This window comes from Melitaea cinxia, chromosome 29 (genome assembly GCF_905220565.1).
Source record: "Melitaea cinxia chromosome 29, ilMelCinx1.1, whole genome shotgun sequence".
In the NCBI taxonomy this organism is placed as follows: domain Eukaryota; kingdom Metazoa; phylum Arthropoda; class Insecta; order Lepidoptera; family Nymphalidae; genus Melitaea; species Melitaea cinxia.
Genome location: NC_059422.1, coordinates 565,799 through 637,887, shown reverse-complemented (window position 1 = coordinate 637,887; position 72,089 = coordinate 565,799). Strand labels below are relative to the sequence as shown.

At 43.6% G+C, this 72,089-nt stretch overlaps 1 protein-coding gene across 1 annotated transcript; it reads left to right on the top strand.

Moving 5' to 3' along the window:
- The first annotated feature begins 13,736 nt into the window (after positions 1-13,736).
- LOC123667685 (neogenin) lies at positions 13,737-66,485 on the top strand. Its single transcript, XM_045601526.1, has 31 exons — positions 13,737-13,897; positions 15,869-15,999; positions 18,624-18,817; positions 20,525-20,685; positions 21,136-21,236; positions 22,265-22,352; positions 23,172-23,313; positions 24,803-24,969; positions 27,745-27,860; positions 28,544-28,922; positions 29,535-29,658; positions 30,659-30,826; positions 32,782-32,979; positions 34,058-34,261; positions 35,628-35,748; positions 36,357-36,515; positions 38,324-38,529; positions 39,108-39,173; positions 45,064-45,205; positions 45,699-45,860; positions 47,476-47,673; positions 48,900-49,050; positions 57,710-57,825; positions 58,246-58,398; positions 59,592-59,675; positions 60,385-60,467; positions 60,692-60,783; positions 64,337-64,462; positions 65,177-65,341; positions 65,995-66,068; positions 66,343-66,485. The coding sequence occupies exons 1-31, from the start codon at positions 13,737-13,739 to the stop codon at positions 66,483-66,485; spliced, it is 4,575 nt and encodes a 1,524-aa protein (XP_045457482.1).
- The last annotated feature ends 5,604 nt before the right edge of the window (positions 66,486-72,089 follow it).

The window sequence follows — 72,089 nt, the reverse complement described above, 5'->3', positions numbered from 1 at the left end:
ATTTTTGTCTGTATGTTTGTTCCGGCTAATCTCTGAAACGGCTGGACCGATTTTGATGGGACTTTCACTGGCAGATATCTGATGTAATAAAGAGTAACTTAGCCTACTATTATTTTAGGATTTCATTTATTTTATTAGTCTGCGAACTGAACAATAATTTTTTTTTTGTTAAATTCCACGCGGACAAAGTCGCGGGCACAGCTAGTACTATATATTTTCCATTAATGTCTTCTTAAGTATTAAGACAATAACGATCCCCAGAAGCCTACACTACCGCAGGAATTTGAGAGCAGAGTTATTTTTGTGTAATCTTCTATATATGTAATCTTCTGACCCTGCTTTCTGCTCCGAGGGTTGTGGTTTCGATTCCCACCCCGAGTCTGGGTGTAATATCAATATTTATTTTTATATTTACATAAGTATTATTTATAAGTAGGTATGTTTATCAAAAAAAAAATAGCTATACCAGTCGGCTGTTACCTATAACACAAGCATTAAGTTGCTTACTTTAGGAACAGACGACCGTGTGTGTATTGTGTTGATATTTATTTATTTATTTATTTATGTATGACTGAGGCACTTCCCCAGTAGAGTCGGTCTAGATTTTAGACTAGACATCTCCTTTTCAGCCCTTACTCAAAGATATATCACGGCTATAATAATTAGTTACAAAGTATGTTATGCTGTGATTAAAAAAAAACTTTTCCGATCGTATAAATATTCTATCAGATGTAATACTTTAAACGGATTACACTGAATGGCCGCTTAATCTGATATAATGGGCATCGGAATGAGCATATTCTTCGTATTTTACTGAAGGCTTACTGTTAATAAAACTAAAGGAACTGGCTGTCGCGGCGAGCTTCGTAACGCCATATTTTAATTGTATACCAATCCAGTTCTGATAATAATGAACTCAGATTTGAGAAAAAGTTTGTTTGTCTGTTAATTTGGTTTACAGACGATAGTTTAACCTGACAACGTAATCACAAAACATCTCCTAGGAAGCATAGGCCAATCGAGCGGAAGAGAGATACATCGAGTGTAACGGGACAATTAGCACAACGCCACAATGAGCGTAACGCTACAATGAGTCATCCTTTTTAATGCATGCAGCCGGTGTTCATCTTTTTATTAGACATTGTCACGTTCAGAAAATAGCCCATAGTATTTTCTCAGTAAATGGTCTATCTAACATAAAAAGATTACGGTGTTTAAACAATCAAAGAAACTTTTTAGCTTTATAATATTAGTATAGATTGATAGGAACATCTGAATCACATATAGATATGTCGTCGAGTCTGTCTGTGCATTGCAAGTGGATTACCAATCGACCTAATTACAATGCTTTCATCAAACGAAAATGCAAATTTCGAGTGCATCAGTTTGGATATAGCTTGTGAAACAATGCGACATGCAATTATTTTCTTAAAAATTGTTTGTCATTTCAATCTCATTGAAGATGGAATTTCTCAGTTTTATATTATTATTAAATTCTATTCTAGGCAATTGTAAACCGTGAAATAATTATTATAATTGGCTAATTTGTTAACAAATTTGTTCCTTTGCTGGATATTATTTGTCATCAAATCCAGCCTCGGAGAGCACGTATATCCATCGATCAAAATTACTGTCACAAAAAGTCACAGCTTCAAAAATTCTTCTATATGGATAAAATGTTAATAGAAAACCCAAGGATTTACAAGCTGATGATACTACAATACATGGCTCAAGATACCCAAGTATTTGTCATACTGCTGGAAAAACACAACTTGCCATATAAATTGAAATTGTTCTCAAAACATTACGGTTTTCAAACGATCTTTACCGTCTTGTCAAACTCATAAATATATGGAAATCCTTGACATGTATTCGAGGCGACCGAGGCATAAACCTGGCTCAAAATCATCACGGTCCTGAAGAAGAGAAATTTCATTTGAAACCCGGAATAAGGTCTCCGTCAAGCATTCGTGGCATAGCTCTAAAATGCGAAAGACTCCTGCAGCCGGACTGGCTCCACACGTATCCACTCGTCGTTCCTGTGGGCCTGGCCAGTGAGGTCGAGAGGGTGGCGCAGAGCTTAGGCAGCTCTGCGTTTTCCTGAAGAGTGTCCTAGGTGACAAAGCGTCTGTCTGACACTGTCTAAATCGTCTGCAATAGACCGACTTAGGCCAATGAAATGACATGTATAAGTTCTTTGATTGCTTGCCAAAGGCAGCACCCAGCAGAAACTTCAGAAATCTTTTTGGCTTCTTGAAGATCTCCGGAAGTGTATTCAGGGTGTCAAGATGTTGTGCCCGGTAAGCCGCTACACCTGGACAGAGGAGAAGTACATGCGTAGCCGTTTCTTCTGTTCCCATGCAAGCTCTGCACAGGGGACTGTCGGTAATGCCTATATTAAATAGATGTTTGTTATACGGACCGTGTCCAGTCAGTGCCGCAGTTATTTGTCTCATTTTGCGTCTGTCTAGATTTTGATTGTTTACTAATTGCTATTGTATTGTATTTTAGATTTCTTTAAACTTAGCGATGCCCTGACTTCAATAAATTACATGATTGCAGTTATCCATACTATAACTACTAGGCCATAAGGTCAAGGGTATCTGGGTGTTCGACATGTGCCGCTGCTGCTCGTCACGAGAGGATTACCAATCGACCTAATTAGAAGACGTCTGCTCATGTCGCGTTGTAGTTTACGTCGCCATATCGCTGTATTGTGGCTATTAACCGACAAAATTTAAAAGAGAGTAATATTTATCGCGTTAATAGAATGTTCTCTTATCCGACAACTTAAGAAGTAGGGTAATGTTTTTCAAGTTAAAAAAGTCTATTATTAATCGTCAACTTAAGAAATGGGGGGTAATGTTTGGGTGTAATATTTGTATTTATTTATATATGTATTATTTCTATGTATATTTATAAAAAAAAATTAGCTATATCAGCCGGCTGTTACCTATAAAACGTGACTACTAAGTTGCTGACCATAGGAACTGACGACCATGTGTGTATGTTATAATGCATTTATTTATTTATTTTTCCTAAGTTGACAACAGTCAGCTTTGCCTAATTCTGGATTTGTATTTATCCAATTTTTAGATAAAATAAAATACTAGCTTACATACGGCTTCGCTCGCATTGGTTTTTTTATAATAAAAGTATTCCATGTTAACTTCTAATACCTCCAACAATATGTGTACAAAGTTTCATGATGATCGGCTTACTAGTTTTCGCGTGAAAGCGTAACAAACAAACTCACATTCACATTTATAATATTAGTAGGAATGCTGTCTGTGTGCTGCCATACTTTATGATTTCATTTATTAGCATTTTAGCTCACACAGGATGTGTGCACCTACTTTTTTCTTCTAAAATGTCAAATAACTCAGAGGCACAAATCATTACTCAAAGGTCCAAAATGATATCACAGATAACAAAATAGATAAACATTTTGACAGGATTAAAAAAATACCTGATCTCATTGTCCGTGCATCTGCTGACCTAAATGCATTCAAATTTCAATCTACTCACTGTGACATTAGGTCTATAATTGATTAATTTGATTATTAATAATATGCTGTACTGTCGTGTCCGAGCTTCCCTTCGGCCTTCGGTTATTTGTTAGGATTTATCGGACGCACGCGCATGCGGGTCGTATGGACAGTTCGTTTAAAAGTTATTTATGTTCATTACAGTTGTCTGATTTAATTTTTGATTTTATTTGTATAGCTATTGTGGAATTTAAAATGGAATTGTAATTTACAATTGGACCGGTGAGATATTTATGGTCATAGCTTGAATTGTATGTGTCGTAATATGGCGACATTTTGACCCTAAGAAATTTCAGACAGACGAATATTATTTTTTTTTTTAAAATTAGATTACACTTCAGCACAGCGTAGTCCACTGTTGCACATAGGCTTCGCTGGGCAGGCAGGTTGGTGACCGCAGGGCTGGCTTTCGAAGACGCAGCTACCCGTTTTTGGCCTGTGTATTTGAAAGGCAGCAGTTGGATGGCTATACCGCCATCGGTAGGCTTTTAAAGTTCCAAGGTGGTAGTAGTACTGTGTTATCCCTTAGGCGCCTCTTACGACACCCACGGCAAGAGATGGCTTAAATGAATATAATAAAAAAATACCAGACATTTCATTTGTAATTTAATTTTTAATACATACAAATTGCAAGTGATTTGTAGGGTATCTATAAATATATCTGGTCGTAACGCTGGAACATTACTGGGTGCAATCATGCGTAAACCGAACAATGCGGTTAGTACGTACATATGTAATACATAGATCGAAAATAGGGCTGCTATACAAGGGATATTATGCTTATAAAAATTAAACCCTGTGGTTTCACAGACGTTCATTTGAAGCGAAAAAATAGCCAAAAAGGTAAATGTGCTATCCAACATAAACAGAAATTTGCAATTCGAACCCCCTGAGAGTTTCTGATATTAGCGCGATAAACAAACTCTTTCGCTTTATTATCTAATATATAAAATTCTCGTGTCGCGGTGTTTGTAGTTAAACTCCTCCGAAACGGCTTGACCGATTCTCATGAAATTTTGTGTGAATGTTGGGTAGATCTGAGAATCGAACAACATCTATTTTTCATACCCATAAGCTATAAGGGGGGCGGGGTTAAGAGATTTAATTAAATATTATGAAATTTTATGTGCATATCGGGTAGGTCTGAGAATCGGCTAACATCTATTTTTCATTCCCCTAAGTTATAGGGTGCTGTGTGGCTACGGCACGAAAGAATTTAGCCACCCCCTCTCTTCCCGTGGGTGTCGTAAGAGGCGACTAAGGGATAACACAGTTTCACAACCACCTTGGAAATTAAAAAGCCAACAAATGGCGGGATAACCATCCAACTGCTGGCTTTAAAATACACAGACCGAAGACGGGCAGCAGTGTCTTCGGTGCGACAAAGCCAGTCCTGCGGTCACCAACCCGCCTGCCCAGCGTGGTGACTATGGGCAAAACACATGAGTCCACGCTATTTTTGGCGCGAATTTGTGGAGACCTACGTCCAGTTGTGGACTGCAATAGGCTGAAGTGATTAAAAAAAAAAATGTCTCAGTAGTTAAATTAATAAACAAAGCAGACAAAATTGCGGGTAAGAGCTAGTTATTAAAACAACTCATCGAGCCGTACGTTAAAGACGACGATAAAGAACTCGTAAAGGAGTTTGTTTTTTCAAATGTGACGGTTGAGAGGAATCTGAAACCATACGTACAAAGGAAAATGTTCTAGAAAAATATTAGCTAACACATTGTGCAAACACATTTTGGTATATTTAATTTATTGGTAAAGCGTGAGTTGCCTGGAAAATAATATGAAATAATTGTGTTAGCTTGCAAACGAATAAAAAAACCGACTTCAATTACATCGACAGGTAATACAACGTAAGTAGACGAAAAAAATTAACAAACGCACTAGTCGACACTACGATTTTCGAAGGTTTCCCGCGATTTCTCGAGGATAAGAGGATTTGTTGTAAGTTACCGTAAAATAAGGAAAGGATTTTAAGTATAAGTTAATATGTACGATTTTATTTTTGTGTACCCATACATTAGGAATTCTAAACATTTTGAATATCATATCAAAAATTGACCGCTCCAGCATATTCAAAATGTTTATAAGTTAATAATTAAATACAGTACAATAAAAAATATTTGACCCTTAAAATCTTGGTTCCTGCTTTTAAGGACTGGCAACCCTGGTTGCTGCACACAACCGCATTGATTCCATACTCATTTGTAGCGTACCTGGTGTAGATTCGTCTGCATCCATTAATGAAATTCTTTTCTTTCTTCATAATAAATCACATTATTATTTTTCTTCTATATTATTAATACGTGAAGCACAAAATTCGTAACCCTTTTTACGAAGATTGCGCGAACGGAGGGGTATGAAATTTCGCACAAATCAATTTAATAAAAACGATACACACACTACCTTGACATTTGACACACACACGCCTATATACTCTTTTGTTTATTATTGCAGAAGTCTTTGACAACAGAACCTTATTAATGTTCAAACTTATACATACATATAATCACGCCTCTTTCCCGTAGGGGTAGGCAGAGACCATTTATTTCCACTTGCTACGATCCTTACACACTTCTTTCGCTTCATCCACTTTCATTATTCCCTTCATACATGCTCTTCGGTTTAGGGTACTCTTGATCTGGCCTTTTCAAAAAATGGCCAGGTTCAAACTTATAATTTAAACTAATTATGGTCGGCGATATGATTTTTGATCACCGGGCGACCACTAGTAAAGTTAATTGTTCTAAATCCACTCTAAAATTCTTCATCCACATATCTTTATCATTTATGTAATCCCGCACCGAATCATAAACTTCAGCTGTAATAATTTTTTTTTTTAATAAATATTTACGCGGTGCTTACTTCATCATTCATCATTACAGCCTATACAGTACACTGCTGGACATAGGCCTCCACAAGTTTACGCCAAAAATAACGTGAGCTCATGTGTTTTGCCCATAGTCACCACGCTGGGCAGGCGGGTTGGTGGCCGCAGTACTGGCTTTGTCGCACCGAAGACGCTGCTGCCCGTCTTCGACCTGTGTATTTCAAAGCCAGCAGTTGGATGGTTATCCCGCCATCGGTCGGCTTCTTAAGTTCCAAGGTGGTTGTGGAACCTTGTTATCCCTTAGACGCCTCTTACGACACCCACAGGAAGAGAGGGGGTGGCTAAATTATTTATTGCCGTAGCCACACAGTACACGTGGTGATTACTTAAAACTCACCAACAAAAATTTCAACTAAGTTGCAGACGCTATGCTCAAGGTCGACTTGGTCGAAATTTTTTTTAGTTTCCTGTGTTTGATATTATCACTTATACATATACATAAGATCGTAGATCTGTTTGAGACATCTGCTGTAATCATTATGAGGCAAACAGACATGAAATATAATTGCGTAGTTTGGCCTATTATGTTCTAGATACAACTGTAATAACTTGAAATTAAGAGCCATTTCACAATTTACGCTCTGCAAGTTTAGGTAAATTTGGTCGCATCGCGCGAGTCGTACGAGCCGCGCGATCTTTGTGCTAGTACGTATAGTGTGACAACCAAAAGACCATCGTGATCATTTTCTGATGTATAATAAAAATTATAACTATGGTATAAAATGTTTTTTACATAATTAATTTGTTAAAAATTTCAAGTATGTTATATAACAACAGTCAATAAATTTAAAATAAAATTAAAAAAATCAATTTTATGAAACAATTTTTTTAAATTGATTTAGTTTTTTCAGTTTACGAATGAATCTAATATTTATGATATGAATAAAAAAGCATTTAATGACATCGACACCGACAAACATATTAATTAACAAATAACAAGACAAACAGATTGAAATGCCTATTTGTATTGATAGTGTGAGAAAAGAAAATTAAATTATACATTTGTTTACAGAAATTATCATTATATTATTTTACAGTCATTTTCGTAATATGTTTATTTTATTTATATTTTATTATGAAAGTATCAAATGCGTTTTATCCGCTATAACAACAGGCGCTTGGCGCGTGTGAGCGAAAGAGACGGTTGCGCAGAATTTGGCGTGGACCTTACCTCTAAGAGCGCTAGCGCTCGACTGATTTACCGGGCTTGATGTGTGGCAATATATACTATCTTTTTACTATTTAATATAAAATGTATTAAAAATAATTACATCTTTTAATTATTTTTTTTTGTATTCCTTAATGATGTAAGTTTACTTTGATGAAGATCGTTTGTTAAAATTTCTTAGTTTTCTAAGAGAAATATCGCTTTTAAAATTGTACTTATTTGGAAAATATTCGTAACTTTAAATTTTTTTTATCGTTTAATAGAGATACAAATGGAATAAAAATCTATGATAGTGGACAACAAAATTATATTCCACATATTATGATATTTTTTTAAAATGGTTTCAACGTAGAGGTTATTGAAAAGTAGGACTTCAAAGTATACATTGCGACCGTTTACCCAGGGAGGAGGCTGATGAAAAGGTTAATAATTTTATACACATAATATAAATCAAAATTCTGATCTGACTATGGACTACAACAAAGGTTGCTCTATTATATTTCAAGAATATAAATTACATTATTGCATCCAACACTGAGATTAACGACGTCAAAATATTACAATTTCGCGGATTGTTACCGATTTTTGTGAAATGGCTCTTAACTATTTACAAACAATTTATTAAATTTAAAAGCTACAGCCAACTTCAAGTGGAGCTCACGAGGGGACTTGACAAAAATTAAAGTTATGCTTTTAAAATGTCCTGAATACTTTCAAAGATAATGTATAATAATAGATATTTATTCACTGGTTAAATGATTTTATATTTTATTATACAACTTGTTAATTAATCCCATTGGAGATTGAGAAACTGTAAAATCTCAATATCAAATACTGCATACAATGACAAAAATGTCCAACATTTCCCAATACTATTTAACAATGCAAAAGTTTACGTACACATATTGCAGTTTGATTTTATTATTATTTAATAATAAATATATTTTTAATAATAATAATAATAATAATATCTTATATAATAATTATCCTTTATTTATTATTTTTTTGTGTTTTTTATTTTTCTTCTTAATAAATACTTCTTGCACTGTTTGCCTCGCTATGTGAAAGAAACACGTCTCTTTCAGAGATAAGTCCACCTTTGCCATAAACCTTACTATTATTTTATATGTATTACTATTATGTTATATGTATTGTATGTGTTCTATATGTATTTTTGAGTGCAATAAAGTATATATATTTAAAAGTAACAAAAGGTAAACTAAAAACTCCTCTATTTTCATCGATTACTCCAGTTAAAAATTTCCCTAGATCCGTATATGAATCAGGAGTATAAATAGGAACAATCTATTAATAGCCAACAATTCAAAACCATTTCGATCCATTCAAATATCTAAATAAAGAGATAATACACTGATATATTATTAAACGATTTGCAGAATATACGTATCAAAAACTACGCCATTGTATCGCCATATTGGAATACGCGAATTGTGATCCGATCGGCCGTGCGAACGCAATACCTTTGACCTAAAAACGTGCAAAGGATTTTAGGATTTAAATAAATAACGTAAGGGACATTTTTCTGTGAAACAATTTCTAGTTCGAAACTATTCCATACACTATTGTTGGTCCAATCAAACGGTATTCAGAACCTTATCGTCTGAATCGACCAAATTTTAGAAGATATTCGGTCAAATCTACTTCGTCCTTATTTCCGAGTATTATGGGTTATATTTGTCTGAATTTTATTTTGCAGACGGCAAACACGTTTTGTGCGAAGTTGAAGGGTTTTTAGTTTAATTATAAAGGATGTTTTACGTTTAAGTCGTTAAGGAACACTTCAGTTGAAAGTTGGAGGCGGTGCTTTGTGGGGTCTTTGAAAAGAGCTTTATTTTTGTTCTATTTTTTGATGAGATTTATTTATGATTACATTGTGGGGAGGATTTTTTAAATTTACGAGGAAAAGGCATACAACAATTTGCGTGTTTTTTGTACGAAGAATTTTCTTTATCTCTCGGAATATTACAAGCAGACAAAGTATCTTATTTCTTTGCCTTTGACTCCTTAAGCGTATTTAACAACTTATTTATAATAATGTGGATCGTTTTCCGAAATATATTTACGTACATTGTACATATTAACTTATTACACAAGAAAATAAAAGTAATCAAGAAATATAACACTAAAGGCTTATCTTCTATCATAGCTTGCTATCAGTAGGACGTCACGCTTTAGATCTTGAAGAGTCACGTACGTACCTACTTTTTTTATATTTGGTAAGGCACAGCAGGAAATTTTCCCCTCAAAATATGGAGCAGCCTGTCTGGGGTAGTACCTCGGACCTTAAAGAAGATCATAGCTAAATAATACTGCTTGTAAGCAGTGTTGTGTTCCTGTTGGTGAGTAAGGTGACCAGAGCTCCTGGGGGAGATTGGGGATTGGGTCGGCAACGCGCTTGTTATGCTTCTGGTGTTGCAGGCGTCTATAAAGCTTAGTAATCGCTTACCATCAAGTGAGCCGTATGCTTGTTTGCCGACCTAGTTATATTAAAAAAAAGAAGTATAATGCGATTAAGAAGGAATATTCTGGTTATGAATTGAGCTCCCGGCTCATATATTCTCTCTGTACTGTAGTATGTGGTTCTTCAACAGGGGTGTGTTTAGGTTTTGGGATTGTAGAACACGCTTGAGATGCTCCTGGTTTTGCAGTTGCCACAGCCATAATCGCCTACCACCAGGCAGACCTTGTATGTGGCAGGCCTGTTTGCCATCATAGCAGTATAATAGATAGTCATTTTGATAAATCATGTGTGAAGAAATTGAATTATTTGATGATATGATTTATATGTGTTTAATTTGCCTTGCTAATTTAATATTTTGATATTAATATTCTGTTCAATGAGCGAAATACTATAATTGGCTCACCGCAAGTCGAGTGCGTTTGAAAATGCAGCACAATTGTGCTGAATATTTCGATAAATTGTATCTAATATTACCAAAACGGTGAAAATGTTGAGCTTATCTTCAGAACTACCTATGTAATACTAAAATATTACTTGGTTCGATTCGTGAGTCTTTTTGACATAAAAAAATACATACAACCCTAATTTTTCACCCTTCTACCACTAACCCCTATTTTTAATAGCACTTAGCGGCAAGACAATGTTCGCCGGATCAGCTTGTAAAATCACATCTTGCATGTAACTTAGCGCTACCAAACCCACAATGTTATTAATATATTTTTGTAACATATAATTTTTATGGCGGTTGCGGGTTCGATCCCCGCACATGACAAACATTTGTATTAACCATACAGATGTTTGCCACGGTCTGGGTGTTTGTGCAGTCCTAGTGGGTCGTCTCCCCACCGTGCCTCGGTGAGCACGTTAAGCCGTCGGTCCCGGTTGTTATCATGTACACCTGATAAACCCGCATTGGAGCAGCGTGGTGGATTAAGCTCTGATCCTTCTCCTACATGGGGAAAGAGGCCTATGCCCAGTAGTGGGAATTACAGGCTGAAGCGATAATTTTTATAGTAATGTTATATGGTACGTTCAGGAACTACTAAATGGAATTTAAAAAATCTTTTGTATGTTGGATACTGCATTTACCGAGAAAGGCTATAGGCCATTTTTCCCCCGCTATGTAATAAACCCGAACAGACAAATATGAAGATTTGGGCTGCAGCTACTATATTACAAATATCCGCAATAATCAACCTTTAATACGAATTGGAAAAGTTATCCGAGCCTCGAGACGATATCGATGATTGGATGGAATTAAAGATACCTCTGAAAACAATATTGGTTTGAGTGCTTATCAAAGTTTTTGTGGCTTCTTTGGCTAATTCAGATATATTGGTTCAGAATTTTTGCTGATTTCTGGTATTATTGTTTTATCGGTATTATTCGATCCAAGCTTATATTAATGATGGAGATGTGTGCGTTCAGTGACGCTGTATTTCATATTCAATTTTCAAGATTCCGACGATACTTCTCTGTAGAATCTACATTCCAATTCCGTGATAGCTTCATATTAGCTTTTAATGATTTTTAAAGACGTCCCTAATAATATATATATCATATATAAAATTCTCGTGTCACAATATTAGTTACCATACTCCTCTGAAACGCCAGGACCGATTTTTATAAAATTTTGTGTACATATCGGGTAGGTCTGAGAATTGGCCAATATCTATTTTTCATACCTTTAAGTTATAATGGAGAGGGGGGAGATTAAGGGGGGTCAATAGCATATTATAATTGTAAAATGACGATTCAAAAGTGCTTTTGAAATTAACTTGTATTAAACAATTTTTGGTTTTATTTTTTAATCACTTATTTGATCTACAAATCTCTAACTCTTAAGGTTACACCTTGTACACATATTTACTACTGCGTACTCTATCTGTACCATTAAAGATTTGAATAGAGACACAACTATACCCATAAAAACATATGTTTGAAATTTATCTCTGCAGACGCAGACACCGAACTAGGACAAATCCAATTCGAAACTTTGTAGTGTAACTAACTTAGCAGTGTTCCATTTATTGTGTTCGGTGAATTAAGAAGCGAGTGAATCATGAAAATTTATTATTTTAGCTTTGTGGTGGTTTCACTCAGTCACTCATGTCAGGTTTACAGGTTGCAGGTTGCTTGCAGGTTTTTTGGTTTGGTTATTTACTAATTACGTTTGGATTTATCTGACTTTAAAAAAGGGGGTGGTTCTAAATTCGATAATATCTTTTCCATGTTGATGTTGATAAACACGGGCTGTTTTCCGAAACTCGATGTCCTAATGCGCCTATTTTGCGTGATTGGCTGTGGACACTATTCGTGCCAGCCTAGCTTCTTGAGGAAGCCTAGCAGATCCTTCACGTTGCCGACGACTTCCTGGAGCGACCTCGGTGTCCCGAGGTGTAGTGCCCTGTAGTTCGCCACACTACCGCATTCCAGCAGGATATGTGAGGCCGTTTCTTCTGCCTCCATGCACGCTCTGCATAGGGCGCTGTCTGTATATTTTCCTTATGTGTGTTACCTCATAACTCTTACTGAGTGTACTGAGTCTATGCTTGTCGACTAGTTCCATTTAAATTTGAACAAGACCTGACGAGGCGTTTTTGAGTTTTATGTATTACTAGCTGTACCCGTGACTTCGTTCGCATGAAATTTAACAAAAAAGTTATAATTCAGTTCGCAGAGTTATAAAATAAATATTTTCTAAAATAAAACTAGCCTATTTTACTCCTTACTACATCAGCTATATGCCATTGAAAGTCCCGTCAAAATCGATCCAGCCGTTTCAGAGATTAGCCGGAACAAACAGACAGACAGACAAAAATTGTAAAAAAATGTTATTTTGGTATATGTACCGTGTATACATCCATATGCATTTTGTAAAAAGCGGGTATTTTAATATTACAAACAGACACTCCAATTTTATATATTTGTATAGATGCCATATATGTCGATGTACATTGAAGTTGGCTTTGAAGTTATACTTCTTTTGGCGGATTAGGGTAAAATAATGAGAGTATATTTTTTAAAATGCGCGCGCACACTGTCATAAAGAACCGACATCCTGAAGTTAGCTAGTCAACGAAGAAGAAGTTAGTAACGTGAAGCTAGCCAATGAAGTATAACTTCTTACGTGCGCACATAAGTACACACACACTTTTTTTGTTTTGTTTGAGATCAAACAATTATACTGCTGTAAATATTTACATAACGACAAAATAGTATATGGAGTATTTTAGAAAATAATTCAGTATTCTTAAACATTTTTAATATCATATCAAAAATCGACCGTTCCAGCGGGGATCGAACCTGCATCACCGACTGACCGTATCGGTGCTCTAGCCAATTAAACTATGGAACGATGTACCCGTTACGTCGAAATCTTTGTTATGAATATAAAATCATCGTATCAAAGATTTAGATCGTGATGAACAGTTGGAACGATCGATTTTTGATATGATATTAAAAAAAATGTTTAGAATTCCAATAAAATCGCACGAAATAATTTAGTATTATTTGGGTGCCTAACATTTCGAAGAACAGTTACTTTTTAAATACCCTCAAATTTAATCGACATTACTTTTGCAAATGTAAACAATTTACTTTGTCTTTTTTCTAGGTGGTGATGATGCCAGCGAAACAATGTTCGAACTATCATCAGAACCTGCTGACACAGTGGTAGGTGAGGGCGACGGTGCGGTCCTGGCGTGTGGGGCGCCCCCACCAGCTCGCATATCCTGGCGGTACAGCGCTTCCGCACCACCTACCAGGGACCATGCACTACCCCGCGCTGATACCTACAGGTTAGTACATATTCGGTTTCTACACGGATAATTGTTTTTATTTTAAGCATCAAATTTAAATCCGTTTGATTCACTACACAATTACATCCACTTGTGAAGTATTTTTGTTCTCGGACGCTTCAGCCTGTAATATCCCACTACTGGGCATAGGCCTCTTTCCCCATGTAGGAGAAGGATCAGAGCTTAATCCACCACGCTGCTCCAATGTGGGTTGGCGGATATATTCCCTACTATGAGTAACGATTACTATCATGGGTACATGATAACAACCAGGACCGACGGCTTAACGTGGTCTCCCGGGCACGGTGGGGAGACCCACAAGGACCCAGACAAACACCCAGACCACGGCAAACACCTGTATGGCCAATACAAATGTTTGTTATGTGCGGGGATCGAACCCGCAACCGCCAGCGCAACAGGCACAATCCATACCTGTGACCGTTGCGCCAACGTACTGTTCTCGGACAATAAGAGGTATTAAAAAATTTAGTTGCAAAATGAGATTTTTTTTTACTTTTTAATTAAATTAATATGTTGTGATATTTGACGATTTGATTTGCTCTTAAACGCTATCTTTTGGAAGTCAAAGGACGAACATCTGGAATTCTGTACACAACGCCCTCTTTGCTTGGCTCCGTTAAAAAGAAATTTTTGAAAGTTCTCCACCAATAAATATATATATTCTGCAATCTAATACCTTTTGTGATTGTTTTATGATTTTCTTTTCATCCATTTTTTTTTCTGAAGTAAATGTTAGGCTTAGGCTTTGTCTAATCGATATGAACGCTAAGATGACCAAGCAATTAGACCACAAACGTAAATGATGTCTGTCTGTACCTAAGTGTTATTAGAGACATAGGCCATTGTTAAGCGTGCCAGACCGCAGATGTACGGCGCCAGTTCGTAAGCTTTAATGTTAAGGGCCAATGTGTTAGCGAACTTTGCTAATTGTGAGTTGAATAATGATAGTTAATTATTTCGTTCTAAATTTTGATACTTGTGTACGCTCTGGTGTAGTAATGCATGTGCCATGTACGCGCCTAAACACCGGCGGTTTGCGGTTTCGATTCCCGCTCGGCATGGATACTTCATCATTTCATCATCATCATTTCAGCCTATCACACTCCACTGCTGGACATAGGCCTCAACAAACTCGCACTAAAAGTGGCGTGAACTCGTGTGTTTTAAGCACATTGGAATTATTATAGAGCTTTTAGTATATACCTGCGTCGAACATAAGATGAATTTAGGACATAGCAAATAAGCGTTCAAAACTATCGGTGGCAGCCTAGACTTTAAAGTGAGAGTTCAGTGTCAACTCAAATTATGAATACTATAGTACTACGATTCCCTCAGGGGTCCACGACCTTTACAACTATAATATAACAAACTCAACAACTTGCTGAATTATTCAACAAGACGGTACTACGTTGAGCACAAACGCCTAACTACTTAAGAAAACATAGATTCCATTTTAGTTTAGCATTCATGAGATTGGGCTATCTAGATTCAAGGTCAATGTTGGATCTTGTAATATGTATCAGCTAATTATCTGCCAGTTAAATGGCTTGGCCCCAAAGTCGTGGAACGTCCACGAGAATAGAGTATCTCTGTATTGTGTATAAATAAATGAGTTGTCTATAATTTCCGAATCGCTATAACAACATGGATGATTCTTTTTGTGTATGAAAAAAAATCGGTTTTTTGAAAATATCTACTATATAAAAAATAAAATGAAATTAATGTCAAATCGATAAATTAATTTACAAAAAAGTTTCTATTTACAAAAAAATAATAATAATAATAATAACACGTGTCGCTCGAACGAAGTCTACCACGTTACTGTCAAAAATCAAAATTACACATTTACGTTTACACGCACACATAGCCGCGAATCGAAAAGTTCTCAAGTGTCTAGAACTATCCAGAACTGTCTATAGAATATTAATAAATAATGTCTGTCTGTTTCAGGAAGCAACTTAATAACGGATCGCTGTTGATAGACAGCATGTCGTCAACGCTGGCTGGCCAGTACCAGTGTGTGGCGACAGTGGACGGGATTGGTACTGTTGTGTCCAGAGTGGCCAGTGTTTTTTTAGCTGGTAAGATGGATTTCATCTATACTAATATTATAAAGCTGTACTGTGTGGCTACGGTACTAAAGAATATAGCCACCCCCTCTCTTCCCGTGGGTGTCGTAAGAGGCGACTTAGGGATAACACAGTTCCACTACCACCTTGGAACTTAAAAAGCCGACCGATGGCGGGATAACCATCCAACTCAGGCCGAAGACGGGCAGCTGCGTCTTCGGTGCGACAAAACCAGTACTGCGGTCACCAACCCGCCTGCCCAGCGTGGTGACTATGGGCAACACACATGAGTTCACGCTATTTTTGGCGTGAACTTGTGGAGGCCTGTGTCCAGCAGTGGACTGTATAGGCTGTAATGATGAATATTATAAAGCTGAAGAGTCTGTTTGTTTGCTTGTTTGAACGCGCTAATCTCAGGAACTGCTTGTCCGATATGAAAAATTATTTAAGTGTTAAATAACCCATTTATCGAGTAAGGCTTATACCTATATCATTACGCGATGAACAATAGGAGCGGAGCACTAATGAAAAATGTATCAAAATTGTATTTTTTTTTTGAGAGTTTCTGCTGCGTGCGCTGCGTAAAGAGTTTAAATTCGGGTCAAAGTTAGCGTTAGACCAAAGTAACTATTCCACGCGGACGAAGTCGCGGTCAGAAGCTAGTATTTCATAAAATTATAGTAATCTAATATATAATCGGTCTAATGTATAATCTACATTCCGAATCGGTGGTAGCTTCACTTTTACAAAAATAATAATTTATTTTTAAAGTTTTAATTTGTAAAATGACGATTCGAAAGTGCTCTTAGAGCCTATTTGAATAAAGCTATTTTTGATTTTGATTTTGATAAAATTCTCGTGTCGCGGTGTTTGTAGTTAAACTCCTTCGAAACCGCTTGACCGATTCTCATGAACTCTTGTGTGCATATTGGGTAGGTATGAGAATCGAATATCATCTATTTTTCATACCCCTAAGTTAAAAGGGGGGGGGGATTAAGTGGGTTAATAACATATATGGCAAAACAACGTTTGCGGGGTCAGCTAGTAATTTTATAATATAGATAGGTGCGTCATTTCACAGCAACTACAGTATCTGGACCGTTCCTGTGTAATTAAAAATTTGCTATTAATTTGTCAAAAATGGTATTGTGGTCTTTTTTCTCATATATGGCAAATTTCTTAGTAATTGGTATTGTACCTCAAACTTGCTGTTTCGTCCTTATCTATCTGTCATAGATGTATATATCTTTGAAACCGTAATAGGTAGACAATGAAAATTCAAAAACATGTCTTCAGATATTGCAGGAACTGATTTTTTTTTTATTTAATTTTAAATTTATTTCCATTTTGTAATATAGGCTATTAGGGGCGACATATCACGCTTTAGGATGGGAGGTAAGGCGTTATTGGAGATTATTTGAAGGGGTTCAGCAATAAAATAGAAGTCCTAATTTTTTATTTATTTTTTCCTTGGCGTTTATTATTTCTAATACACTACTTGCGTCAACTGCATAAAACCATCCACCATTACCCAGTGTGTTGTTTTTATTTGTATTTATGGTGATTTAGATCGATTACTTTTACAATTGTTTTGTTATACATATATTTGTGAGAGTACAAATAATTAAACTTGCATTGCTCTGAAATTAAAACGACATTTAAAGTTTATGACTCTAAAAGTACTCTTTTTCACAAATCCTAATAATTAAAACTAACTAAATGAATTTTACAACATTCCGTTTGACATCGCTGTATCTATCTCAATTTAAAATTTAATGACAACCAGCCAGGCGTGGCGTAATTAAACTAAAGAGATTTAATAGGAATTTATTTATACACATTTACAACTAATACTCAGAAATAAAATATAAAATACACGTTAATCGTTGAAAACGATTGCAATCACAATAATAGGACTTAGCTATCAGATTAAATATTAACAAATCGTATGCGATAGGATTTCATTATTTTAATGGTATCATGTTAAAGATTACTTTATACTTTGATTTAATTTTAAAATAGTGTACTTCATTTCAATTTGGTTTAAAATGGTGATTCGTATTATGAGGAAGGCCGCAGTAAATAGATCTTAATTATAACTCTCTTAAGTATTGCTGTATTCCTGTGGTTAGTCAAGTAGCCAGAACTCCAGCGTATGCTTGGTGTTGTATGTCACAATTATTGGTGTTGAACCGCGGGTATGTTACGCAACGTGCGTGTGACGCTCGTGTTGGGTCAGAAATGTCAACAGAAGTTTTATTATTATTATTTTCTTTTTTTCTTTTTAATATAGTATTTATTTCGAATATATTTACAATTCGCAACTTAAGAACTAAATATTTACAAGATAGTTGCGGTGTAAATCATTTCCGAAATGGTCCAAGATTGCTGGCAACGGGGAAATCCCCGATTAATCGCTATGCCGATGGCAATAAATGCACCAGTCCTCTTGTCACCAGTGGAGACAATAATAATAATAATAATAATAAATACACGATACACACACGGTCGTCTGTTCCTAAAGTAAGCAACTTAATGCTTGTGTTATAGGTTTCGTGGCATAAGTAAATTATTCCATGATTATAATATGTACTATACAGCAGAATCTAAATTAAACCGATGATCCGAATTTCCAGAAGTACCAGAACTAGGCGAAGGTCCGCGAGTGGTGATGGGGGTGCTAGGGTCACCAGCGCTGTTGTCCTGCCCCATAAACCTGCCAACGCGTCTGGCGGTGCGCATCATACCATCACCGTCCGCTTCCCAGCCTGAGAGACGGGTGTATGGTGCTGGGAAAATACTAGCACCACCACCTGTACTTAAACTAAACGTGAGTTTTTTTTATATGATAATAAATATATTGTGATGATTTATCAGCCATACTCGAGGGTATTTTAATGGGCGTCATCATCCCGCATGACGATGACCTCGAGACAAAAAGCAAAAAAAAAAAACGCAATCATCTAGCGCATGAAATTGTGCACAAGTGATTTTTAACCGACTTCAAAAAAAGGATGAGGTTACTCAATTCGACCGTATATATATTTTTTAACCGACTTCCAATAATTGTGTTTGCTCGCAAATGAAAAAAAACCGACTTCAATTACATCGACGAGTAATAACAACGTAGATCGACGAAAAAATAGTCAAGTAATTACGCGTTATCAAAGATTACTCAAAAAGTAGTGATCAGATCTCAATAAAATGTATATGTGACCACATGACAAACATCAGCTTTCGATTACATTAAAAATTATCAAAATCGGTACACCCAGTAAAAAGTTATTGCGGATTTTCAAGAGTTTCCCTCGATTTCTCTGGGATCACATCATCAGATCCTGGTTTCCTTATCATGGTACTAAACTAGGGATATCTTCTTTCCAACAAAAAAAGAATTATCAAAATCGGTTCATAAACGACGGAGTTATCCCCGAACATACATAAAAATAATTGTGTTTGCTCGCAAACGAAAAAAAAAACGACTTCAATTACATCGAAGAGTAATACAACGTAGATCGACGAAAAAATAGTCAAGTAACTACGCGTTATCAAATATTACTCAAAAAGTAGTTATCAAATCTCGATAAAATTTATATGTGACCACATGATAAACATCAGCTTTCGATGAAATTAAAAATTATGAAAATCGGTACACCCAGTAAAAAGTTATTGCGGATTTTTGAGAGTTTCTCTCGATTTCTCTGGGATCTCATCATCAGATCCTGGTTTCCTTATCATGGTACTAAACTAGGGGTATCCCCTTTCCAACAAAAAAAGAATTATCAAAATCGGTACATCCAGTAGAAAGTTATGCGTCAAGTAAAAACGCATTATTAGATATAACTCGAAAAGTAGTTGTTAGATCTCAAATAAATTTAAATGGGACCAATTGGCACACACCACCTTTTGATTAAAAAAAACATTTGTCGAAATCGGTCCACACGGTCAAAAGTTCTGATGTAACATACATAAAAAAAAATACAGTCGAATTGAGAACCTCCTCCTTTTTTGGAAGTCGGTTCAAAAAGGAGGATTGTATTACGTGTAATAATACTTAGTAATAATTTCAATAATACGTAGTAATAATTTCACTGTCAGTAAGTTCTAGAAGAAGTACCAAATATCAAGTATCAAATAGCAATCAACTCCATACGTTTAACTGAGGTAGGATTTAGCGGGAAATTTCCTGCTCAAAATATGGAGCAGCCCGATTGGGGTAGTACTTCGACCTTACAGAAGATCACAGCTAAATGGCTAAAAGCTTTTAAGCAGTGTTGTGTTCCTGTTGGTGAGTAAGGTGGCCAGAGCTCCTGGGGCGAATAGAGGATAGGGTCGGCAACGCGCTTGCGATGTTTCTGGTGTTGCAGACGTCTATAAGCTCCGGCAATCGCTTAACATCAGGCGATCCGTACGCTTGTTTGTAGACCAGGTTATGTATTTAAAAAAAAGTTGTGTCAGTTACATATCGTGACTTAGCTGTATCAAAGATAAATAGATCGTGGAGGCTGGTTGTTAAGTTACAGATCTTTTGTTTTAGGTTACGTGGTTAAAAAACGGCTCGCCTGTCCGAATGGAAGCGGCGCGCGTGTCTCTAACTCCAGGAGGCGCGTTAGAGCTCGACCCGCTACGCACGCATGACGCGGCTGTGTACCGATGCTCTGTTTCACTGCCGCACGCGCATGCGCATCAAGCCCCAAGGTCAATTATAGATATAGATGCATTACAATTATTGCCTAAACTACCCCTTCTATTTGACTACAACTTTTTATACGCTTCAGCTTGTACTATCCCACTGCTGGACATAGGCCTCTTTCCCCACGTAAGAGAAGGAACAGAGCTTAAACTACCACGCTGCACCAATACGGGTTGGCGGATACATTCAGTACTATGAGTAACGATCGCTATCAGGTGTACATGATAACAATCCGGACAGGATTTGTTTTATATAGCTTAGGAATGGTGTGTATGATTTGTATGATTAAGCTCCGAACCTTCTCTAACATGGAGAAAGAGGCCTGTGCCCAGCGGTGGAATGTTACTGGCTGAATCAATCAACGAATTAGTATATGTAGCTTAATTCAAAGCCTCTAGCTTGGTATGTCATGTTATGTCATGTTATGTCTTGTTCACAGTATATGTATGTTACAGATTAGGTCCGGAAGTGGAGTTGCGGGTAAACAGCGAACTTGCAAATTTAGAGTCTGCTCCGAGATTCATCACAACGCCTCAACCTGTCACTGTAATGGAAGGTAACTAAGCTTTTTGAAGTAAAACTTCTTTGCGCTCGCTTGACTTGGGGAGTGAGTGAGAGTGAGTTGGTGTATGCGTGACGAGAGCGTTACAAAAAGTAGGATCGGGTGAGGCGAACGGAGCAAGAAAGAGAAGTGCGAGCGCGCATTTTCTTTCTCTCATAGCCAGTTGCGTTTCGTATATCGAAGACACTGTGCAGGCCTATTGTGCAGAAGTTTTACTTCAGTCGTGTGGTCTAAAGATCACTCGTTTTTAAGTTGGTATTTTTTTTTTGTTTTTGATAATATCAAAGGCTATGTTTTACCTAACACGTTATTAGATATTTATCTTGTTTGGATCTGTTTTTAACCGACTTCAAAAAAGGAGGAGGTTACTCAATTCGACCGTATATATATATATATATATGTATGTTCGGGGAAAATTTCGTGTTTTATGAACCGATTTTAATAATTTGTTCTTTTTTGTAAAAAACGAGATATCTCAAGGGTACCATAATAAGAAACCCAGGATATGTTGATGGAATCCCACAGAAATCGAGGGAAACCCTCGAAAATCGTAGTGACTACTAGAGCGTTTGTTAATTTTTTTTCGTCTACTTACGCTGTATTTAGGTACTTGTCGATGTAATTGAAATTGGTTTTTTTCGTTTGCTAGCAAACACAACTATGTTATGACCAAAATGATGAAAAAAAAATTTGTAAGTTGGAGATAGTGAGCCCCACTTTGGGCGCCATTTATACATAACAATGGTAAAGAAAACAATTAACCTGCAAGACTTTAATTGTGTGTCAATCGCAGGCTAAATTCTATGTCTGTATTCTAAAATCTCTATTAAATTTTAAGGAATTTCGCATGTATCAATCTTCTTGTGTCTTCTTCATCTGGCAAAATTACATGTGTCATTTGGGACAGCTAAAATCACGATCATTCAAATGAGGGTAGTGTAAAAAATATTCTAATATTTTGTACACTACCCTCGATTATATACGATTATAATCGAATTAACGAATTGATGAATTGTTTTCAGGTGCTTCGGTGACGTTCGACTGCGCGGCCGTCGGAAACCCTAAACCGGAAATGGTTTGGCTAAACAACGGCGTGGCTATTGATCTCAAGTTAGTATTTATTGATAATTTTTCAATTATGGGAATAGTTAAGAACTGAACATGAAACTAGTCAATCAGTCGATCAAATGTTTAATGAATTACATATAGCGGGTTCGATCCTTGCACATGGCATACATTTGTATTGCGCATACAGATATTTGCCGTTATCTGGTTGTTTGTGTGTGTTTCCGCATTATTGACATAGGAGTAACTTGACTTATTAATTATGATAACCGACTTATTAATAATAATTATGATTTGCCCGTTGGCGCAGTTCGCAGAAACCCTGCTTTCTGCTCCGTTTGAGGTCTATTCTCGCCTCGAATCTGGGTGTGATGTATGTGATATTTATAAATAACTAGCCGACCCGTGCCCACTTCCTTGGGCGTTAATTTTTATTATATTAACCAAATAACATACTTTAAAGAACAAATTTTATAGCACTTAAATAAATAATATGTTGTTCCAACGCCATCTATTAAAAATCGAGAAAACGTCGTCGATAGACTAAAATAAGACTAAATTAATAACGTCGTAAAACTGATAAATTGTTTTCTAATAGCGATAGATGGCGCTAGTTTATTAACCATTTTGATATTATATTTTAATCTTTTTCTTATTTGCTGAATTTTTTGTTCAATTACAATAAAATATAGCCTATGTCACTCCTAAATAGTGTAGCTTTCTGTTAGTGAAAGAATTTTCATGATCGGATTAGTATTAGCGAAGATTACCCCCTACATACAAACAAAGTTAGATACTTTACCTCTTTATAATATTAGTAAATAATAATTTTCGATTTCGATTGCTAACACCCCCCCCCCCCAGTGACCTGGACTCCCGGCTGTACCTGGTGGGGTCGGGCTCGCTGCGCGTGCTGGCGGCCCGGCCGCAGGACGCCGGCGCCTACACGTGCCGCGCCACCAACCGCCTGGACTCCGCCGACCACTCCGCGCAGCTCACCGTCATGGTACTATAACACGACCACTACCACCCCCTTGCCCACCACTAGTATTAGTGAACTGCAGACCACTCCACACGAAGCTATCTGTCATGGTGCGTACTCGTCCCACTTCACTCCTACATTCCTACCACTGGCACTAGTGACGTCACTATTGTGTGTTAAGCCTAAACAGATATGGTGTCTTTTTTTTGGTATCGCAAGGGAACCCATTCACGGGTGATATCCAGGATGCCCGGGTAGGCATTCCGTAAGTCGTCTTCAGCACTTGGGGGTGCAATACCGACCAAAACCCCTGCGGAGGGCCACTCTTCTCAGGCCTGAGCACCTCTGCCTCCTCATCCAAGGTCTCCTTTAGTTTAGTGGCGAGGGCATCGGCCTTCTCCCCGCTCGTAGAGCCGGGCACCTCGATGAGGCGCACTCCGGTCGCCGACTGCCGGATCCGGAGCGGGCCGATTCCCAACTCCTTGAGATCAATACTGCTCTCTGCTTTGACCAATATCGACCCGTGCGTGGCCCCCTGGCTACTGCCTCCGGCCGTAACTTGGTTATTACGGCCACTGAGTGGCGGAGCGCCTGCTTAGGCTTCTAGGCCACCTTCTTGGTAGGCGGCATTGAGGCCACCGTGTTTTTGGTCGCCAGGTTCTCAGCCGGCTGCGCAGAAGTCGTTTGCTTTTTCGCCGCCGTTTTGCGGCGAACGACATATGTCCAACTTGCTGCCGGCTCCTCCAGGGGTTTGGCCCCCTCTCCCTCCTTCCCTTGAGGGGTCACTTCCTTTGAGGTGGAGAGACCGAACGCGGTCCACTCCACCTCCTTAACCTTTCCCTTCCCCTTTCCTTTCCCTTTGCCCTTCCCCTTTCCTTTGCTCGATGCTTAGGGAAAGACGGTTAGCTTCTCCAAATTCACTTGCGCACCCACGCTTGCGCTGGGGGCCGCCGTCGCACTGGCTTTGTCCGCAATGGTGGCCCTTGTGGCACTCGCCAGCGGTCTGCTGCCCCAGCCATTGGGAAAGAGAGGCAGCCGGGAAATGAAGGGCCGCCAGGCGGTCATCCACAATTTTGACACTAGGCAGGTTCCTTCACATTCGTGAATTCAGCCACCTTTTTGCGGCTCCCCTCGAACTCCCGTCTATAGGCCCGCACCGCCTCGCGAACCAGTTCCAACTCCCTCGCGAGCCGACAATTGTCAGCCTTCGGATTTCGTCCGTCTCGGTACGGACCACTAGGGATTGCAACACCTCCCTAACGGAACCGGCGGCCTTTCTGATTTTGGCCGCATATCCCCCTTTAAGGTTGACCGAGTCAGGCCGAGGATTAAATTGAGGTTGGCCTCTGAAGCCACTCTCAGTTCCTCGGCTCCCCGGTTCTCGATATCGTCTAACTCGATGGGGGTTACCAACTGGTAGTGGAAGTGGTGGATTAAGCCCCGACCTTTCTTCTACGAGGAGAGAGAGGACTATGGCCAGCGACTTACTCAGCTGTGACGGCGGTGTCCGCAGACGGCCCCGCGGGTGTTGCTGCGCGAGGGCGGCGTGGTGCGCGCGCGGGCCCGCGGTGACGTCACGCTGCGCTGCGAGGCGCGCGGCCGGCCCGCGCCCGCCGTCACCTGGCTCAAGGACGGCGAGCCGCTGACGCCCAACGACCACGACATCGCGCTGGTGGACGGGTGAGTGGAGCGAGCGTGCTTGTAGGTGACGTCACGCTGCGCTGCGAGGCGCGCGGCCGGCCCGCGCCCGCCGTCACCTGGCTCAAGGACGGCGAGCCGCTGACGCCCAACGCCCACGACATCGCGCTGGTGGACGGGTGAGTGGAGCGAGCGTGCTTGTAGGTGACGTCACGCTGCGCTGCGAGGCGCCCGCCGTCACCTGGCTCAAGGACGGCGAGCCGCTGACGCCCAACGACCACGACATCGCGCTGGTGGACGGGTGAGTGGAGCGAGCGTGCTTGTAGGTGACGTCACGCTGCGCTGCGAGGCGCCCGCCGTCACCTGGCTCAAGGACGGCGAGCCGCTGACGCCCAACGACCACGACATCGCGCTGGTGGACGGGTGAGTGGAGCGAGCGTGCTTGTAGGTGACGTCACGCTGCGCTGCGAGGCGCCCGCCGTCACCTGGCTCAAGGACGGCGAGCCGCTGACGCCCAACGACCACGACATCGCGCTGGTGGACGGGGGAGTGGAGCGAGCGTGCTTGTAGGTGACGTCACGCTGCGCTGCGAGGCGCGCGGCCGGCCCGCGCCCGCCGTCACCTGGCTCAAGGACGGCGAGCCGCTGACGCCCAACGACCACGACATCGCGCTGGTGGACGGGTGAGTGGAGCGAGCGTGCTTGTAGGTGACGTCACGCTGCGCTGCGAGGCGCGCGGCCGGCCCGCGCCCGCCGTCACCTGGCTCAAGGACGGCGAGCCGCTGACGCCCAACGACCACGACATCGCGCTGGTGGACGGGTGAGTGGAGCGAGCGTGCTTGTAGGTGACGTCACGCTGCGCTGCGAGGCGCCCGCCGTCACCTGGCTCAAGGACGGCGAGCCGCTGACGCCCAACGACCACGACATCGCGCTGGTGGACGGGTGAGTGGAGCGAGCGTGCTTGTAGGTGACGTCACGCTGCGCTGCGAGGCGCCCGCCGTCACCTGGCTCAAGGACGGCGAGCCGCTGACGCCCAACGACCACGACATCGCGCTGGTGGACGGGTGAGTGGAGCGAGCGTGCTTGTAGGTGACGTCACGCTGCGCTGCGAGGCGCCCGCCGTCACCTGGCTCAAGGACGGCGAGCCGCTGACGCCCAACGACCACGACATCGCGCTGGTGGACGGGTGAGAGGAGCGAGCGTGCTTGTAGGTGACGTCACGCTGCGCTGCGAGGCGCCCGCCGTCACCTGGCTCAAGGACGGCGAGCCGCTGACGCCCAACGACCACGACATCGCGCTGGTGGACGGGTGAGTGGAGCGAGCGTGCTTGTAGGTGACGTCACGCTGCGCTGCGAGGCGCCCGCCGTCACCTGGCTCAAGGACGGCGAGCCGCTGACGCCCAACGACCACGACATCGCGCTGGTGGACGGGTGAGTGGAGCGAGCGTGCTTGTAGGTGACGTCACGCTGCGCTGCGAGGCGCCCGCCGTCACCTGGCTCAAGGACGGCGAGCCGCTGACGCCCAACGACCACGACATCGCGCTGGTGGACGGGTGAGTGGAGCGAGCGTGCTTGTAGGTGACGTCACGCTGCGCTGCGAGGCGCGCGGCCGGCCCGCGCCCGCCGTCACCTGGCTCAAGGACGGCGAGCCGCTGACGCCCAACGACCACGACATCGCGCTGGTGGACGGGTGAGTGGAGCGAGCGTGCTTGTAGGTGACGTCACGCTGCGCTGCGAGGCGCGCGGCCGGCCCGCGCCCGCCGTCACCTGGCTCAAGGACGGCGAGCCGCTGACGCCCAACGACCACGACATCGCGCTGGTGGACGGGTGAGTGGAGCGAGCGTGCTTGTAGGTGACGTCACGCTGCGCTGCGAGGCGCCCGCCGTCACCTGGCTCAAGGACGGCGAGCCGCTGACGCCCAACGACCACGACATCGCGCTGGTGGACGGGTGAGTGGAGCGAGCGTGCTTGTAGGTGACGTCACGCTGCGCTGCGAGGCGCCCGCCGTCACCTGGCTCAAGGACGGCGAGCCGCTGACGCCCAACGACCACGACATCGCGCTGGTGGACGGGTGAGTGGAGCGAGCGTGCTTGTAGGTGACGTCACGCTGCGCTGCGAGGCGCCCGCCGTCACCTGGCTCAAGGACGGCGAGCCGCTGACGCCCAACGACCACGACATCGCGCTGGTGGACGGGTGAGAGGAGCGAGCGTGCTTGTAGGTGACGTCACGCTGCGCTGCGAGGCGCCCGCCGTCACCTGGCTCAAGGACGGCGAGCCGCTGACGCCCAACGACCACGACATCGCGCTGGTGGACGGGTGAGTGGAGCGAGCGTGCTTGTAGGTGACGTCACGCTGCGCTGCGAGGCGCCCGCCGTCACCTGGCTCAAGGACGGCGAGCCGCTGACGCCCAACGACCACGACATCGCGCTGGTGGACGGGTGAGTGGAGCGAGCGTGCTTGTAGGTGACGTCACGCTGCGCTGCGAGGCGCCCGCCGTCACCTGGCTCAAGGACGGCGAGCCGCTGACGCCCAACGACCACGACATCGCGCTGGTGGACGGGTGAGTGGAGCGAGCGTGCTTGTAGGTGACGTCACGCTGCGCTCATCAATCATCAATTATACTGTTACGTACATCAAACTTTATTTTTCCTTGGTGATAGCGTCAAAATAGTAGAACGAAAAATGAGCCGATTTGGAAATAATAAATTCGTCGAACAAAACGCAAAATATTCTCATTCAAAATGGCCGTTTCGATCGCACAGCACAGCACATATCACCTAATAGCATAACAGATGGTGATTATTTTTTATCATTCGACAGTACATCGCTCCGAATCCGCGGCGTGCTAGATGTGGACGCGGGTGTATTCCAGTGTGCAGCCTCCTCACCTGCAGGCAGCGCCACTGCACCACTACGACTTCTGGTATCACCGCATGGTGAGTGACTACGTCGGCAAACAAGCGTACGACCCATCTTACGATAAGCAATCATCGTAGCCTATAGACGCCTGCAACACCAGAAGCATCGCAAGCGCGTTGCCGACCCTATCCTCGACCCTGTCTAGAAGCTCTACCATACTAACCAATAGGAACACGACACTACTTGGGAAGAGTAATTAACTGTATATTGTCTATTCTCTTAATATAATATATATCGGCACCTGCGCTGTCGTACGCAATTAGCAAGGAATTTATAAACAACAGATGCACCGATCACGCCACCTAGCACATCGTTCGATAATCACCTACCCTCACTAATTCTATTACTCGAGTCATTCTAACGTGTATAATAAATGCATCGCACGGTGATTCCATCGAATGCTAAGAAGTTCGTCTCCCCCTCGTTAACTTTTATCTTGTGTTACCTTACATTGCAATCAACCAGTGTGACCTCCTCTTTCCTACATATACATATGTGTATTTTTTGTCAATTTAGGTCGATAATATTGTTTTTATTTCTTTTCATTGTTTTCTGCTTTATTATATTTATTTACAAGCCATTTTATTTTTATAGTTTGTTTATAATTTTTTCAAGCGTTTTGTTTTCAATTTGTTCTTGTAATTTTATAATTTTGTTCAATTTTCTTTATATTAATTTTATTTTTCATTCTTCCTTACAGATAAACCTCTCCCAAAATTGACCAATTCCACCCAAGACATTTTCAACACCCTCATTTCCGGTGACTTCGACCGAACCCTAGACCCAACTCCCGAAGACCTAGACTTTCTAGGCGAGACCTCCTCCGCTTACACACCCGAACCCGTATACGACGATTATAGTGAAAACGCTCTTGATAATGACTATTCCATACATGCTGCTGAAGAACTGGATTCCGAGGAGTTCAAGACCGGTAATGCTAGCGTCATATCTCCGCCGCGAGACTTGAAAGCTGTGATTGTCAAACATAGGTTCGTGACGCTAACTTGGGAAGAACCCGAGCATAAGTTGGAGGAAGTTACGGGATACGCTATACTTTACAAAGTCAAAGGGAGCGAGCGGTGAGTTTAAGTTATTTTTGTAAAAAGTCATTAAAATTGTGTCCAAGTAAAGTTAAGATGATTTTTGAGTTTGGCGTCGTGAAAAAGATTACGAAAAAGCTTTTATCTATATGTATATATAATGTATGTATATTTCTTGTTCGTGTGTTTGTCACTAAACTCCTCCTAAACTTCTGAACCGATTTGGTTATAATTTTGTACATATATTTATGGATTCATGGCTGGTTTGAAAATAAAATCGGGTCCGGTATGTGGCGCTGCTGCATGGTATGTCAGCAATCAAAATTGGTAGCTGTATCTCGGGCAGGACAACGTCTGCTGGGTCCGCTAGTATTACTAGGATAATTTCGTAATATTTTGTAGTTATTTTATATCTGTGGCCTAATAAGCGTATTGTATTCAATATTTTGATAAATCTAGCTATATTTCATTAAAATAACAACAAATATGGTTAGACTAAGATAGCCTTTATGGATTAGGTGTGGTAGGATTTTCGGAAGAACTCAAAAAAAATCAATGTACTTTAGATGTAATATCTATCAGGGGAAGTTATTATTTACAATAATTTCCGACAAATTTGCACAATTTTACCAAAATTTCTTATATTTTCAGTGAGCGCCTCGCTCGTGGTGAAGCCCGTCGCCACGAAATGAATGTGGCGTCACTGCAGCCGAATACCACTTACCAGTTCAAGGCGCTAGCGCTCACCGAACACGCAATATCCCCTCCTACTGAGGTTAGTTAAGAATACAACTGGGTTTTGTCTAGTCTTTTATTGGCTTCAAGCATCTTTAAGTGTAAACATATTCATTATGATATCGATTTTGTTCTGTTAGTCATGTGTTGCTTACTGCTGTAGTAAAAAGTGTTCAGTATTTTCCGGGCTTAGCATATAGCCTATTGTAGTAATATACTTTGCTATATTATCTTTTATTTTTTTATCTAATGCTTACGCGAATTTCACTCATTATAATGAAACAACTTTTTCGGATTTTATCGCGGTTTATCAAGTTTTTTACATGCCCGACGATTAGGATACTTTACAGCAACCATGTTCATGGAAGGAGTCGCCCCATTACCATCAAAAAGTCATGTTTCATTATAGTCATTACACTTTTCTTTGTTTAATTTCATAATTTAACTTATACTCCGTTATTATACCTCATCTATTTCTCTCTATGTAACTTCAATGTCATCTTGAGATGTGAGCGTTGGTAAAGTTTTAACTCTCCTGCTTACATTTTAAACGGAATTTAAGTTTATTTCATTCCTAAATTATTTTTGAACATTATGAAGAATATAGGATCCATGTGATACCCCTGTAGAACACCAGAAGGTACATTATATTTGATGACACGTGTTGAATCTGTCCATGTCTCTGGTTACTGCCTCATTTCAAAGACCTAGGTCAGCCAGTGACATAGTGAGCTTAACTCGCACCCAGGGACATTATACCTTTTTAGCCAAATTCGAAAACTATAATACGTCAAGCAATTATTTGTTTTGCGGACCATTTTGAGTCCCTTTGTGATTGGCGCCCGGGGCATGATGCCCCCTTGATCTCCTCCCCGCCCTCGCTACGCCACTGACGTCTACGTCTCTTGGATATAAGTTTGATAAAAATAATAGAGTTCGCTTGGCAATTCCTTTAATCTATTGATGGTAAATATTTCATTAAACTCTGTAAAGTGTGACCTAAAAATAATATCAACAAATATCTTAAAACTTCACACTAGATGATCGAAGCCACGACCCCTCCGGAGGAGCTGTCATACGGGCCCCCTCTCAACGTACGCGTAGAGCCGGCAGGGGCCCACGCCTTAAGAGTCAGTTGGGACGAGCCCGAGCCCCTACCGGGCTCTGCGCGCACTCCACCTGCTAGATACGCCATCTATTACACCGAGGTGAGTGTTTTCTTTTTACATGATTAGGTAAAAAATGTCTATTTGGGTAGAAAAAAAAAATTGTATACTTGTCCGTAAAAAGGCTTTCGTTTATCTCGTGTTGCATTTGTTAGAGTACAGCGAAAATAACTCTGAAATCATCCTTTTAAACTTTAGTGGCGCAAACAGATTTTATTTTACGGTTCAATGAAAAATATAAGTATATAATAAAAATAAAATATCATAAAAATATGCCCAAAAGAGTGTTTGAATATCATCATAATTTTAGCTTATCGCAGTCGACTGCTAGATATAGGCCTTCAATGGCGGGAACTCATATGTGTTGCCCATAGTCACCGCGCTGGGCAGGCGGGTTGGTGACCGCAGGGCTGGCTTTGTCGCACCGAAGACGTTGCTTATTATATCTCGTCATCGGTCGGCTTTAACAGTTCCAAGGTGGTAGTGGAACTGTGTTATCCCTTAGTCGCCTCTTACGGCACCCACGGGAAGAGAGGGGGTGGCTACATTATTTACTGCTTTAAACATACAGCTGAAAACTTTGAATATCGTAGGGTAACACCCATTGTTATAAAAATAAAAATAGGTAAAAAAACTTTTTAAGTTAAACGGTTTTATGTTAAACATACATTGCAATGTTTAAGATAAATGTACTAAAAACCAAAAAATAATAAAATAGATACAGTCGTGGGAATTATAAACATATGCATAGACTAGACTAAAATAAAACCGTGGGGCACGTCAATTGTCTACAAATTATCGACTTAATGTGCGATAAAAGAATCGTTTAATTCGTCGTTAAAATAGGCAGATGGCCCGCAGACGGTGAGGAAATTACTTACTATTTTCTTGCTCATGGAAATTCCAATAGTTATACACTCCATGTAAATAAAAGAGATGTTTCAACTTGTAGACAATTGACGTGCCCCACGGTTTTATTTTAGTCTAGCCTATGCATATGTTTATAATTCCCACGACTGTATCTATTTTATTATTTTTTGGTTTTTAGTACATTTATCTTAAACATTGCAATGTATGTTTAACATAAAACCGTTTAACTTAAAAAGTTTTTTTACCTATTTTTATTTTCTACTTTTTAGTTTTTATTTCGCATTCTGTTTAATTCATTTAGTGCTTCATTATTGCAAGGCCCATCTTAAATATTGAGGTTGTATAGTGCACTGTATTCTTCTTGTCAAGCCCTTTTATTTGATACCCATATTGGTGGGATTGATAAAAAATTGTTATCAGACATTTGGTAGCGGCGGCCAGCTTAGATTTCAATTTTGCATAGTAAATTGTATTCTACTTGTTGAGACCTTTCATTTGATACCCATGTTGATGGGATTGATAAAACCTAAGTTATCCGCCATTTTGTAGAGGCCGCCATCTTGGATTTTAATTTTATATAGTACATTGATTATACTGGTTGAGCACTTTCATTTGATACCCATATTGATGGGATCGATAAAACCTACGTTAGCCGCCATTTTGTAGCGGCCGCCATCTTGTATTTCAATTTTTTATAGTATATTGTATTCTGCTTGTTGAGCCCTTTCATTTGATACCCATATTGATGGGATTAATAAAACATAAATTATCCGCCATTTTGTAACGGCGGCCATCTTGAATTTATAATAATAATGAATAAACATAATTGTATTGTCACCAAAATCCAAAGTGTATACAAAATTTCAGATTAATCGGTTGACAGGAAGAGGGTGAAATTTGAATTACTAAATTTGACCCAAGAATAAATAATAAATAAAAAATAAAACAAACGGGGTGAGCTAAATAAAACCGTTGAATAAAAACGAGTGTGCTTTAGACTTTCTATCTTCACTAACTCCTCAATTCCGTTCGCCTCGTCCGACCACACTTTTCGTAACGCTCTCGTCACGCACACTCGCTCACTGACCAAGTCGAGCGTAAAGAGGTTTAACTCCCATGGGCGGCAGGTGGAGAGCGGGCGCGAGCAGACGGCGTGGGCGGAGCGGCCGCCCGCCGTGCTGGGCGGGCTGCGCGCCGCGGCCGCCTACCGCGTGCGCGTGTGCGCGGTGGGCGGCGCGCCCTCCGCCGAGCTGCGCGCGCGCACCGCCCACGACGCGCCCGCCGCGCCGCCCGCTAACGTCACCGCCACGCCACTTTCCGACACGGTGAGTTGTGCTCCAACGCAGTGTTTTTTTTTTTATAAAGAGAGGAGGTAAATCTTCAAAAGACACCTTTTGGCTGTTGTTAGTAGGTAGTGTAGGATTTTTACCCACTAAAACCCTCCTCACTTGCTTTAGTAACCAACACCCCGGAACCGCGTTAGCATTACTTCGAGGTGTTTGGTACTCCACCCTGCCGGTTTTATAACGGCATGTCCCCCGATTCCTATTTCTCCTCTTTTTTCTTCTCCTGCAAAACCACTCTCACATACTCCGACATTCTTTGCCAATTGTCACTCGTCGCCATCATCCATGGAATGACTACTTCTGCCCTATCAGGCATTTCCTACGCAGTGTACTCACACAGCTCCAACGCAGTGTACTTTAGTGTTCTAGTGTTATGGTGTTGTTTTGTTACGTTCTGCCTATTTATGTACGTAACTTAACGAATTTTAAACTTACAGATGGACTTCTATTATGCTCATTTAGAAAGTTTCTAGGCCATAAAATATTACATCATAAGTACGCTTGATAAATTCCGAGACTTAATTTTAACTTACAAATTTAGATAAAATAAAAATCACCTACACGTTTGTACGGATTATCGCACATTGAGCAGTATGATTGTCTTGCAAATTAGTAATCTCTTTAATTTAGCTGATTTATTACGAAATTGTTATTTGACTGATGCAGATTTCTAATGAAATTGATATTTGTTTGCTACCAATGACGTCGAATGACGTCTGTACTTCAGTCTATATATACTCAAAATAATCTTAATAAACTTAGTGTTAGATCGACATTCATTGGGTTTGGTTTCCCTCATACCTTCCCTCACAAGTCATCTCTCACTCAACCATAGACTGTACCATACATTTTTTTGGTCCTTCGAGGATTCATACAGAAAATACCTTGTTGTTTGACAAGATTCATAGAGTGTTAGATTGACTTTCATTGGGTTTGGTTTCCCTCATATGTCATCTCTCACTCAACCATAGACTACCATACAATTATTTTATTACACAAAATTTGTATATCAGTAAGCTTGTACGGAAAATGAAACTGTCCACAACCCTCCCCCCAGTCGCTCCTGGTCCGCTGGGAGGCGCCCCCGCCGCGCACCCACCGCGGGCCGCTCACGGGCTACAAGCTCCGCTACCGCGCCCTCCCCGCGGGGGTGGGGGCGGGGGCGGGGGCGGGCGCCAAGAAGAGGGCGGACTCCCTCACCACTCCCGCCGACACCAGGCGCGCTGAGCTGCACGGACTCGAACCTGCCACTACTTACCAGGTGAGGGTTGATGGCATTTTAGCTACTTTGTATATGTTTCTGATCCTCCACAATCGGATTCTCGGTCTATTAGAGACCATTGAGTGCAAATTTTCGTGTTTGTATTGTGTGTATTTCTGGTCCTTCGAAGCCGGATATCGGGGGCCATTAAGTATACACTTCCTATTTCTTATTTATTTATAATTTTAATGTTACGATGCGCTCGCGCAACGGGAACAGCAGTAGCTTGTGGCTATTATGCTGGCAGACCCGGGTTGTATTGTTCATTCAAATATGTGCCGTGTTCTGGACGTTTTTACTTATGTATTGTGTTTGTTTCCGGTCCATCGAAGCCAAATAGGTCCTAGTGGTAGGATTTCTATTCAGGGGGGGGGGTATTAGGTAGAGATAGTAGAGGTTCTGATTCTAAGTGTTAAATGTCTGTTTATAGCTTAAGTATGATTGTTTTTTGTTTTTTTTTAGAAATAACACATACACACACGATCGTCTGTTCCTCTAGTAAGCAACTCAATGCTTGTGTTATAGGTAACTGCTGAGTGAAATAGCGTTCTTTTTTATATATATTCTTTTTTATTCTTTTATATAATATATACATAGAAAGAATACACACACACACACATATATATATATATATATTTATACGCTCAGACTCAAGCGGGAATCGGACCCGTTACCCGCAGAATAGAAAGTAGGGCCACTGCAAATTGCGCCAACGAGCTAGGCCAAAATGGATGGATGGATGGATTTATGATTAGCCCGTTGGCGAAGTTTGTAGTGACCCTGCTTTCTGTTCCGAGGGTTGTGGGTTCGATTCCCACCCCGAGTCTGGGTGTAATATAAATATTTATTTATATATGTATTATTTATAAGTATGTTTATCGAAAAAAAATATATATGTAGCTATATACCAATCGACTGTTACCTATAACACAAGCATTAAGTTGCTTACTTTAGGAACAGACGACCGTGTGTGTATTGTGTAAATATTTATTTATTTATTTATTATTGAATTGTGCTGTGTGGCTACGGCACCAAAGAATATAGCCACCCCCTCTCTTCCCGTGGGTGTCGTAAGAGGCGACTAAGGGATAACAAGGTTTCACTACCATCTTGAAACTTAAGAAGCCGACCGATGGCGGGATAGCTATCTAACCGCTGGCTTTGAAACACACAGGCCGAAGACGGGCAGCAGCGACTTAGGTGCGACAAAGCCAGCCCTGCGGTCACCAACCCGCCTTCCCTGACTATGGGCAACACACATGAGTTCACGCATTTTTGGCGCGAACTTGTGGAGGCCTATGTCCAGCAGTGGACTGCAATAAGCTGGAATGATGATGATGATGATTGAAATTGGTTTGGTGTGCAGATCCGCGTGTGCGCCATGAACGCGAACGGCTCGGGCCCCTTCAGTGAATGGGCGGCGGCGGCCACGCTGGGCCGGCGCCGGGTCGACAGCGCCGTGCCCGACCGGCCCCCACCACTCACCAGTCCGTACCTTCTCTACCACCTTTTTTATATATCACTAGGTCGGCAAACAAGCGTACGGCTCACCTGATGGTATGCGATTACCGTAGCTTATAGACGCCTGCAACACCAGAAGCATCGCAAGCACGTTGCCGACCCAATCCCCAATCCCCCCAGGAGCTCTGGTCACCTTACTCACCAACAGGAACACAATACTGCTTGAAAACAGTATTATTTAGCTGTGGTCTTCTGTAAGGTCGAGGTACTACCCCAGTCGGGCTGCTCCATATTTTGAGCAGGGAATTCCTGCTGTGCCCTACCTCAGTTAAAAATCTTTATCTTAGCTTCGCTATTGTTGATCTGATTCAAGCTGGTCATTTGCTTTTGCTATTTCCTGTTTTGTTTATTACTTTATAAATCTTGACCGATTTCATTGACGACCGCTCTAGTGTAATGGTGCGTGTACCGTGTCGGCGGCAAATAAACACCGGTGGTCACGGGTTCGATTCCCGCTTCGAGAGAACATTTTTGTTTATACAAATATTTATTTCTGGTCTGGTTGTTGATTATTCACTGTATACTTGATTATAAATTATTCTGTAACTTCCCCTAACTTATCTGTGGTCTTCAGCCCGTGCTGGTCGCGATTGGATCTCAGTGTGGTGGGGGGGTAGTGAGGGGGGTGGAGCTCTAGTGCGTGGCTACTGGCTGGGCTGGGGGCTGGGTGTGCCCGATGAACATTCGAAAGAACTACCCGCTCACGCCCACTCGCATGTTATACGGGGACTCGGTGAGGACTATTGTTTGTTTTCATTACTAACTCATTAAGAGCCATTTCACAATTTTACGCTCTGCAAGTTTAGGTAAATTTGGTCGCATCGCGCGAGTCGTACGAGCCGCGCGATCTTTGTGCTAGTACGTATAGTGTGACAACCAAAAGACCATCGTGATCATTTTCTGATGTATAATAAAAATTATAACTATGGTATAAAATGTTCTTTACATAATTAATTTGTTAAAAATTTCAAGTATGTTATATAACAACAGTCAATAAATTTAAAATAAAATTAAAAAAATCAATTTTATGAAACAATTTTTTTAAATTGATTTAGTTTTTTCAGTTTACGAATGAATCTAATATTTACGATATGAATAAAAAAGCATTTAATGACATCGACACCGACAAACATATTAATTAACAAATAACAAGACAAACAGATTGAAATCCCTTTTTGTATTGATAGTGTGAGAAAAGAAAATTAAATTATACATTTGTTTACAGAAATTATCATTATATTATTTTACAGTCATTTTCGTAATATGTTTATTTTATTTATATTTTATTATGAAAGTATCAAATGCGTTTTATCCGCTATAACAACAGGCGCTTGGCGCGTGTGAGCGAAAGAGACGGCTGCGCAGAATTTGGCGTGGACCTTACCTCTAAGAGCGCTAGCGCTCGACTGATTTACCGGGCTTGATGCGTGGCAATATATACTATATTTTTATTATTTAATATAAAATGTATTAAAAATAATAACATCGTTTAATTATTTTTTTTGTATTCCTTAATGATGTAAGTTTACTTTGATGAAGATAGTTCGTTAAAATTTCTTAGTTTTCTAAGAGAAATATCTCTTTTAAAATTGTACTTATTTGGAAAATATTCGTAACTTTAAATTTTTTTTTATCGTTTAATAGAGATACAAATGGAATAAAAATCTATGATAGTGGACAACAAAATTATATTCCACATATTATGATATTTTTTTAAAATGGTTTCAACGTAGAGGTTATTGAAAAGTAGGACTTCAAAGTATACATTGCGACCGTTTACCCAGGGAGGAGGCTGATGAAAAGGTTAATAATTTTATACACATAATATAAATCAAAATTCTGATCTGACTATGGACTACAACAAAGGTTGCTCTATTATATTTCAAGAATATAAATTAGATTATTGCATCCAACACTGAGATTAACGACGTCAAAATATTGCAATTTCGCGGATTGTTACCGATTTTTGTGAAATGGCTCTTAAATGTTATTTTGTTATCTGTAATAACTACATTCCTATATATTCTAGTTAACAAGTTCAAAAACGTGTTAAATAGTTTAGAAGGTCCTCTTTCAGGGTCCTTTTTTCGAAATTTCTTAAATATATTGTTTATAACAATAGCAATATTTTATGTGCCAATAAACCCTTAAAAGAAATTCTAGACGTTATTCCGAATCGAATGAGCTATCGCAGATAATTTTAGGAGCTTTATTCTATTAAACACGTTTTTGTACGTGTTGATTGGACTAATAATAGTTTTTACGTAGTTATGTCGTGACGGTATTGACATATTATTATTTAATATACTAATAATATAATATTATATAATATATTGTTTACTTACTATTATTCAACAAGTACAACTTTATAGTTTGATGGATGTCTTTTAAACGGAAATGTATTTTCAATTTTATGATTTCTTTTTTTTAGAATAATATAAAAAAATTATGAAAATAGTTTTTTTTTTCATTAAATTAAAGCTAAGCTAGTAACTCCTTAATCGATCATTAATCGATCTTTCTATTTCCCATTAAAATCAGAATCGAACTCAGAATACGTTATATCACTACGCGCGAGCAACGCCCTAGGATTAGGACCAGCGGTGTATGCCACCGTGCGGACAAAACCCTCTGAGCCAGATGAAGATGAGCCGGATGAGCCGGATGAGCCGGACGCGGACGAGCCGGACGATCCAGACGAAGAGGAGGATGAGACGCCGCCTCTTATACCACCCGTGGGAGTTAAGGTGGGAAGAACGTCAATTGAAATATTTAATAGATATTATTCTATATACTTAGGTACATTTATTAATAACTTAAATGCTAAATTATTAACTGTCATCAAATTTAAACCAGATATGAAATTGGACTGATGTTCTACAACACCAGATTCTGCCAACAGAACTAAAAAAAAAAAACGTTATTTTTTTTGTCCATCATCATGTAGTAGTAAAAATATCTAAAATACAAAACCTTTCATACATACATATTGTGAACCATAGTCATTTAATTTACTGCTATACGTAAGTGCAAAAAAGATTAATTCTAAATTAAGCTCACACAGACGTCACAGGCTGAATCAGACAAACATGTACATAAGAAGAAATTGGTATCCAAATATCAAACCTTGTGGTATCCCTTTTCGTAATATTGAGTTTATTTTGTAAAACGGAATATTTATATCACTTGTAATTATTTATGAAGTAGAAGAAAGGAAGAATTTTCAATAATAAATTAAATAATTTGTTTAAAAAGTTAAAAAGTTTGTGCTACAGATAATCAAAAGCCTTACACAAGTCTTTGAGTCAGAATTTTTTTATAACAGGTTATAATGCTAAGCGGGACGACTGCGGTCGTGTACTGGACAGATCCTACGTTGCCGAAAGGACAAGTAAGTTTCATTCAAAATTTACGTTAATTCCAATATTAATTTGTATTTGATACATAATAGATCCTTAATAAAATTAAAACTCAATAGAATTTTTAAGTACAATTTAATTTTGAGTCTTTACGTTACAAGGTGACAAGTTGCAAGAAGGAGGCCAAAAAAGGGTGTAAACAGCCCTGCGTGGCAACATTATTAATCAATCGTATATTATTTGGATAAGGGTTAGAGCTTAATCTGCCAGGCAATTAACTGTAAATTGCAAAAAAACTGTTGTATTAAATTCATTTACAAACAGACAGAATAATGGCCTCACATGCTCTCCACTTCGTGGTGAGAAACGTGCTAACAAGAAAAGGAAGGAAATTGAGAAATCTCTGGACTCCTGGGGATCCTACGAAGGCTTATTGAAAAGAAACTACGTTCATCCGGTTACAGCTTTAATGAGAGACTGCTTACAAAAGATTTATCTTACCCTCAAAAGACTAATTAAATAAATACATACTACCTACATCACACCTCCACACTTAAATTACTGCACACTTAAACTAAGGCATTTTCCAATATACAAATACTTACTTTTAAAAAACTATCTGTATCAAACTTATATCTAACTTATATCTAACTTATATCTAACTTATATCTAACTTATATCTATTACAACCACACTATCTACTTAAATACTATGACGCTATATTAAACATGATTAAGTATATCTAATTAATGATTTCGTGTTCTCAGATAACTAACCTAATCAAACTCAAACCCATATCTAACTGGCTTTTTACCAATACGGGTGGGACGCTTCATGGGACTCGCGGTAGGTGCGGTCGGTGATTTATTATTAATCAACGGCGAGTGTGACGCGCTCACGTTACGGGTTGGCGAATCCTTTGCTGGAGATGCATCAGTCACCAGCGGTGGTTCCTGACCTCCTACTTCACCACTACCCGTCCCCTCACTATTCCTAGGCGTCGCTACTGTCGGTGGCGGCTGTTGCTCGACGACATCCTCACTGGCCTCCTCGGGCGTTGCATTTGGGTATATTATACTAGAACGTCGACTTCTGCGCCTAATCTGATCGTTATGTCTCGTTAGAAGTCGACCGTCATCACTATTTACTACATACCTACGCGAACCTTCTTGGCTTATAACTGTTCCCTTTACCCATTTGTCCTGACTTCCGTAGTTTCTAGCCCACACCGCATCGCCCGCTGCGTGTTTTCGGAGCGGCTCAGCGCCAGAGCTCGTCATCTGCCGGCGCTGTGCCTTCTCCACCTGGTTTCGGCGCGCGTGATCTCCACGCAAGAGGTCTAAACGCGACCGCAACGGTCTGCGCTGCAACAGCATAGCAGGGCTTTCCCCGGTTGTGCTTTGAATACTATTTCTATAAGCTAGTAGATAAGTTTGTAATGCTGTGTCAATATCTACGTCATCACGGATGGCTTTCTTTATTGCTCGCTTGCATAGTTTGACTGCATTCTCTGCTGCCCCGTTTGAAGCCGGATGATACACTGGAGAAAACGACTGTTTAATACCATTTAAAGCTAAAAACTCCTTTAACTCTGTACTCGTAAACGGCGGGCCCTGGTCTGATACTACCTCTAATGGTAGGCCAAAACGCGCGAATAGCGACCGCATTACCTTAATTACAGCTGTAGCGTTGGTTTTATTCATTTCAAATATCTCGATCCACTTTGAGCTGGAATCAATAACTATAAAGAAAATTTTTCCCTGATACGGGCCTAAAAAATCTACATGTAATCTACTCCACGGCTGGGTTAAATATGGCCAACTGCGAGGTGCGGCGTGCGGCGGTGCGGTCGCTTCCATCGCACAAGTCTCGCACGCGCGGCACGTCGCTTCTATGTCTGCGTCTATATTGGGCCACCACACATAGCTACGAGCCATAGATTTCGTCTTCACTATACCCATATGACTAACATGTAATTGTTTTAAAATTGTGTTTCGTAATGACGTTGGTATTACAATTCGGTAGCCCCACATAATACAACCCCGTTCCATATATAGCTCATGTCGTCTATTAAAATACGGCTTCAACACATCGTCTACACACTGAGACGGCCACCCCGACTGTATATAAACCATCGCCCTGCTCAGCACCTGATCCCGAGCCGTTGCTACGCGCACGTCATCATTTGTCACTGGCAAAAAACTTTCCGCGAAATTTAAATAAGTATATTCGTTTACGGTTTTATTTTTATTTGTCTGTTGCGGCAGTCGTGACAGTGCATCGGCGCAGTTTTTGGCAGATGCAACATACTCTATATCGTACGAATAACCTGAAAGGATAATAGCCCATCTTTGTAACCTAGACGCCGCCATAACGGGTATACCTACTTTACTACCAAAAATGTATGTTAGAGGTTTATGGTCTGTCCTCAAAATAAATTTCCTACCGTACAAATACTGGTGAAATTTCTTGATACCGTATATAATGGCTAATGCTTCCCTGTCTATTTGTGCGTACGAACGTTCAGCCGAGTTAAGTGTCCGCGAAGCGTACGCAATGGGCCGCTCGCCCCCGGGCGTGATGTGTGAGATGACGGCGCCGATCCCCGCGGCGCTGGCGTCCGCCGTCAGCACCAGTGGCAGCTCCAGCGAGTAGTGCACCAGCACCTCACTCGAGCTCAGCGCCCGCTTCACACGCGAAAACGCCGCATCGCACGCTTCACTCCAATCGTATCTCGCACCGACACGCAACAAATTATACAGTGGTGTAAGGATTGAACTTACATTTTTTTATAAACTTTCCGTAATACATGACCATCCCAATGAAAGCCCTTAACTCTGATACGTTTCTTGGAATCGGAGTTCTAACAATAGCTTCTACTTTATCTTTAGACGTATGTACCCCTTCTTTACTTATGACATGCCCTAAATAATCAAGAGATTCCACAAAGAAAGAGCACTTTTCTTTTTTTACTTTCAGACCACTGGACTTCAGGCGTTCGAAAACTTTATGTAAATTATCTAAGTGTTGAGACGTGTCCCTCCCCGTTATTATAATGTCGTCTAAAAATACTCCCACGTGAGGCATATCTGCGAACAATTGCTCTAAACACCGTTGAAAAATCCCTGGGCTCGACGACAACCCATATACTAAACGTTTATACATAAAAAGCCCTTTATGAGTGTTAATTACCGCGTATTTCCTAGTATCATCCAGTTCCAGCTGAGCATACGCTTGTGACAAATCTATTTTACTAAATCTTTCACCCCCATGCAAGCGAGCCAAAAGATCTTCTACTTTAGGTAAAGGATAACGGTCGACCTCCAAAACCTTATTCAAAGTCAACTTAAAATCGGCGCAGATTCGAATTGTACCGTCTTTCTTCACAACGGGCACGATCGGTGTTGCCCAGTCCGAGTGGTCGACGGGGGTGAGGATGTCGTCGCGCACCAGCTGTTCGAGCGCGCGCTCCACCGGCTCCCGCAGCGCATACGCCAGCGGCCGCGCGCGCATGAACACCGGCCGCGCTCCCTCACGCACACGAATGCTCACTTGTCCTCCCGTGAACCGCCCCAGACCGTCCGCAAATACTTCACAATATCTGGAACTAAATTCCGAGAAGTTAAAACCGGTTTCACAATTATTATTATTAACTGTATTATACTGTAAATTTGACACTAATATGTTCAACTCCGCCATCCATTGTCTACCTAATAAAACTGTATTTCCATTTTCAATAATGTACAAATCCAATATCTTTTCTGTATTATTATATTTTACAACTGGCCTAATAACACCCACCGGGCACACTAGTTCACCCGTATAATACCTTAAAACTAACTTTGTGGGTTTAATTTGTAAGTTTGAAAACATTTTTTGATATAACTGGTAATTAATACAAGAGATTGCACTCCCCGTGTCACATTCCATTTTTAAGTCATAGCCTTGCACACATAAAGAAATCATAATAGGCTTACACTGTCCAATTGATAAGCGATTAATAGGTACTATTACCTCGTCACTGTCGCTATCCGCCGAGTAAGCGCCACTGATGCCGTCGCCGTCGCTTCTCAGTCTGTTTTCTTGCATATTATGCAAAGAATTATTTTTTATCAACTTCGGACACATCCTCTTTAAATGTCCCTCTTGAGTGCAAATTCGACATACGTATAGCTTAAATTTGCACGTATTTGAATTATGTTTGCCCCCGCAAACTCTGCACTCGTCATGGCCCGCTCCGCTTGTGGTACTTGGACCGCCGCCGCTAGCTTGCACTGACTCACGCGCCACGCGCGTGTTTCGCCTCGCCGGCCGGTTGCCGCCGCCGGTCGCTCCGCGCCGCTCGCTGCCGCCGCCGGTCACCCCGCGCCACCCGTCGCCGCCGCCGCTCTGTCGAAACTTGTGCACGGGTACGGTCGCGGTTTCTTGTGTGCTGCTGCCGTTCCTGCCCCTCGTACCATCCTCCACTAATGCTGCGTTCGTCTCTGCCGCCTCCATTGACAAGGCCAGCTTATACGCTTTGTCGATAGTGATGCTGTCGTCTTCGGTAAACAATTTCTGCCGTATGTCATCGTTTACCAAGCCGCACACGAATTGGTCTCTCATGTTTTCTTTTAAGCTGTCTGCCGTAAAAGAACAATCCTTGCTTAGTCTTTTTAGTTCCGAGAAGTATGTCGCGATATTTTCACCTGGTTTCTGGATCCGTTGCCGAAATTTAAACCTTTCAGCCAACATACTCGGCTTGGGGTTTAAGTGACCTTTCATTACTGCCACAAGCTCCGTATAAGTTTTTAAAGACGGTTTGTCCGGGCTACAAAGGTTAACCATCAACTCATACGCACTATTACCAATGACCGTAATTAAAGTTGCGACTTTCAACTCACTTTTTACATTATTGGCAATAAAATATTGATCTAAACGATCCACATATGTGTCCCAATTGTCCTTAGCCACGTCAAACGCACCGATCTTTCCAACCGCCATCTTTTGTGCTCACTGTTCGCAACGCTATAATAAACACCGCACAGTTCCGGCACTTTTACACATATTACAGTCAAACACTGAGTTTATTTAATGTGCACGCGTGATAATCGTTATAATCGTCGCCACTGAGAAATCTCTGGACTCCTGGGGATCCTACGAAGGCTTATTGAAAAGAAACTACGTTCATCCGGTTACAGCTTTAATGAGAGACTGCTTACAAAAGATTTATCTTACCCTCAAAAGACTAATTAAATAAATACATACTACCTACATCACAGAAATAATACAGAAATGTTTGCGATAACCGCTCTGGTGTAGTTGTGTGTGTAGGTGCCTAAAGCATCGGCTATTTGCGGATTCGATTCCCACTTGGGATGGATATTTGTATTTTTACAAATATTTGTTTCCGGTCTGGTTTTCTGTCTCTTTGGGACTTCCTAACGTGCTCCGGAGAACACTTTAAGCCATCAAATAGATATCTGATGGAATCGTTACACATAGTAGGGAATATATCTACAAAAGGCAGTAGAACAGCGTGGTAGATTTAGCTTTGATTATTCTATTTACTGAGGTAGGGCACAGCAGGAAATTTCCTGCTTAAAATACGGAGCAGCCCGACTGGGGTAGTACCTCGACCTTACAGAAGATGACAGCTAAATAATACTGTTTTCAAGCAGTATTGTGTTCCTGTTGGTGAGTAAGGTGACCAGAGCTCCCTGGGGAGATCGGTGATTTGGTCGGCAACGCGCTTGCAATGCTTCTGGTGTTGCAGGCGTCTATAAGCTACGGTAATCTCTTACCATCAGGCGAGCCGTACGCTTGTTTGCCGACCTAGTGATATAAAAAAAAATCGACGTGGAGAAAGAGCCCTATGCCCAGGAGTGGGGTGTTACAGGCTGTATCAAATAGAAGTATATAAAAGTGTGCGTATGTATGTAGACGGCCACAGACGGTCGCCGCTACGCCGTCCGCTGGTCGGGTGGCGGGCGCACTCGTGTATACAACGTGTCGGACCTCAACTGCATGGTGGACGACCTGCGCCCCTACACACACTACGAGTTCGCCGTCAAGCTCATCAAGGGTGAGTTACTCTTTTAGAGTGAAGGGGAGTTTACTCCTTAACGCAGACTTTTGAGTTTACTACTTTAGAAAATATAAGACAGTGGTGTAAAAATACGTGGGGACTGAACAGCAGTGACGATGAGAGTGATGGTTTACAGCTTTTTAGCAAGAAACAGATAAAATAGTATACCAGCATTTACGATATTGGCTCGGTAATTGCATTTCTGACCTTAAAAATACCCTTTGAATAAAAACGACCATCATTATTTAGAACCATGACAGTATGTTTTAAATAATTAAATACCACTTATTTAACTTCGCGTTTGAACCCACTTTATTTGAAATCCTGGGATTGCTTAGACGTAGATGTATTTCTAAACAAAACTAAAAATTGCAAAGGGAAAACTCATTTAGGACAATATTTGACTAACTTTTTGTCATGTGACAAATACCAACAATCTGTCCTGTAATGTGCCATCCATATTCCATTTTTGTGCATTTTTGTCCTCTAGGTGATCGTGAGTCAGCATGGTCGATGCTTGCATCAAACACGTCACTGGAGGCCGCCCCGGGCTCCGCCCCCCGAGACCTCCGGATCACAGCCGCGGCCCCTCCCGCAAGGGCAGTTGATTTGACCTGGAGTCCCCCAGCAAGACCTAATGGACAGTTGACTGGTAAATATCTGATCCCCTTATCTCTTTCTCTTCTTCAACTTTAATTGAAATTTAAGCGTCTTACTTTGTTGAATTTAGAGATCTTTAATGTTAATGACTTTGGTGGTGGAAATTGGTTTCAGTAATTTCATCTCGATAATAGATATGTTTTAGATACTTTTTTTGATTCTAAATGTTTGATATAAAATAGTTGAAAGAATGAAAGGCATCAAATTTTTTTCAAATCAGCAGATAAAATACTTGAAATTTTTTCTACTCAATTACTTTTAAGATTTGCTTGTATATTTTTCTCCTGCCTTTATTTATTTATTTATTTATTTACATAGGAAGCCAACGTAGTATACAGTGGTTTCTATCATAATTATATAGTTAAACAGAATATCTTACACTATACACCACACTTATAGGCTAACTCAGCATGCAATACACTTTAAACAGTTGCTTCGAAACTTATACTAACAATAAATATCTATCTTATGAAAAATTAACTCATCAATAAAAGTATAAAACCAACGATCAAAAAAAAAAAATTACAACAATTAAAACCCGTGCTAAAACAGTAAAAAATATTTAAAAGAAAAAAGTTAAAATATGTATAATGCCTTCAAATATAAACTAATCTTTTTGTCTTCTTTCTCTCTTCAAATTTAATTAAAATGATTGTACCCTAATGTTCCTATGCATATTTCGTTTAGCTCATCCCAAAGCTGATTGATTCCTGAACTTTACATTATTTTAATTGACTCTTTCTCTTGTTTATCATAGTGACCAGTGTGATTGATTGGATCTTGTTTCCTAAAATTTCTCGCTTTATGTAATGAAATTAATTTGATAGGGGGATGAAGCGATACAATTTGGTTTGACAGATAAGTACGAAAAATACATAGGACACTGTGTCAGAGGCTTGTCCACATACCCCTAAAAAATGGTGGTTTTAGACTAGATATTTTTTCAGTAAATTAAACGGAAACAATCATTGACAACATATTTGTAGTGCACCAAGTATTAAAGTACTCGACACGACACGATTCAGTCAGTGATATTTCTCTGCTCGCATAGGTCTCATTCTCCATCTAGGAGAAGGATCAGAGCTTATTCCATCACGCCACACTACTGTGGATGGACGTATCATAATTAACGAACGCTATCAGGCTATTTGACGCCGCGTTGGCGCAGAGGTCACAGCTATGGATATATGGATGGAGCCTGTTGCGCTGGCGGTTGCGGATTCGATCCCCGCACATGACAAACATTTGTATTGGCCATACAGGTGTTTGCCGTGGTCTGGGTGTTTGTGCAGTCCTAGTGGGTCTCCCCACCGTCCCTCGGAGAGCACATTAAGCCGTCGGTCCCGGTTGTTATCATGTACACCTGATAGCGATCGTTACTCATAGAAAATGTATCCGCCAACCCGCATTGGAGCAGCGTGGTAGATTATGCTCTGATCCTTCTCCTACATGGGGAAAGAGGCCTATGCCCAGTAGTGGGATATTACAGGCTGAAGCGATAACAGGCTATTTGATAACAACCGGGATCGAAAGTTAAACGTGCTCTCCGAGGCACGGTGGGGAGACCCACAAGGATAGAGTCACCCGAGGGTCGGGCCTCTCCGCAGGCTACATCGTGATGTACGCGGCCCAGCGCGCCACGGGCGCTGCGGAGGAGTGGACGGCGGTGGCGGTGGCGGGCGAGCGCGGCCGGGCCCGTGTGGAGCGCCTGCGCGCGCGCACCGCCTACTTGTTCAAGATCCAGGCGCGCAACAGCAAGGGGCTCGGGCCCTTCAGCGCGCCCGTCGCCTACACCACGGGCGCCGGTGACTGCCCACCCTCACATACTATTCATCATTACAGCCTATACAGTCCACTGCTGGACATAGGCCTCCACAAGTTTACGCCAAAAATAACGTGAACTCAAGTGTTTTGCCCATAGTCACCACGCTGGGCAGGCGGGTTGGTGACCGCAGTACTGGCTTTGTCGCACCGAAGACGCTGCTGCCCGTCTTCGGCCTGTGTATTTTAAAGCCAGCAGTTGGATGGTTATCCCGCCATCGGTCGGCTTTTTAAGTTCCAAGGTGGTTGTGGAACCTTGTTATCCCTCAGTCGCCTCTTACGACACCCACGGGAAGAGAGGGTGTGGCGAAATTCTGTAGTGCCGTAGCCACACAGCTATAATCAAACTTCTTTTTCGGATTTTATCGCGGCTTATTAAATTTTCAGATACCCGACGTTTCGGATACTTTACCGCGACCAAGGTCACGGAAGAACTCACTGTCGATAAAATCCGAAAAAGTTGTTTCGTTATAATGCGTGAAATTCGCGTAAAAATTAAAAAACAATATTTCACACACTGTTGGTTTTCTGAATAGTATTGCGTTGTCACTACCCCCAGAAGAGTTATTCCAAAGTTATCGTTTCATTTTGTCTGAACACAAATTAAGCCAAGTGTTGAAAGTCAATTTGGAAATCGTTTAAATACCCAAAGCTCACTTCTTTTAATAACTTAAAAGTTGTATTTGACCATATTTGTTTTATTCATATCTTGATTGATTTCATTGAGTTGTTCTGAAGTAGTATGTAATGAATGTCACACCTGAAAATCATTAATATAGCGAAAAATATGGTAATTATTTCTTCTCGAATAATTGCAGTGAAGATGTTAATGATATCTTAGAAAACTTTATTTCTATCTTGTACAAATACATTAAAAAGAAGTGGACCAAAGTGTGAACCCTGTGGGATACCTCAAATACCCGGGGTATTCTCAAATACTATTCAAATACAATAATACTAAGCTTAGTCCTGTAGTACAACAAAGTAACAGGAAAAATAAGATTATGAAATCAGAATAAGTATTATTTTAATTACGCCCTCAAATCGGAATGCCATAAAGAGTCGGTCTGATTAGTGTGACTTTCGACTAGCTATTGATCTTTTGTGCATTTTTATCTACACTTCCTACAAGAATTCTCGACGATTCTAAGTCGTGTAAAAGTGAAATATAACAATGGCTGTGCCCGTGGTAATGAGCGCTGTCGGCCAGAAGGCGGCGAGGGCGGCGGGCTGGCGAGCGCCACGTCCGCGTGGCTGTGGGCCAGCGCCGGCGGCGCCTGCGCCGTGCTGGCGCTGGCGGCGGCGCTGGCGCTGTCGCTGTGCTGCCGCAGGAACAGCGCGCCGCTGTCGCCCGACACCAGGTACGAGCGCCTGTCGCCTGTCGCCTGTCGCTGTGCTGCCGCAGGAACAGCGCGCCGCTGTCGCCCGACACCAGGTACGAGCGCCTGTCGCCTGTCGCCTGTCGCTGTGCTGCCGCAGGAACAGCGCGCCGCTGTCGCCCGACACCAGGTACGAGCGCCTGTCGCCTGTCGCCTGTCGCTGTGCTGCCGCAGGAACAGCGCGCCGCTGTCGCCCGACACCAGGTACGAGCGCCTGTCGCCTGTCGCCTGTCGCTGTGCTGCCGCAGGAACAGCGCGCCGCTGTCGCCCGACACCAGGTACGAGCGCCTGTCGCCTGTCGCCTGTCGCTGTGCTGCCGCAGGAACAGCGCGCCGCTGTCGCCCGACACCAGGTACGAGCGCCTGTCGCCTGTCGCTGTGCTGCCGCAGGAACAGCGCGCCGCTGTCGCCCGACACCAGGTACGAGCGCCTGTCGCCTGTCGCCTGTCGCTGTGCTGCCGCAGGAACAGCGCGCCGCTGTCGCCCGACACCAGGTACGAGCGCCTGTCGCCTGTCGCTGTGCTGCCGCAGGAACAGCGCGCCGCTGTCGCCCGACACCAGGTACGAGCGCCTGTCGCCTGTCGCTGTGCTGCCGCAGGAACAGCGCGCCGCTGTCGCCCGACACCAGGTACGAGCGCCTGTCGCCTGTCGCCTGTCGCTGTGCTGCCGCAGGAACAGCGCGCCGCTGTCGCCCGACACCAGGTACGAGCGCCTGTCGCCTGTCGCCTGTCGCTGTGCTGCCGCAGGAACAGCGCGCCGCTGTCGCCCGACACCAGGTACGAGCGCCTGTCGCCTGTCGCTGTGCTGCCGCAGGAACAGCGCGCCGCTGTCGCCCGACACCAGGTACGAGCGCCTGTCGCCTGTCGCTGTGCTGCCGCAGGAACAGCGCGCCGCTGTCGCCCGACACCAGGTACGAGCGCCTGTCGCCTGTCGCCTGTCGCTGTGCTGCCGCAGGAACAGCGCGCCGCTGTCGCCCGACACCAGGTACGAGCGCCTGTCGCCTGTCGCCTGTCGCTGTGCTGCCGCAGGAACAGCGCGCCGCTGTCGCCCGACACCAGGTACGAGCGCCTGTCGCCTGTCGCCTGTCGCTGTGCTGCCGCAGGAACAGCGCGCCGCTGTCGCCCGACACCAGGTACGAGCGCCTGTCGCCTGTCGCCTGTCGCTGTGCTGCCGCAGGAACAGCGCGCCGCTGTCGCCCGACACCAGGTACGAGCGCCTGTCGCCTGTCGCTGTGCTGCCGCAGGAACAGCGCGCCGCTGTCGCCCGACACCAGGTACGAGCGCCTGTCGCCTGTCGCTGTGCTGCCGCAGGAACAGCGCGCCGCTGTCGCCCGACACCAGGTACGAGCGCCTGTCGCCTGTCGCTGTGCTGCCGCAGGAACAGCGCGCCGCTGTCGCCCGACACCAGGTACGAGCGCCTGTCGCCTGTCGCCTGTCGCTGTGCTGCCGCAGGAACAGCGCGCCGCTGTCGCCCGACACCAGGTACGAGCGCCTGTCGCCTGTCGCTGTGCTGCCGCAGGAACAGCGCGCCGCTGTCGCCCGACACCAGGTACGAGCGCCTGTCGCCTGTCGCCTGTCGCTGTGCTGCCGCAGGAACAGCGCGCCGCTGTCGCCCGACACCAGGTACGAGCGCCTGTCGCCTGTCGCTGTGCTGCCGCAGGAACAGCGCGCCGCTGTCGCCCGACACCAGGTACGAGCGCCTGTCGCCTGTCGCTGTGCTGCCGCAGGAACAGCGCGCCGCTGTCGCCCGACACCAGGTACGAGCGCCTGTCGCCTGTCGCCTGTCGCTGTGCTGCCGCAGGAACAGCGCGCCGCTGTCGCCCGACACCAGGTACGAGCGCCTGTCGCCTGTCGCTGTGCTGCCGCAGGAACAGCGCGCCGCTGTCGCCCGACACCAGGTACGAGCGCCTGTCGCCTGTCGCCTGTCGCTGTGCTGCCGCAGGAACAGCGCGCCGCTGTCGCCCGACACCAGGTACGAGCGCCTGTCGCCTGTCGCCTGTCGCTGTGCTGCCGCAGGAACAGCGCGCCGCTGTCGCCCGACACCAGGTACGAGCGCCTGTCGCCTGTCGCCTGTCGCTGTGCTGCCGCAGGAACAGCGCGCCGCTGTCGCCCGACACCAGGTACGAGCGCCTGTCGCCTGTCGCTGTGCTGCCGCAGGAACAGCGCGCCGCTGTCGCCCGACACCAGGTACGAGCGCCTGTCGCCTGTCGCTGTGCTGCCGCAGGAACAGCGCGCCGCTGTCGCCCGACACCAGGTACGAGCGCCTGTCGCCTGTCGCCTGTCGCTGTGCTGCCGCAGGAACAGCGCGCCGCTGTCGCCCGACACCAGGTACGAGCGCCTGTCGCCTGTCGCTGTGCTGCCGCAGGAACAGCGCGCCGCTGTCGCCCGACACCAGGTACGAGCGCCTGTCGCCTGTCGCTGTGCTGCCGCAGGAACAGCGCGCCGCTGTCGCCCGACACCAGGTACGAGCGCCTGTCGCCTGTCGCTGTGCTGCCGCAGGAACAGCGCGCCGCTGTCGCCCGACACCAGGTACGAGCGCCTGTCGCCTGTCGCTGTGCTGCCGCAGGAACAGCGCGCCGCTGTCGCCCGACACCAGGTACGAGCGCCTGTCGCCTGTTGCTGTGCTGCCGCAGGAACAGCGCGCCGCTGTCGCCCGACACCAGGTACGAGCGCCTGTCGCCTGTCGCTGTGCTGCCGCAGGAACAGCGCGCCGCTGTCGCCCGACACCAGGTACGAGCGCCTGTCGCCTGTCGCTGTGCTGCCGCAGGAACAGCGCGCCGCTGTCGCCCGACACCAGGTACGAGCGCCTGTCGCCTGTCGCTGTGCTGCCGCAGGAACAGCGCGCCGCTGTCGCCCGACACCAGGTACGAGCGCCTGTCGCCTGTCGCTGTGCTGCCGCAGGAACAGCGCGCCGCTGTCGCCCGACACCAGGTACGAGCGCCTGTCGCCTGTCGCTGTGCTGCCGCAGGAACAGCGCGCCGCTGTCGCCCGACACCAGGTACGAGTGCCTGTCGCCTGTCGCTGTGCTGCCGCAGGAACAGCGCGCCGCTGTCGCCCGACACCAGGTACGAGCGCCTGTCGCCTGTCGCTGTGCTGCCGCAGGAACAGCGCGCCGCTGTCGCCCGACACCAGGTACGAGCGCCTGTCGCCTGTCGCCTGTCGCTGTGCTGCCGCAGGAACAGCGCGCCGCTGTCGCCCGACACCAGGTACGAGCGCCTGTCGCCTGTCGCCTGTCGCTGTGCTGCCGCAGGAACAGCGCGCCGCTGTCGCCCGACACCAGGTACGAGCGCCTGTCGCCTGTCGCTGTGCTGCCGCAGGAACAGCGCGCCGCTGTCGCCCGACACCAGGTACGAGCGCCTGTCGCCTGTCGCTGTGCTGCCGCAGGAACAGCGCGCCGCTGTCGCCCGACACCAGGTACGAGCGCCTGTCGCCTGTCGCTGTGCTGCCGCAGGAACAGCGCGCCGCTGTCGCCCGACACCAGGTACGAGCGCCTGTCGCCTGTCGCTGTGCTGCCGCAGGAACAGCGCGCCGCTGTCGCCCGACACCAGGTACGAGCGCCTGTCGCCTGTCGCCTGTCGCTGTGCTGCCGCAGGAACAGCGCGCCGCTGTCGCCCGACACCAGGTACGAGCGCCTGTCGCCTGTCGCCTGTCGCTGTGCTGCCGCAGGAACAGCGCGCCGCTGTCGCCCGACACCAGGTACGAGCGCCTGTCGCCTGTCGCTGTGCTGCCGCAGGAACAGCGCGCCGCTGTCGCCCGACACCAGGTACGAGCGCCTGTCGCCTGTCGCTGTGCTGCCGCAGGAACAGCGCGCCGCTGTCGCCCGACACCAGGTACGAGCGCCTGTCGCCTGTCGCTGTGCTGCCGCAGGAACAGCGCGCCGCTGTCGCCCGACACCAGGTACGAGCGCCTGTCGCCTGTCGCCTGTCGCTGTGCTGCCGCAGGAACAGCGCGCCGCTGTCGCCCGACACCAGGTACGAGCGCCTGTCGCCTGTCGCCTGTCGCTGTGCTGCCGCAGGAACAGCGCGCCGCTGTCGCCCGACACCAGGTACGAGCGCCTGTCGCCTGTCGCCTGTCGCTGTGCTGCCGCAGGAACAGCGCGCCGCTGTCGCCCGACACCAGGTACGAGCGCCTGTCGCCTGTCGCTGTGCTGCCGCAGGAACAGCGCGCCGCTGTCGCCCGACACCAGGTACGAGCGCCTGTCGCCTGTCGCTGTGCTGCCGCAGGAACAGCGCGCCGCTGTCGCCCGACACCAGGTACGAGCGCCTGTCGCCTGTCGCTGTGCTGCCGCAGGAACAGCGCGCCGCTGTCGCCCGACACCAGGTACGAGCGCCTGTCGCCTGTCGCTGTGCTGCCGCAGGAACAGCGCGCCGCTGTCGCCCGACACCAGGTACGAGCGCCTGTCGCCTGTCGCTGTGCTGCCGCAGGAACAGCGCGCCGCTGTCGCCCGACACCAGGTACGAGCGCCTGTCGCCTGTCGCCTGTCGCTGTGCTGCCGCAGGAACAGCGCGCCGCTGTCGCCCGACACCAGGTACGAGCGCCTGTCGCCTGTCGCTGTGCTGCCGCAGGAACAGCGCGCCGCTGTCGCCCGACACCAGGTACGAGCGCCTGTCGCCTGTCGCTGTGCTGCCGCAGGAACAGCGCGCCGCTGTCGCCCGACACCAGGTACGAGCGCCTGTCGCCTGTTGCTGTGCTGCCGCAGGAACAGCGCGCCGCTGTCGCCCGACACCAGGTACGAGCGCCTGTCGCCTGTCGCTGTGCTGCCGCAGGAACAGCGCGCCGCTGTCGCCCGACACCAGGTACGAGCGCCTGTCGCCTGTCGCTGTGCTGCCGCAGGAACAGCGCGCCGCTGTCGCCCGACACCAGGTACGAGCGCCTGTCGCCTGTCGCTGTGCTGCCGCAGGAACAGCGCGCCGCTGTCGCCCGACACCAGGTACGAGCGCCTGTCGCCTGTCGCTGTGCTGCCGCAGGAACAGCGCGCCGCTGTCGCCCGACACCAGGTACGAGTGCCTGTCGCCTGTCGCTGTGCTGCCGCAGGAACAGCGCGCCGCTGTCGCCCGACACCAGGTACGAGCGCCTGTCGCCTGTCGCTGTGCTGCCGCAGGAACAGCGCGCCGCTGTCGCCCGACACCAGGTACGAGCGCCTGTCGCCTGTCGCCTGTCGCTGTGCTGCCGCAGGAACAGCGCGCCGCTGTCGCCCGACACCAGGTACGAGCGCCTGTCGCCTGTCGCTGTGCTGCCGCAGGAACAGCGCGCCGCTGTCGCCCGACACCAGGTACGAGCGCCTGTCGCCTGTCGCCTGTCGCTGTGCTGCCGCAGGAACAGCGCGCCGCTGTCGCCCGACACCAGGTACGAGCGCCTGTCGCCTGTCGCCTGTCGCTGTGCTGCCGCAGGAACAGCGCGCCGCTGTCGCCCGACACCAGGTACGAGCGCCTGTCGCCTGTCGCTGTGCTGCCGCAGGAACAGCGCGCCGCTGTCGCCCGACACCAGGTACGAGCGCCTGTCGCCTGTCGCTGTGCTGCCGCAGGAACAGCGCGCCGCTGTCGCCCGACACCAGGTACGAGCGCCTGTCGCCTGTCGCCTGTCGCTGTGCTGCCGCAGGAACAGCGCGCCGCTGTCGCCCGACACCAGGTACGAGCGCCTGTCGCCTGTCGCCTGTCGCTGTGCTGCCGCAGGAACAGCGCGCCGCTGTCGCCCGACACCAGGTACGAGCGCCTGTCGCCTGTCGCTGTGCTGCCGCAGGAACAGCGCGCCGCTGTCGCCCGACACCAGGTACGAGCGCCTGTCGCCTGTCGCTGTGCTGCCGCAGGAACAGCGCGCCGCTGTCGCCCGACACCAGGTACGAGCGCCTGTCGCCTGTCGCTGTGCTGCCGCAGGAACAGCGCGCCGCTGTCGCCCGACACCAGGTACGAGCGCCTGTCGCCTGTCGCTGTGCTGCCGCAGGAACAGCGCGCCGCTGTCGCCCGACACCAGGTACGAGCGCCTGTCGCCTGTCGCTGTGCTGCCGCAGGAACAGCGCGCCGCTGTCGCCCGACACCAGGTACGAGCGCCTGTCGCCTGTCGCTGTGCTGCCGCAGGAACAGCGCGCCGCTGTCGCCCGACACCAGGTACGAGCGCCTGTCGCCTGTCGCCTGTCGCTGTGCTGCCGCAGGAACAGCGCGCCGCTGTCGCCCGACACCAGGTACGAGCGCCTGTCGCCTGTCGCCTGTCGCTGTGCTGCCGCAGGAACAGCGCGCCGCTGTCGCCCGACACCAGGTACGAGCGCCTGTCGCCTGTCGCTGTGCTGCCGCAGGAACAGCGCGCCGCTGTCGCCCGACACCAGGTACGAGCGCCTGTCGCCTGTCGCTGTGCTGCCGCAGGAACAGCGCGCCGCTGTCGCCCGACACCAGGTACGAGCGCCTGTCGCCTGTCGCTGTGCTGCCGCAGGAACAGCGCGCCGCTGTCGCCCGACACCAGGTACGAGCGCCTGTCGCCTGTCGCTGTGCTGCCGCAGGAACAGCGCGCCGCTGTCGCCCGACACCAGGTACGAGCGCCTGTCGCCTGTCGCCTGTCGCTGTGCTGCCGCAGGAACAGCGCGCCGCTGTCGCCCGACACCAGGTACGAGCGCCTGTCGCCTGTCGCCTGTCGCTGTGCTGCCGCAGGAACAGCGCGCCGCTGTCGCCCGACACCAGGTACGAGCGCCTGTCGCCTGTCGCTGTGCTGCCGCAGGAACAGCGCGCCGCTGTCGCCCGACACCAGGTACGAGCGCCTGTCGCCTGTCGCCTGTCGCTGTGCTGCCGCAGGAACAGCGCGCCGCTGTCGCCCGACACCAGGTACGAGCGCCTGTCGCCTGTCGCTGTGCTGCCGCAGGAACAGCGCGCCGCTGTCGCCCGACACCAGGTACGAGCGCCTGTCGCCTGTCGCTGTGCTGCCGCAGGAACAGCGCGCCGCTGTCGCCCGACACCAGGTACGAGCGCCTGTCGCCTGTCGCCTGTCGCTGTGCTGCCGCAGGAACAGCGCGCCGCTGTCGCCCGACACCAGGTACGAGCGCCTGTCGCCTGTCGCTGTGCTGCCGCAGGAACAGCGCGCCGCTGTCGCCCGACACCAGGTACGAGCGCCTGTCGCCTGTCGCCTGTCGCTGTGCTGCCGCAGGAACAGCGCGCCGCTGTCGCCCGACACCAGGTACGAGCGCCTGTCGCCTGTCGCCTGTCGCTGTGCTGCCGCAGGAACAGCGCGCCGCTGTCGCCCGACACCAGGTACGAGCGCTTGTCGCCTGTCGCTGTGCTGCCGCAGGAACAGCGCGCCGCTGTCGCCCGACACCAGGTACGAGCGCCTGTCGCCTGTCGCCTGTCGCTGTGCTGCCGCAGGAACAGCGCGCCGCTGTCGCCCGACACCAGGTACGAGCGCCTGTCGCCTGTCGCTGTGCTGCCGCAGGAACAGCGCGCCGCTGTCGCCCGACACCAGGTACGAGCGCCTGTCGCCTGTCGCCTGTCGCTGTGCTGCCGCAGGAACAGCGCGCCGCTGTCGCCCGACACCAGGTACGAGCGCCTGTCGCCTGTCGCTGTGCTGCCGCAGGAACAGCGCGCCGCTGTCGCCCGACACCAGGTACGAGCGCCTGTCGCCTGTCGCCTGTCGCTGTGCTGCCGCAGGAACAGCGCGCCGCTGTCGCCCGACACCAGGTACGAGCGCCTGTCGCCTGTCGCCTGTCGCTGTGCTGCCGCAGGAACAGCGCGCCGCTGTCGCCCGACACCAGGTACGAGCGCCTGTCGCCTGTCGCTGTGCTGCCGCAGGAACAGCGCGCCGCTGTCGCCCGACACCAGGTACGAGCGCCTGTCGCCTGTCGCTGTGCTGCCGCAGGAACAGCGCGCCGCTGTCGCCCGACACCAGGTACGAGCGCCTGTCGCCTGTCGCTGTGCTGCCGCAGGAACAGCGCGCCGCTGTCGCCCGACACCAGGTACGAGCGCCTGTCGCCTGTCGCCTGTCGCTGTGCTGCCGCAGGAACAGCGCGCCGCTGTCGCCCGACACCAGGTACGAGCGCCTGTCGCCTGTCGCTGTGCTGCCGCAGGAACAGCGCGCCGCTGTCGCCCGACACCAGGTACGAGCGCCTGTCGCCTGTCGCCCGCTACCTGTAAACAATTATAATAACTACAATTAAATAAAAGCCTCACACTCGACTGCATTCACCGGGAATCGTCGTGTCGTAAATTTGGAAATACACAATAGACAAGCACAAAACGCCTAGGCCACAGAAAACACTTGTATACAAATGTTTGTTATGTGCGGGGATCGAACTGGTGTTAAAGTAAAACCAGCTACATTCAAAATATTTGTTACAAGGTTATAAATAAATCTTGTTATAACATGATATCCAATAGACGTCCAAAACATAGATTAAAAAAGTTCCAAACCCACAGATAACATATATATAAAACACCTAATAGCTGTCACCAGTCACCTGTCACCCGTCACCTCTCGTGACCTCTGACTCTAGTGAGCTTCAACGCTTAAAACATAGCATTTTAATGTAGCTACTAACACCGGTATTTACAGTCGTATAGTCCGCAAGACCCCATTGCAATAAACTATTCAAATACTCCCGTAACGTAGAACTATAAATCAACAATAATCTGCTAATTTTAGTAAGTATTTGTCATGATATATTTCCAGTACATACCAAAAGGCGTCTGCGTCGGCGGCCATCAAGCCTCCGGACCTGTGGATCCACCACGACCAGATGGAGCTCAAGCACATGGACAAGAGCTTGCACAGCTCTGCCAGTAAGAGTACGACTTTCTATCTCATTTATCTCTGTCACTCTCTTCCTAACCTTCTACTTTCGCGTTCGTCTTCTATTATTGCTGCTATTGACTGTAATTGCAGAAATTTGTAACTTCTTATCACAGTTATACTTTCTAAATCCATTTTGGAAATTATTAACGTACGGTTTTGGTCCTTCGAGCCAGATTTTAGTTAATTGATTAAAGTTATACTTAGCTTATCTTTTCGTCCTACAAAATAAAAACGAATTTTGTACCACCTGTAAGCTCTCTTTTATGGATTATGGGTACACATGTACGTTTTCTTTTTGCTGCCCTAATTTGAAAACGAAACACACCCGCCCAGTACCAGCTAAGCCATCTAAAATCCTTAACTCAGTAATATCTCACCACACCTTCAACCTAACATCCAGCACATGCCCACAGTATCGGCCGGCAGTGTGGAGGGCAGTGCGCTGGTGTCTTCGACCCTAACACTGGCGAGGGCGCCGCCCGCCCTAGCGGACTACGAGCCGGCTCGACACGCCCCACCCGCCTCACTTGCCAGTCTCGACAGACGCTACGTGCCCACTTATGTCGGTGAGGGGATACACACACACACACACACACACTCATACATTACCCATATCATGTAATTAGCTAAAGGGCAGTAATACCGAAATCTGAAGAAATTGAGTTCCAAAGTTTTTGTTTTGTTTGAACCTAATCAATGCTATTATAACATTGTAATCGCCATAATATAGTTATTTTAATCATATGTTTTAAGAATGATAAAATAAATGCCATGGCGCCAAAATTTTAGAAAAGTTTTGAAAAACAACCAAGGCAGGGCTCAGCAGGAAATGACCTGCTCAAAATATGGAGCAGCCTGACTGGGGTAGTACTTCGACCTTACAGAAGAGCACAGCTAAATAATACTGTTTTCAAGCAGTGTTTTGTTCCTGTTGGTGAGTAAGGTGACCAGAGCTCCTGAGGGTTGGCAATGCAATTACCGTCAGGTGAGCCGTACGCTTGTTTGCCGACCTAGTTGTATAAAAAAAAAGAAAAACAGAGTCTGGCTGTTATACGGCAGCATACTTGGACATACATCTAAATTACTCATTGGACGCTACATGTCCTACATACTGTTTGTTGTACACAAACAAGAAGACTTGCGAATTTTAACTTTTATTCATTTATATTATACACTCATTATTTTCTAGTAACATGTAAATGACCAGTTATTAAATAATTACAAATGTTATAAAAATATCATTCAAACATAAAGACCAATTAATCTACATAACATATAACAGTTTTTTTCTATTTAAGTTAGTTTCAACTTGTTTTAATTTGTTATTTTTCTTTTTGTTATTTTATTTTGATAGCACGTGATAAATAATCTCATCCATTCATAAAGTTTAAGACTGTTTATATTTTATTGTCACGCATTACTCGTCGAATAAAAACGAGCTTTAGACTACAAGACTGAAGTAAAACTTTTTTAGCACCATCTAACTTATATCTCCCTCTCACCTCCCGTTCGCCTCGCCCGACCACGCCTTTCGTAACGCTCTCGTCACGAATTCACCAACTCACTCCCCAAGTCAAGCGTGTTAAAGGAGGTTTATTTCAAAAATAAAAATTAGCTCTGACAGTCGGCTGTTGCTTACCTTAGGAACAGACGACCGTGTGTGCACGTGTCACAGATATGTATGTACCCTCACGTACGAGCAGTTGTCGATCCCATTCGATACGTTCACTCGTTCATTCCGTTCCCCGCTCCCCGCTAGAGTCCCGCCGGTCGCCGTCGGTGGCGGGCAGCAGCGACGACACCGCGGTGTTGCGGGCCTCGCCCTACCGCTGCGATTATCGATGCGACCCGCTGCCTTGTCTAGGTCTTTTTTGTTTTATTTTTTTGTTATTTGTTATTGCTATTATAATTTTTTTGTTATATTTTGACTAGCCCGTTGGCGCAGTTTGTAGTGAACCCGCTTTCTATTTCAAGGGTTGTGGGTTCGATTCCCGTATTATTTATATGTATGCCATATGTATTATTTCTATGTATGATTATCGAAAAAAATATCTAGCTATAACAGTCGGCTGTTACCTATAACACAAGCATTAAGTTGCTTACTTTAGGAACAGGTTATTTTTGTTATTGCACGTTTTTACCTTTTATATGTTTTATGCGGTTACATTCCAGCGTAAAAAGAGTGTAAATTTTAATTTTATTTTTATTGTAATGATTTTTTGTAGTGATTTTTTTTTTTTATTTTTTTTTCTAAGTTAATTTCAACGAAACTTTTTACTTATGTGAAATTAGTTTATGAATTATTTTTGAGTTTATATTGTTGATAATTTTTTTCGTAATTTTTATTCAATAAAGGTTTTTATTCAATCGTACTTTTGTGCTATTTTTACAGTTTTATATTTGTTTCTACATGATTTCAAAGAAGAGGTCGAAATATTCCCATAACAGGATAAAATGATCTTACAGTACAATATTTATAAAATGTAATTTCGTTGTAGTAAAATCTCTTAAATTAACTTTTTCTTTGTTTGAAAGTGTAATGACATTTTCAGCGATGACAGGAGTGGGCGTGGGCGTGGGGGTAGGCGTGGGATGCACGGGGACTTGTGAAAGACGGAGACACTTACCAGATCAGGTAAGTCAGTATAATAACAGAATATATTCCTGCTTAGGTTTTTGTTTTACAATGCTGTCAAACTGAGTTAGTACTTAGTCTAGCAAGTATACAGGGATAATAATATATCAAATTTACTTTACTAAAAAACCAAATCCTTGCAAGCTTTATATCAAATTTTCGTAAATTTTGTTATGGCTTATCAAAATGTAGATATAATTTTTACATAATAGTTATGTTTACAGAGTACTCCACTACTGTCAGGCGTGGCTCCTTTGGGTTCTCCGCAGGCGTCGCTGGGGTCTCTCCAGCACCACCCCTCCCACCCTCCGCCTGCGTCATGTGAGTACTACAAAAATTATAAAAAGTATATAAACATTCACAAACTTACCGGCTCTCAGGGTCAGAATTTAAATATAAGATAAAATTGCAAACCGTTTATGTAAACTAAAAAACTAAAAGGACCTAGAATTAATCCTTGTAGAACTCCCATTTTGTTATTAATATCAAAATAAAGATAGTAACGCCACCTGTATATTGTATAGTCACAATTGTAAACTATATATCGCTCGCTCATTCTCACCGAAAGCGTTGTTTAATTAACACATTTTGAGCCTAGATCTAGAAGACTTTGATCCATTTATTGATACGGGTTTAAATCTATTAGTAAGATATGAAGCAAAGAGATTAAGAGCTTTTCCATTAACACCGTAAAACTCAAGTTTACTTAATTGAATCCCGTGATCGTCCTCATCAAAAGACTTTGATAGTTTACAGAATAAAAATAGCATTTTTTGTCCTACCCCGAGCGTTAGCATTTAGAGCGATAATATCTGTTAGTGGAATAAAGTTAGCTGAAATAAGACATATGATTGTTAGTCTAACAGCTAAATACAGTGGATCCCACGCCTGCTCTTAACATCTTGAGTAAAGCCCTTGCCAGCGACACGTCGCGCTTGCAGATGGTTCTTTTTAGGTATTACTTCAGAATGGTCTTCGTCGAGGCACCCAGCGCTCGCTAAAGAACCTGCTGATTCTCGTCGTCACCGCTGTTAGTGTAGGAGACACATGTGTTAGTGTGTCTTGTCACCGCATGAGACACGCTGTCGTGAATTCGTAGCCTCTCGGTCTTTGTCTCGACGATGAAGACGTCGCCGTAGGTTTGCCCTTGTGATTCGTGAATGGTCATGGTGCGCGATCCTTCGCTAGTGCCGTATCCCTGGTCTGTTAGGGTTTTTTTCTCTTCCTGCGTATAAACCAAGTATAGGGTGTCTCGCTGAACTTTTGGTATTTCCGCGCCAGTGTGTCCATATATTCTGAGGAAGTTGATAGTGAGATTAGACTATGCTTACTCTGATATGTGCTGGACAACTCATCTGAGAAGTTGGTTATCAGATACGGTCTACAGTACCTCATTTCGAACAGATTTTTCCTGTCTATACAAGGCAACCGGTTGATATCTACGATGAGAACAACTTTGTTTGCCCCTGCAAGCCGTATCGCCATCACTATGGCTCCAAAATGATTCATGAGGGATTCATAACGGCTACATTTCTTGCCCTCTTTAAACCCATTTACTAAAGTGGAAGCCATAGTGCGCATCTTAGACCTGGTTTTGACGCCAAAGTGGTGGGCTAGTTTCTCCAAGATCTTTGGCAGATTCGACCGTCGTGGTAAATACTATTTCTACGTTCTCATCGAAGTTCTCAACTATGTGTGTCGTCTTTCCGCCCTTAGGTATCCCATTTTTCCACGTCAGCTTTGGCAACTACCAGCCCATGATGTCTGCATCGACATTAGGATCCCCTGAAATAGATTTTGCCATCTCAAGCACCCTGTCATCCAGCATTACTCTCGTACACTTGGCAATCACCAAAACCGGGTCTTTCACAAAATTGTCGGTAACGTGTCTTCTCGCCCCGCAGCCTCAACCGTGCCCACAAAAGCGCCTGTGCCGCTATATGCTGCCATATATTTTCCTAACATATGTTCTTTGATAATAATCTGGGCCGTATCGTTATTATATATGGCTACTTCCGCCTTATTGAGCAGCACCCATAAGTAGCTTTTCGCTGCCTTGCTGTTAGATCTGCAGAATCTTTTTGCAAGTGACCAAGTTTATTTCTCGACTAGCTTTTACTATGGCAAGGAATTCAACCAATGCATTTACAGCATGGTCTAACGGGCTCGAGGCTGGTCTCAGCTTGAGTGAAATCACTTTCCTATCGGCCCTAGTTCGAGGAATTTTCGGCTTAACTGGATTTCCTGGATGGTTTACCCTTAGGTTAGGTTGTGCTGTGTGGCTACGGTACTAAAGAATTTAGCCACCCCCTCTCATCCCGTGGGTGTCGTAAGAGGCGACTAAGGGATAACAAGGTTCCACAACCACCTTGGAACTTAAGAAGCCGACCGATGGCGGGATAACCATCCAACTGCTGGCTTTGAAATACACAGGCCGAAGACGGGCAGCAGCGTCTTCGGTGCGACAAAGCCAGTACTGCGGCCACCAACCCGCCTGCCCAGCGTGGTGACTATGGGCAAAACACATGAGCTCACGTTATTTTTGGCGTAAACTTGTGGAGGCCTATGTCCAGCAGTGGACTGTATAGGCTGTAATGTGTGTTACCCTTAGGAATTCCTTCACACCCGTAGTCTGTTGGTCCGTCGATGTTGAAGGTCTTTATCGGAGAGTCAGATCTATGGATAGAATTTTGCAATGCCACTAAATGAGTATCTGGAACTATTGATTACGGAAGTGGTGGCGTCTGATCTCTGTGCCGCTTTTTTAGGTTGTAGGCGCTCGGATTCACTCAGTGACGGCTCACTAGAACCTGACATTACAGTTGGGGGATGATGGTTTAACCTCCACTTTTAGAAAGTTTAGGTCTTCCCTCTGTCTTCGTATACTATGACCTCATAGTAATTTGCTATGTCCCCTTTAATAGAGCCGATTCTCATGGCGTCCTTACTAATTTTTCGCGAGCTACGAGATGGTGAGTCACCGATAGGCTTCTCAATAGGTCGAACAAAGATCTTGAATCGCTCAAGATGTTAATCAATGCCCAATTTGACCGCTCAGCCTTTCTGACTGAAAAACAGTTTTGTGAGGTTCAAGTATAAAAATGGCATACCCAGACTCGCTATCCCTCACCCACCATGTTGGGCTGCTCCTACCCTCCTCCCTTCTATCTTACTGTCGTCTATGAATATTAGGGGACCGAATAGTTAGTGGTCTTTAAGGGTTTGGTGATCCAGGCTCTCCAAGTACTCGTAATCGGTTGTTATGAGTAGGGATGGGTGGAGATTTTGTAAGCATCCCACCCTGCGCTCTATTTTTTCGTGGTCGAATGAAGTCCAGATAGATTTAGCCAAGAAGAATATGCAAAAACCCCGCAGTTACTCTTTTAAAATTTATCATTTTCCAAATTTTTAAGTCTTGCGTTAATACAAAAAATCGCTTCGCTTCAGCCTGTAATATCCCACTACTGGGCATAGGCCTCATTCCCCATGTAGAAGAAGGATCAGAGCTTAATCCACCACGCTGCTCCAATGCGGGTTGGCGGGATATATTCCCTACTATGAGTAACGATCGCTATCAGGTGTACATGATAACAACCGGGACCGACGGCTTACCGTGCTCTCCGAGGCACGGTGGGGAGACCTACAAGGACTGCACAAACACCCAGACCACGGCAAACTCCTGTATGGCCAATACAAATCTTTTTCATGTGCGGGGATCGAACCCGCAATCGACAGCGCAACCGGCACAATCCATGGCTGTGACCGTTGCGCTAACGCGGCGTCATTAATATACATATAAGTGGAAAAATGTTGGCTTGCGAAAAATAAAAAAAAATCTCGTATATAAATTTAGACAAGGTAGAGCAGAGCGCCGCCCCCGCGCCGTGCCCGCTGGGCAGCGCGTGCTCCGCGGCGGGCGACGTGTACGCCAGCGCCGCCAGCGCGCGCGAGCGCGGCCACTACGTCGCCTACGAGCCCCTGGGGCACTACACGCAGTGAGTGTCGTGTGCGGAAACATGTTGCAGCGGCGTGCCGGTGACGTTGGAGGATGAATCCTGCTCCGCGGCGGGCGACGTGCACGCCAGCGCGGCCACTACGTCGCCTACGAATCCTGCCCAAAGTTTGGAGTGGCAGGACTGGAGAAGTGCCTCGGCTCTATTGAAGATCACAGACAATATCGCTCTCAAGCAGTGTCGTGTTCCCGTGATGAGTGAGATGGCCAAAGCAATATTTACTCATTGGTCCGGAACGTTTCGAATTCTTATTTCTTCTAATTACAAAAAAAAATGTGGAGGATGGGTACTGGAATCGAGCTTTGAAAGTGCTCCCATTTTTCTCTAAAGGCTGGCAATGCAACCGCAGTCTCTCTAATTTTGCAGATGTCCATGGGAGAGGTTTTCCATTTAACATATTAAGATGGTACTGTCCGCTTTCTACCCTTATTTTGATACCAAAAATATCTAGTAGAACTTTTTCTAGTATAACCTTTCGTCCCAAAAATATCTTGTTTTATTAATTAGGAGGAAGTTTAATGGATGTTTTAGATAAATTAAAATAAATTACTATTTTCGCTAACTTAAAATTAGTATAATTAATATATAACTTATATATTATAACATGATATAAATAAAAATAAATGTTCTGATATTTGTTTGTAATGCACCTAATGTTAAAATGTTAACAATGTAATGTTTCTCCCGTACCCACAGTCGCGACTCCCTCAGCAGTGATGGTGTAGGGGGGGTTGGAGTGGGGGGTCAGGTCCCCAGTGGAGCGGGCTCACTACAGCGACGCGCGGGCTGCGGTCCTCTACACAGCTTCACTCTACCAGACACCGCGTCTGACCACTCTACACCTTCGCATTCTAAGGGTAAGTGACGTTAAAGTTAAATAGATTTTACTCCAAATTTTTTTAATACTTTATGGGCCATGGGGGCCTTATGTAAAAAATCGATTTTCAGGGAGTAAACTCCCAAATATCAAATAATATTTTAAATTACACAAATTTAGATAATATACGCCATAGATGGCGTTATTTGGTTTGTTTATTTACCATTTGCTATAGTATTAATCTTTTTCTTAGACTAGTAAGCCTTTTTTGTGACTGTCTTAATAAATTAAGACAGTCGATCTGAAGGAGTAAACTCTTGTCATGCTGACACACACACACACTTTTTTTTTCTTACAAAACTGCTGATATTCTTCAAAATAACATTCAGTTAGAATGTATCAAAATTATCTTTTTATTATTATTAGATTATAGACGCCTGCAACACCAGAAGCATCGCAAGCGCGTTGCCGACCCAATCCCCAATCCCCCCAGGAGCTCCGGTGGTGACCAGAGCTCCTGGGGGGATTAAGGTGTAACTCACCAACAGGAACACAATACTGTTTGAAAAAAGTATTATTTAGCTGTGATCTTCTTTAAGGTCGAGGTACTACCCCAGTCGGGCTGCTCCATATTTTGAGCAGGGGATTCCTGCTGTGCCCTACCTCAGTTTTTCTTTTTCTACTTTTCAGCGGGTAGCGTGAGGGAGACGTCTCCTTACAAGAAGAGCGCGAGTTCATCGCCCGGACACATTCCTAATCGACTTCAGCTGGGTAAGTTATATTAACCACCGAAACTAAATTCCTATATTTGTAAAACTTATTGGCTTGTGCTTATAAAATGGGCTACGTTGGGTCTACTTCTAGCATATGTTAAAAATCGATGTGGTTTTCTAAGGCTGTATATTTAAACATTTGAGCACAATAAATAAAGTAGCAAAAAGTAATTTACAAATAAAGTTACATTGAACACGTCCGCTCTCCACGAAGTCACATTCAGTTAATATTTGTTACTGATATTTGGGTTATAATCGTGTAATTTTCCCAGGTGGCAGCGTATCTCATCGGCCCGAAGAACTCGAACCCCTGACCCCCTCGCGCTCAACTGAACGCCTGCACCGCGAAATGCAAAACCTCGAGGGTCTCATGAAGGATCTGTCGGCAATAACTCAGAACCAGTTCCACTGCTAGCGATCCGAGTCGTCGGACACGTGTCGCATCGACGTTTGACACGTGACCGACACGTGGCCGACACGTGGCCGACACGGGTCGATGCGTAACCGACACGTGACCGACACTAGTCGGGAAGTGATTAACGTGTAACATTGGCTAACAAATGAATGACACTGGCCGACAAATGTCTGACCCTGGCCGACAAGTTACCGACAAGTGACCGACACTGGCCGACACATATCTGGTATAGACATGTAACTCAAAATAACGAACACTTATCAATACGTAACTTAATGTAACAAAATGTGCGCGATACTGGTAAACACGTGATAATTTGGATTACTCGTGTCCGTATCGTATACGTCTGGCCGACATTGTCCGACACTTGACGTTAAAACCACGATTTGACAACGCATATAGTCGGTCAATATTAAGTGCGTTTTGTGAGACTATTTTCAGGATTTTTAATGTATCTAACGTCGTATTTCAACGTAATGTTTTAGAAAATTTTGAAACGAATTATTAATTATAAAATATGTTATAATTGTGATAATTTTTCATCAATAATTTTCAATAATAATATTGTTATAAAAATACCGATAATTTCGAAAAATTGGCGAATTAATATTTGCGTAATATGCCTCTTTTATTGATATATTTATAACGTTTACCGATCAAAAATTTTGTATTCAAATTTTTTGTAATTCACATTCTCAAAAAAAAAAAATCAAGAATTTATAGTAATATAAGACTTATTTTCGCCTAATATTCTATCTTGTAGAAATTTCTATTTAGATTTTAAATTTTTATATAATTTTTTTAGTGATGTAAAATTTAAAAAAAAATTAAATTGGCCTATTTTTAAATAAATTAATACAAAAGTAGGATTTTTTTATATGTTTAAAATGGTATACTTTTGTGAACTTTAACGTATTTCCAAATTGACACACAATCTTGAATGTTAATCCAATTTACCGTTTGTGAAGATTTGAAGACCTTTATATTTTTTTTAATACTATTTAAATGTCCATGCATCAGAAATTTAATAGAGATCAAATCATTTCTCTCAAAAAATATATAAATTTTCAGTTTTTTATTTTAAGTTTATTAAAACGCGTTCAACGCTATTTTTTTAATTTATAACAAATAATATCAAAGTAAGGAAACGAAAATTTGTATAAAATTTTATTTTAACTTGTCCTATATATGGCCGTCAATTTAACGTCGAAAATCGCCTATTTGAAGTTTTTTTTCTTCTATTTATTAATTAATAATAATTGTAATATAGGTTTGTATGTATATTATTTTGTGTAAAGCTAGTCCTGTAGATCGGTTTGGGTGAACCTTTTCATATTACTGTATCGTTTTTTTTTTTTTTTTTTTTTTTGTTAAATAGTAAAAAAATACAACTGTCAGGACTTTATGAAGTAAATAACGATAAAACCGAATTTTCGTTTTAAAACTTGGTAAAAAGGATATTATTAAAGTTGAAATCATTCTTTAAATTTGTTTAAAAGTGTCGTAACAAAGAAATGTTACAACGAAATATTAATATTTACGGTAACATTAAAAATAATCATTTAGATTTCTGCAATTGACTTCAAAAATGGAGAAGGTTCTCAATTTCATTATAAAGAAGCCATCCGTAAATTACGTCACACGTTAAAGGGGGGAGGGGGTCGACGAAGTGTAACAATGTGTGACAACGGGTGGGGAATGGTCAAAAACTTTGTGACATCACATTTCAAAATATAATACATCTAATTTTTAATTTAATTTAATAAATAATGCAAAATGTGTGACGTCACACTTGGTAGATAGAGGGGGGGGGGGTGTCTAATAAAATATGTGAGCATCAGTGACAAGGACGGTGTATGGGTCGAAAAATCGACATAATTCGTGTGACTTAATTTACGGATGACCCCTTATGTGTGTTACATCATAACTTGCGTATTTGAAGTCGGTTATTTTTATTGATGATAAGCACCATTAGTTAGGCTATACACATATACGCTTGTAAAATATATTATGTATTATAAAACTCTTTATAGTAATATGAAAGACGTTCCCAAAATCATGGGCGCATTCATTAGACCTGTAATTAAGTTATTTGTATAAATTTTTATACTTATAGTGTAAATTACGATTGCTTATATATCGATTATACGTATCGATTTTACGTATCGATTATAATATATAAAAAGACAGTAAAATATCGACCAGTTCAATGGAATTGTGTTAACTTATTTAAAATTTATGTTTTTTTTTTCAGAAGCATTTTTTTTTTACTTTTCAACAAAAAAGTTTGTATAGTTGATTGTTTTTCTAGGAATTTTATTTATGTAAGGAATATTTATATATAATAATTTAATATTTAGTTTTTTGTCCCCAAAAATGTATTAAAAGACATTTAAAATCACACTAAACTGAGAACATAAAAGTGGTAACTTTCTAGTACTTTTTTAATACATATTGCTGTTTGATACAATTTCAATTTTTCGGATCTACAAAACCAACGTATCTTGGACTCTGTCACGAACGAATTGAGTCATTTCAAAAGCTCCAATAATTTTAGCTCGTCGTCCAAGTCGAATGAGGAAAAAGTGACGAAATATTTATAAGTATTTGTCGTTTGCACGTTTTCCAATTTATGTAAATATTTTTTAACGTTAGTTCTAAGGTTTAATAAACACGATTTTTTGATATATTGTTAATATTTTTGAAGAATATCGTATCGATTTTTGTCCCGGCTTTAACGATAAATCTTGATCATACGAAAGATACTTTCAAAATGTCAAACTTTTTATGGATTAAACAAAAAATACCTACTATTTCATGGGCTTTAAAATCCCATTGAGATTGTAATCTCAACTGTACCGATCTTTTTCGTGTGAGATTGGTTAAATCGTCCGTATTATTTTGAAACTATTGGAAACCATTGATTAAAATTTTGAAAGTATGTAGGTAGATATTTGTTACTTTAGCACGTCAGAACAACTGAACTGTGGGTAATAGACTGGAATAATACAAAGCTACATTTTATCCAGAAAAAAATCGATTCTCATGTAATCTTGCGGGCAACTAGTAATACAATTATTATACCTATTCTAAATACATTACTTTCTCATGACAGAAAGAAGTTCCATTTAAGATTTATTATCGTTTTGTATCCGCTAACCTGCATGGAGAATGCTGATACTGTGATACTTCTCCTACATGCAGTGGTGGGGAGAGGGGAGGGGCAAGGGCACTTCACGCCCCGGTCGCTACTCACAAAGCGACCCCAAAAAGGATCATTTAAAACAAAAAAAATTACTGGACATATTATATGGTTCTTGAATGGGGGGGGTAATAAGGTATTATTCCCCGGACGCCAGTTAATCTCTCTACGTCACGTCACATGGAGATTTTTACCATTCAATTTGATTCGTCCTCTGGTATTAAAACAAAACTAGGACATCAGAAAAAGTGATGATATGAAACATTCAACAAAAAGGCATAACTCGGTTGAATCAATGTTAAAAAAGTATCTTTCGTATGAATTAAAGGTAATTTTCGTTTTAAATTAACATTAACCCGTGTAAATAGTTCCCGTTTAATATTTTTCTATAATTATTATATTATAAGTCATTAGGTACTAACGGCTCGCCACCCGACACTGGAATTGCGCACCAATTTAAAAAAAAAATAGTTTTAGAGAAAAAGTATTACAGAAATGAAAACTTTACTTTTATTTAATGAATTTTTTTTTTTAACATTTTCGACTGAATTCATTGTACCGAAGTAAGCCTAATTTAATCAAAAATGAAACCTTAAGAAATGATCACATGTAATAAATTTTGGTGTATTATACATACTTGCATCTTGATATAATTATGCCTTTTTTTATCGCTATTGATGTATCCAATTATGAATTTTAAAACTTGAATATTCCGTTCACAGTTCCAGGTAAATGAAAATATAAGTATTCTGTCCAGCTCTAATAAATATGTTGAATTAGCACTGACCAGTATAATATATATTAAGTACCTTATAGTTTTACAATACAAATGGAATTTGAAAAATTAATCTTTATTTCTAAATATGTAAAGTTGAAAGTGCTTTAAAACTGTATTCCTTGCGTTTTTTTTCTTCCAAGCTGTATCATTTAGGTTGTGTTTTACCGTTTGTGAATAAAGTTACGATTAAACTTTAACAGCAGGCCATTAGGACCAGTTCCGTCTCAATTAAGAAATTACAACTTATATACACAATTGGGAACAGAAATATGCCATAAATACAGTTGTATTCGATGGTGAGAAAGAATAGTACATCAGACATCATAAATTTTTGTTTGTATGTTATGTGCAGAATTAACTTTATCTGCAAATGGTAAAACCAACACTTAACTCTTGATTTCTAATGTATTTTATTGACTGATTTACACGTTTTGTAGATAATTTGTTTGGAGCGCCGCCTCCGCCATCTTGTGTTAAAAATGGCGCCAATAAAATTGACACGAGCTGTCAAATATGTCAAACGCCATTTTGAAATTATTGAAATATCCAGACTCTAGCTAGAAAAATGAAACCGATTTGTAGAATCCCTATATTTTCGTCATCTTGATATGTAAATGGCGTAAATTATCATTGGTTCTGGCTATTAAATTAGTATTTGGAACCAGTTTAACTCCAAAAAACGAGTTTACTAACGAACTACTAACGATTATTTTAAATATAAGTACTTGGGTGTAATGACATTATATGAAAAAATTGTTGAACATTTTTCTAAGGATACTTTGAATCAAACACATTTACAATAAAGCAAAACTATTACGTCACTCTCGCAATATGTAATAAATAAATATTACTTAAAATTGGCTTTATAGATATAGCTTTTGCATAATTGTGTCTGGTTCATTATTTTTTTCCTACATTAAAGCAAATTAAAGGCGGCTATCCAGACTAGTGTATTATTAGTTGTTAAGGAAATTTTAGACTGATTTTTTGTATTTTTTTTTTTAATAATTTAGGCCAGTCAAAATTGAATGTAACCTCCATACAGCCCATTTAATGAATCGGTTTTTCTGTCTCTACCGATAAGTCTTAAAATATTGTATGAATCAAAATAAAACCGACGATTAAGTGGGCCATAAATCGTAAACGGTAAGTTTTACAAAAAAGCTTACAGGAAACAAAAGATGCGAAATTTTATTCTTACTTTTATAGTCTCGATAACTTTTGCTTTAAAATGCAGTTTCCGAGATATCGGCTAAAAACGTTTATTCAAGATCGCGCTTGAAGCTCCACCTGACTCTGTCGGCTTTTTGTAATTTATAAATTCAGTGCGAGGTTCACTAAAAAACTGCTATTTTTACTGGCCTATTTGGAAAGAAAAATATTTGTCGCATTTTACTGACTAATTTAATGAAATTTTAATTTTTGAACATAGAAACTATGCCCAATGTCTTGTGAAAGTTGTTAATGTTTCCAAAAATTATGGCTATTGGGAACCATCAAATACAAGGGTTACAAATTGTACTAAACCCCGCATTTTATATGTGGTTTACATTTATAACGAAAAAATTGCTTAAATTCGAAATTTAAAAGTTATAAAAGATTCATTCAAGATTTAAAATGCCAT

Excerpts from the sequence above, each read along its gene's own strand:
- LOC123667685 (XM_045601526.1), top strand. The coding sequence starts at position 13,737 with ATGTTCGAACTATCATCAGAACCTGCTGACACAGTGGTAGGTGAGGGC. Across the intron at positions 47,674-48,899 it reads CGCCTACACCACGGGCGCCG|AAGGCGGCGAGGGCGGCGGG; the intron begins GTGACTGCCCAC and ends GCTGTCGGCCAG. Across the intron at positions 66,069-66,342 it reads TCCTAATCGACTTCAGCTGG|GTGGCAGCGTATCTCATCGG; the intron begins GTAAGTTATATT and ends TAATTTTCCCAG.